Below are 72,089 nucleotides of genomic sequence, written 5' to 3' on the forward strand. Positions count from 1 at the left end.
ACTTGTCCGAGGTTTGATCTTCGGTATCACTCTATACCTTGTTCAACCTCGTCTCCTGACAAGTACTCTTTACTCGTACCGTGGTATGTGGTCTCTTATGAACTCATTCATATGCTTGCAAGACATTAGACGACATTCCACCGAGAGGGCCCAGAGTATATCTATCCGTCATCGGGATGGACAAATCCCACTGTTGATTCATATGCCTCAACTCATACTTTCCGGATACTTAATCCCACCTTTATAGCCACCCATTTACGCAGTGGTGTTTGGTGTAATCAAAGTACCTTTCCGGTATAAGTGATTTACATGATCTCATGGTCATAAGGACTAGGTAATTATGTATCGAAAGCTTATAGCAAATAACTTAATGACGAGATCTTATGCTACGCTTAATTGGGTGTGTCCATTATATCATTCACACAATGACATAACCTTGTTATTAATAACATCCAATGTTCATGATTATGAAACTAATCATCCATTAATCAACAAGCTAGTTTAAGAGGCATACTAGGGACTTCTTGTTTGTCTACATATCACACATGTACTAATGTTTCGGTTAATACAATTCTAGCATGATATATAAACATTTATCATAAACATAAAGATATAAATAATAACCACTTTATTATTGCCTCTAGGGCATATCTCCTTGATCTCCCACTTGCACTAGAGTCAATAATCTAGATTACATTGTAATATACCTAACACCCATGGCATTCTGGTGTTGGTCATGCTTTGCCCTAGGGAGAGCTTTAGTCAACGGATCTGCTACATTCAGATCAGTGTGTACTTTGCAAATCTTTACTTCTCCATCTTCGATGTACTCGCGAATCGAGTGGTAACGCAGCTTGATATGCTTCAGCCTCTTGTGTTACCTTGGCTCTTGTGCATTGGCGATGGCATCCATGTTATCACAGTAAATGATTAATGGGTCCAATGCACTAGGAACCACACCGAGCTCTACAATGAACCTCTTCATCCATACCGCTTCTGATGAAGCCTCTGAAGCCGCTATGTACTCTGATTCTGTTGAAGACTTCGCCACCGTGCACTGCTTCGAGCTTGCCCAGCTTACTGCAGCACCATTCAATATAAACACGTACCAGATTGTGACTTAGAGTCATCAGGATCAGTGTTCCAACTTGCATCGGTGTAACCGTTTACAACGAGCTCTTGGTCACCTCCATAACAAAGAAACATATCCTTAGTTCTTTTCAAGTACTTTAGGATATTCTTGACCGCTGTCCAGTGTTCCATCCCTGGATCACTTTGATATCTGCTAGTCAAACTAACAGCATGTGCTATATCCGGTCTAGTACATAGCATGGCATACATGATAGATCCTACTGCCGAGGCATAGGGGATGTTACTCATCCTTTCTCTTTCTTCTGCCGTAGCCGGTCCTTGAGTTTTACTCAATACCTTGCACAGTAACATAGGTAAGAACCCTTTCTTACTTTCGTCCATTCTAAACTTCTTTAGAATCTTGTCCAGATATGTACTCTGTGATAGCCCTATTAGGCGTCTTGATCTATCTCTATAAATCTTGATGCCTAATATATATGATGCTTCACCAAGGTCTTTCATTGAAAAACTATTATTCAAATAACCTTTAACACTGCTTAATAGTTCTATATCATTCCCAATCAATAATATGTCATCTACATATAATATCAGGAATGCTACAGAGCTCCCACTCACTTTCTTGTAAATACAGGCCTCTCCATGACACTGTATAAACCCGAAGTCTTTGATCACCTTATCAAAGCGTCGGTTCCAACTTCTTGATGCTTGCTTCAGGCCATAGATTGAACGCTGAAGTTTGCATACTTTGTCAGCATTTTTAGGATCGAAAAAACCTTTGGGTTGTACCATATACAACTCTTCCTCAATGTCTCCATTAAGGAACGCCGTTTTGACATCCATCTGCCAAATCTCATAATCGAAAAATGCAGCTATTGCTAACAAAATCCTCACAGATTTTAGCTTCGCTACAGGTGAGAAAGTCTCATCGTAGTCAACTCCTTGAATTTGTCGGAAACCCTTTGCGACAAGTCGAGCTTTATAGACAGTAATATTACCATCCGCATCTGTTTTTCTCTTGAAGATCCATTTATTCTCGACAGCCTTTCGGCTATCAGGTAAATCTACTAAAGTCCATACTTTGTTATCATACATGGATCCCATTTCGGATTTCATGGCTTCTTGCCATTTGTTGGAATCTGGGCTCATCATCGCTTCTTCATACGTCGCAGGGTCCTCATCATTGTTATCTACAATCATGACATTTAGACAAGGATCATACCAATCAGGAGTGGCACGTTCCCTTGTCGATCTGCGAGGTTCGATGGTTTCCTCGTTCGAAGTTTCATGATCATTATCATTAGCTTCCTCTCTGTTGCCGGTGTAGGCGGTACAGGTACAACTTCCGGATCTTTGCGCTACTACGATCAACGAGTATAGATTCATCAATCTCATCGAGTTCTACTTTTCTTCCAGTCACTTCTTTAGTGAGAAATTCTTTCTCAAGAAAGGTTCCGTTCTTAGCAACAAAGATTTTGCCTTCGGATCTGTGATAGAAAGTGTACCCTATAGTTTCCTTAGGGTATCCTATGAAGACGCATTTCTCCGCTTTGGGTTCTAGCTTGTCCGGTTGTAACTTCTTTACATAGGCTTCGCAACCCCAAACTTTCAGGAACGACAGCTTAGATTTCTTATTAAACCATAATTCATACGGTGTCGTTTCTACGGATTTTGATGGTGCTCTATTTAAAGTGAATGCGGCTGTCTCTAATGCATAACTCCAAAATGATAACGGTAAATCAGTAAGAGACATCATACTACGAACCATATCTAAGAGAGTTCGATTACGACGTTCGGACACACCGTTTCGTTGAGGTGTTCCCGGCGGTGTCAATTGTGAAAGTATTCCGCATTTCTTTAAATGCATGCCAAACTCATAACTCAGATATTCACCTCCACGATCAGATCGTAGAAATTTGATCTTCTTGTTACGTTGATTTTCTACTTCACTTTGAAATTCCTTAAACTTCTCGAAAGTTTCGGATTTATGTTTCATGAAATAGATATACCCATATCTACTCAGATCATCTGTGAAGGTTAGAACATAACGATAACCACCGCGCGATGCTACGCTCATTGGTCCACATACATCGGTATGTATGATTTCTAATAAGTCAGTAGCTCGCTCCATCATACCAGAAAATGGAGTCTTTGTCATTTTTCCCATTAGACATGCTTCGCATCTATCAAGTGACTCAAAGTCAAGTGATTCAAGTAATCCATCAGTATGGAGTTTCTTCATGCGTTTCACTCCAATATGACCAAGACGACAGTGCCACATATAAGTAGAATTATCATTAAGTTTAATTCGCTTAGCATCAATGTTATGTATGTGCGTATCACTACTATCGAGATCTAACAGAAATAAGCCATTCTTTTGTGGTGCTCGACCATAAAAGATATTATTCATAAAAATAGAACAACCATTATTCTCAGACTTGAATGAATAATCGTCTTGCATTAAACAAGATCCAGATATAATGTTCATGCTCAACGCAGGTACATAATAGCAATTATTTAGGCTTAAAACTAATCCCGAAGGTAGATGTAGAGGAAGTGTGCCGACTGCGATCACATTGACCTTGGATCCATTTCCAACGCGCATCGTCACTTCATCTTTCAGCAGTTGTCGTTTATTCTTTAGTTCCTGTTTCGAGTTACAAATATGAGCAACCGAACCAGTATCAAATACCCAGGTACTAGAACGAGAACTAGTGAGATAAACATCTATAACATGTATATCAGATATACCTTCTTTCTTCTTCTTGACAAGGCCGCTCTTCAGATCTGCCAAATACTTGGAGCAATTACGCTTCCAGTGTCCCTTCTCCTTGCAGTAATAGCACTCAGCATCAGGCTTAGGGCCGTTCTTAGGTTTCATAGGAGGCGTGGCAGCTTTCTTGCCACCCTTCTTGAATTTTCCCTTAGACTTGCCCTGTTTCTTGAAACTGGTGGTCTTGTTGACCATCAACACTTGGTGCTCTTTCTTGATCTCAATCTCAGCAGCTTTTAGCATGCCAAAGAGTTCAGGTAACTCCTTGTTCATGTTCTGCATATTGTAGTTCATCACAAAGTTCTTGTAACTTGGTGGCAGTGATTGAAGGACACGATTAATCCCAGTCTGTTAGGAATCACTATTCCCAAGTCATCGAGTTTCTTCGCATGCCGGTCATGGCGAGCATGTGCTCACTAACGGAGCTGCCTTCTTCCATCATACAGCTGAAGAAATGTTTCGATGCTTCATAGCATTCCACTGCCGCATGAGTCTCGAATATAGCTTTCAGCTCATTCATCAACTCATGAGGATCATGGTGCTCAAAACGTTTTTGAAGATCGGATTCCAGACTGCACAGGATGGCACACTGAACTTGAGAGTACCGAGTTTTCCGAGTCGCGTAAACAGCTTTTACTTCATCGGATTCATCTTCTGCAGGAGGGTCACCTAGCGGTGCATCAAGCACAAATTGCAGATTTCCGCCAGAGAGGAAGATCCTCACATGACGGAACCAGTCGGTGAAGTTGCTACCGTTGCTCTTAAGTTTCTCTTTCTCTAGGAACTGATTAAAATTGATTGGGGACGCCATCTCTACAACATATATTTGCAATAGTTTAGACTAAGTTTATGACAAATTGAGTTCAAATTTTAATTCAACATAATTAAAAACCTAAGTGAACTCCCACTCAAAACAATATCCCTCGCATTGTCTTAGTGATCACACGAACCAAATCCACCGCACCTAAACCCGATCATCACGAGAAAAGGTGTGATTTCAATGGCGAACACTCAAAGTGTTCATCATATCAACCATATGATTCATGTTCTACCTTTCAGTATCAAGTGTTCCGAGACCATGTCTGTACATGCTAGGCTCGTCAAGGCCACCTTAGTATCCGCATGTGCAAAACTGTCTTGCACCCGTTGTATGTACTTATCGAATCTATCACATCCGATCATCACGAGATGCTTCGAAACGATAAGACTTGATAACGGTGCTACTAAGGATGAACACTTTATTATCTTGAGATTTTAGTGAGGAATCATCTTATAATGCTACCGTCGCGATCTAAGCAAAATAAGATGCATAAAAGGATTAACATCACATGCAGTTCATATGTGATATGATATGGCCCTTTTGTCTTTGCGCCTTTGATCTTCATCTCCAAAGCACGGACATGATCTCCATCATCTTCGGGCATGATCTCCATCATCGTCGGCGAAGCACCAAGGTCAATGGCACCGTCTTCATGATTGTCCTCCATGTAGCAACTATTACAACTACTTTGAAATACTACTCAACATGAAATTTAAAGACAACCATAAGGCTCCTGCCGGTTGCCACAATACAATAATGATCATCTCATACATATTCATCATCACATTATGGCCATATCACATCACCAAACCCTGCAAAAACAAGTTAGACGCTCTCTAATTTGGTTTGCATATTTTACGTGGTTTAGGGTTTTCGATATAGATCTAATCTACCTACGAACATGAACCACAACGTTGATACTAATGTTGTCAATAGAAGAGTAAATTGAATCTTTACTATAGTAGGAGAGACAGACACCCGCAAAGCCTCTTATGCAATACAAGTTGCATGTCGAACGAGGAACAAGTCTCATGAACGCGGTCATGTAAAGTTAGTCCGAGCCGCTTCATCCCACTATGCCATAAAGATGCAAAGTACTCAAACTAAAGATAACAAGAGCATCAACGCCCACAAACCATTGTGTTCTACTCGTGCAACCATCTATGCATAGACACGGCTCTGATACCACTGTAGGATAACGTTGCATAGAAAACAAAAAATTTCCTACCGCGAACACGCAATCCAAGCCAAGATGCAATCTAGAAGACGGTAGCAACGAGGGGGTATCGAGTCTCACCCTTGAAGAGATTCCAAAGCCTACAAGATGAGGCTCTTGTTGCTGCGGTAGACGATCACTTGCCGCTTGCAAAAGCGCGTAGAAGATCTTGATCACGATCGGTTCCGGCGCCACGAACGGGCAGCACCTCCGTACTCGGTCACACGTTCGGTTGTTGATGAAGACGACGTCCACCTCCCCGTTCCAGCGGGCAGCGGAAGTAGTAGCTCCTCTTGAATCCGACAGCACGACGGCGTGGTGTCGGTGGCGGTGTAGAAGTCCGGCGGAGCTTCGCTAAGCTACGCGGGAAATATGAAGTGGAGGAGCAAAGCTAGGGTTTGGGAGGGGTTGGCCGGCCACTCAAGGGGGGCGGCCAAGCTATGGTCTTGGGGTGGCCGGCCCCCTCCCTTGGCCCCTCATTATATAGGTGGATCCCAAGTGTTGGTGTCCAAGTCTTCGAATAAGACCCGAAACCAAAACCTTCCATAGGAGGGGGCAAACCTAGCCCAATGATGACCCACAAGTATAGGGGGTGTATCGTAGTATCTTCGATAAGTAAGAATGTCGATCCCAACGAGGAGCAGAAGGTGTTGACAAGCAGTTTCGATGAAGGATTCACTGTAAATGCTCACAGACAAGTATTCAGGGGGTTTTGATGTAACAGTTGAATAAAGTACGAGTATGTAAAGTGCGAGAGTAATAATTGCAGCGAGTGGCCCAATCCTTTTTAGCACAAAGGACAAGCCGGTTTGTTTACTTATAATGACCAAGCGTTCTCGAGGACACACGGGATTTTAGTCTAGTGCTTTCGCTACATACGGCTAAATAATCTTCATTGTTGTGATAAGTGTTGTGTGGGTGAACCTATGCTAATGTACCGCCCTTCCTAGGACTAATACATACTTGTGATTATACCCCTTGCAAGCATCCGCAACTACAAGAAAGTAATTAAGAATAAATCTAACCACAGCCTTAAACTCTGAGATCCTGCGATCCCTCCTGCATCGATATACCAACGGGGGTTTAGGTTTCTGTCACTCCGGCAACCCCGCAATTAGCAAACGAATACAAGATGCATTCCCCTAGGCCCATAAATGGTGAAGTGTCATGTAGTCGACGTTCACATGACACCACTAGAAGAATAACACCACAACTTAATATCACACCATTGAATATTACTCAACCATAGTTCACTACTAACATTTAGACTTCACCCATGTCCTCAAGAACTAAACGAAATACTCACGAGACATCATATGGAACATGATCAGAGGTGATATGATGATGAATAACAATCTGAACATAAACTTGGTTCAATGGTTTCACTCAATAGCATCAACAACAAGTAGGAATCGATACCGGGAGAGTTTCCCCTATCAAACAATCAAGATCAAACCCAAATTGCTACGGCGGTGACGGTGTCCAGCGGTGATGACGGCGGTGATGATGGTGGAGATGATGATGATGGTGATGGCGATGATGTCCAGCTCGATGACGGTGACGATGGCGTCGATTTCCCCCTCCCGGAGGAATTTCCCGCCGGATTCCTGCCCGCCGGAGAGCTCTTTTCTCTCTGGTGTTCTCCGCCCCGCAGAGGCGGCTGTAACTCTTCGCGAGGTACCCTCTGTGGCTTAGGTCTTCGGGACGAAGGGTTTGGCGAAGAAAAGGAGGCGAAAAGGGTCGTGGGCCCCCCAGACCACAGGCCGGCGCGGCCAGGGCTTGGGCCGCGCCGCCCTAGGGTGTGGGCCCACCCTGGCTGCTCCTGGCTCCCCCTTCTGGCTTCCTTCGTCATCTTGAAAAATAGGATTTTTGGTATAATTTCCTTCCAGAGTTGATCTTCCGAAATATTGCGTTCTGACGGTGCTTTTTCCAGCAGAATCCTGGCTCCGGTGTTCGATCCTCCAATAATGATGAAACATGCAAAATAGATGAAATAACATAAGTATTGTGTCCCAATATGAAATATATCAATGAATAACAGCAAATTATGATATAAAATAGTGATGCAAATTGGACGTATCAACTCCCCCCAAGCTTAGACTTCGCTTGTCCCCAAGCGACGAGCTCGATAGACATGACCACATGTTTATGGAGTGAAGAGTCGATAAATAAAATACGGACAAGAAGCATCATATTCATTCACACAGGACATTATAGTAGACAACCTCTTATAACTCATATTGAAACAAGTATAGGGTAATCACAAGTAAAGGTGCATGAGAAATCATAATTGGTGATGGCAAACTTCGTTCTTGGTCAGAGAACAATTAACAGATTATATTTATCTCATTGAGCAGCGCTCTCATGTTAAAGTTTATAAGGCACAACTTGCATACTCAATCATAATGGTCTTCTCATGATCATTGATAACTTGCAAAGCTATATTCATTCAGATAAAACTCGTACTAAACAAGGAAGAATAAAAGACATGATGTAGCAAATCACAATATAATGGTTTGATCACAACTACTCAAATGCTTGCTTGAGATGGAGAGAAATAGGTTTACTGACTCAACATAAAGTAAAAGACAGGCCCTTCGCAGAGGGAAGCAGGGATTAAATCATGTGCTAGAGCTTTTTCAGTTTTGAAATCATATAGAGATAATAAAAGTAACATTTTGAGAGGTGTTTGTTGTTGTCAACGACCGGTAGCGGGTACTCTAACCCCATTGCCAGACAACCTCCTAAGAGCGGCTCCCATATTATTTTCATTTTGTGTGGCACTCCTTCCAACCTTTCTTTCACAAACCATGGCTAACCGAATCCTCGGGTGCCTGCCAACAATCTCATACCATGAAGGAGTGCCTTTTTACTTTGTTTTATTATGATGATGACACTCCCCCAACCTTTGCTTACACAAGCCATGGCTAACCGAATCCTTCGGGTGCCGTCCATCAATCACATACCATGGAGGAGTGTCTATTTAGTTTGATTAATTTGGGACTGGGAATCCCATTGCCAGCTCTTTTTGCAAAATTATTGGATAAGCGGATGAGGCCACTAGTCCATTGGTGGAAGTTGCCCAACAAGATTGAAAGATAAAACACCACATACTTCCTCATGAGCTATGAAACATTAACACAAATAAGAGATACTAAGTTTTGAATTGTTTAAAGGTAGCACGTGAAGTATTTACTTGGAATGGCAGAAAATACCATGTAGTAGGTAGGTATGGTGGACACAAATGGCATAGGTTTGGGTTAAGGTTTGGATGCACGAGAAGTATTCCCTCTCAGTCTGAGGTCTTTGGCTAGCAAGGTTAATTAGCAAGCATAAGAGCCGAGGGAAACAAATAAATATACATATGGTAGAAACAATCATGCATCTTCCTTATAAGCACAAACAATTTTAACTTCAGAATAATGAGCTATGAGCTAACAAGAAAGACAATGAAACATCTACACGTATTTCTCTTTTCTATTTAAACCTCAAAGTGTTGTTGCTATTGACCAATGCTAAGTTTGCCAAAACCAAATAGATTTATTCAATGCTCCCAAAGTGATACCAATACTAACAACAAGATGAATCATAGAGATTGCAAACTAAAATAAGATGTGCAATATGTAAATGATAGGACTTCTCATTAATATTTCATAACGATAACTCACACCAAGGGATACATAGATAACCAACTAAAGGAGAGACACTTCCAACTGCAACCCATCTTATACGATAACTTCCCTACTCATGATATGACACTACTTGACAATAAAAGTAAAAGGTAGTGATAATGTGATACCGCGGCACTCCCCCAAGTTTGGAACAAACCAAGGGGATGCCAATACCGATGATGAATTACTCCTTTGGCGATGGTGGTGATGAATTCTTCCCGAGCTTCTTAATAAGCTCCTTCGTCTTCAGCTTCTCAGCTTGATAATTCTGCACTAAGATTCGAAGAGATTCATTGTTATCCGAAGTTGGCGATGACGACCTTGTGACGCGAATCGAGTGGTATTCAATCAATCTTCGGAGACGGCAGTTCTCCTCCTGGAGTATCTCCACTTCTCTTCTCAGAGCCCGATATTGATCACAAAACTCATCGGTAACCCGTAGAACTTCTTCCATCATGGGGAAGGAGTCGAGGCTGAGAGCGGGTGGTAGAGGTCCCTGCAAGTTATGAGAAAAAGAACGTCGAGTGTCAACAGATCCCACCAAGATTTGCTTGCTCCCTCCGGCTTGCTGATCTTGTCTTGATGGCACCTCCTTCACTTCTTCCTCCGAAAGCCCCTTGCCCTTGTCGTTGGAGGCCATGGTGCTTCTAGACTGAAAACAGATCCTATTCAAAGTCGAGTTCTGGCGGACTGTCAGTTTGCCCTTTGATGAAATCCTCCGGTGTTTCCACTTGAATAATATCAACATCAACATTATAAGAATCACCCGAGATATAATGCTTGAGTCTTTGTCCATTCACCACTTGCGTAGCATTGCCTTGGAGAGAGCTAATTTTGATTGCTCCTGAACGATACACCTCCTCGACAACATATGGTCCTTCCCATTTCGAGAGTAATTTCCCTGCAAAGAATCTGAGACGAGACCGATACAATAGGACTTTATCCCCAATATTAAATTCTCTTTTGATAATCCTCCTATCATGCCATTTTTTAACTTTCTCTTTAAAGAGTTTAGCATTTTCATAAGCTTCACTTCTCCATTCATCTAGAGAACTCAATTGCAACAATCTCTTATCACCGGCAAGTTTAGGATCTTTATTTAATTCTCTAACAGCCCAATAAGCTTTGTGCTCTAGTTCTAAAGGTAAATGACAAGCTTTCCCATAAACCATTTTATAAGGTGACATTCCCATGGGATTTTTATAAGCAGTTCTATAAGCCCAAAGTGCATCCTTCAATTTACTAGCCCAATTCTTTCTGGTTTTATTAACAGTCTTTTGCAAGATAGATTTAATCTCTCTATTTGATAATTCTACTTGACCACTAGTTTGAGGATGATAAGCAGAAGCAATTCTATGATTAATACCATACCTAGCAAGAGTTTTTCTAAAACCTCCATGAATAAAGTGAGAACCTCCATCGGTCATAATATATCTAGGTACTCCAAATCTAGGAAAAATAATTTCTAAGAGCATTCTTAAAGAGGTCTCACCATCAGCACTTTTTGTAGGTATAGCTTCCACCCATTTAGTAACATAATCAACATCAACAAGTATATGAGTGTTACCTTCTGAAGACGGAAAAGGTCCCATGAAGTCAAATCCCCAACAATCAAACGGTTCAATAACAAGAGTATAATTCATGGGCATTTCATTGCGTCTGGAGATATTACCAACCCTTTGGCATTCATCACAAGATAAAATAAACTTTCTCGCATCTTTGAAGAGAGTTGGCCAATAAAAACCTGATTGTAGAACCTTTTGCGCGGTTCTTTCTCCGGCGTGATGTCCTCCATAAGCACTACCATGACATTTACTCAATATCTCCTGTTGTTCATATTCGGGAACACATCTTCGCATAATACCATCCACTCCTTCTTTATATAAGTGTGGGTCATCCCAGAAATAATGCCTCAAATCATAAAAGAATTTCCTCCTTTCTTTGAGCTGAAAAGGTTGGAGGCAAGTACTTGGAAACAATAAAGTTAGCATAATCAGCATACCAAGGTCTGTCTAGCTAGTTCACCTTTATTACATCCAATTGTTCATTTGGAAAACTATCATTAACAGGAACAGGATCATAAGCAATATTTTCCAATCTAGACAAATTATCAGCAACAGGATTATCAGCACCTTTCCTGTCTACAATATGTAGATCAAATTCTTGCAAAAGAAGCACCCATCTAATAAGCCTAGGCTTAGCATCTTTCTTCGTCATTAGGTATCTAATTGCAGCATGATCAGTATGAATAGTAACTTTTGAATCAACAATATAAGATCTAAATTTATCACAAGCAAAGACTACAGCTAATAATTCTTTTTCAGTTGTAGCATAATTTCTTTGAGCAGCATCAAGAGTTTTACTAGCATAATGAATAACATTCAGTTTTTTATCTACCCGCTGTCCAAGAACAGCGCCTACAGTAAAATCACTAGCATCACACATAATTTCAAAGGGTAAGTTCCAATCAGGAGGTTCAACTATAGGAGCAGTTGTTAAGGCTTTCTTAAGAGTTTCAAAAGCTTCCTTACAATCATCATCAAAAACAAATGGTACGTCTTTTTGAAGAAGATTAGTAAGAGGCTTTGAAATCTTGGAGAAATCTTTAATAAATCTCCTATAGAACCCAGCATGACCAAGAACACTACGAATACCTTTAACATCCCTCGGATAAGGCATCTTCTCGATTGCTTCAACTTTAGCTCTATCAACTTCAATACCTCTCTCAGAAATTTTATGTCCCAATACAATTCCTTCATTAACCATAAAGTGGCATTTCTCCCAATTAAGAACAAGGTTAGTTTCTTCACATCTCTGCAAAACTTTATCAAGGTTTCGCAAGCAACTATCAAAAGAATTCCCATAGACAGAAAAATCATCCATGAATACCTCTACAATACTTTCACAAAAACCATGAAAAATAGCAGACATGCATCTTTGAAAAGTAGCAGGAGCATTACATAAACCAAAAGGCATGCGTCTATAAGCATAAGTTCCATAAGGACAAGTAAAGGTGGTTTTCTCTTGATCTTTAGCTTTAACAGCAATTTGTGAAAACCCAGAATAACCATCAAGAAAGCAAAAATGAGTATTTTTAGACAATCTTTCTAGCATTTGATCAATAAATGGTAAAGGGTAATGATCTTTCTTAGTAACCTTATTAACTTTTCGAAAATCAATGCACATTCTATACCCTACAACTACTCTTTGAGGAATGAGCTCATCATTATCATTAGGCACAACAGTCATACCTCCTTTCTTGGGAACGCAGTGCACAGGACTAACCCATCTACTATCAGCAATAGGATATATAATACCAGCTTCAAGGAGCCGTAATACCTCATTCCTTACCACTTCCTTCATCTTTGGAATTAGACGACGCTGAGGTTCAACAACAGGCTTTGCATCATCTTCCATATTAATAGCATGTTGGCAAATAGAAGGAGAAATCCCCTTCAAATCATCAAGAGTGTAACCAATAGCGCCTCGATGCTTCTTCAATATTTCCAATAACCTTTCTTCCTCAATCTCTGAAAGCTTAGAACTAATAATAACAGGATATATTTTCTTATCATCAATATGAGCATATTTAAGATTATCGTAAAGGCTTTAAATCAAAAACAGGATCTTCCTTTGGTGGCGGTGTTGTACCCAAATCTTCCACCGGTAAATCATGCTTGAGAATAGGTTGGCGAAGAAAAATTTCCTCAAGCTCATCTCTTTCTTTCCTAAAAATTTCGCTCTCGCTATCCTCTAAATGTTGCTGCAAAGGATTATTAGGAACAAGAACAATAGATGCACATTGCTCCATTTTAATATCATTACTAGGCAAATCAGCTTTATAAGGAGTTTTAGTAAATTTAGAGAAGTTAAACTCATAAGATTCACCAGCAAATTTAGTCAAAATTTTCTCTTTCTTGCAATCTATAATAGCTCCACAAGTATTTAGAAAAGGTCTACCAAAAATAATAGGACAATAATCACTAGCCAGCAGAACCAAGTACCAAAAAGTCAGCAGGATATTTAATCTTACCGCATAAAACTTCCACATCTCGAACAATACCAATTGGAGAAATAGTTTCTCTATTAGCCAGCTGAATAACCACATCAATATCTTCAAGTTCACAAGAATCAATTTCGTGCATAATCTCCGTGTAAAGCTCATACGGAATAGCACTAACACTTGCACCAATATCACATAATCCATAATAGCAATGATCACCAATTCTAACAGACATCATAGGAACACTAGCTTGTTTGGGTTTATTAGGATGTGAAACAATATTAGAAGCATCTTCACAGAAAATAATATGACCATCCTCCACATTTTCAGTCACAAGATCTTTAACTATTGCAACAGCAGGTTCAATTTTTATTTGTTCTTCAGGTTCTACAGGTTTCTTTTCACTTTTATGAACCGCACTATTTATAACAGAATACTCTTTCAGTTTAGCAGGGAAAGGAGTTTTTTCAATATAAGCTTCAGGAATAACATTATCAGCAGTTTCAACCACTACACATTTATTAATAGATGAATCAATTTTATCTTTATACGGTTCATGATACTTATCAAAATTCTTCTTTGGCAATTCATAATGAGAGGCAAAAGCTTTATAAAGATTTACAGCAACTTGAGAATCAAGACCATATGTAGCACTCATATTACGAAATTTATCAGTATCCATAAAAGCTTCAATGCATTTATAATCATAAATTATACCTGATTCTCTATCCTTGTCGTTCTCCCAACCTTCAGTATTTTCTTGGATTCGATCAAGAAGGTCCCTTTTAAACTCTTCCTTGTTGCGTGTAAATGATCCAAAACAAGAAGTATCCAGCAAGGTCTTGTCTTGAAAAGAAAGTCTTGCGTAGAAATTATCAATAATAACATTACCAGGAAGCTCATGAATGGGGCATTTGAGCATTAAAGACTTCAATCTCCCCCAAGCTTGGGCAATACTCTCTCCATCATGAGGCCAAAAATTATATATGCGATTCCGATCCTTATGAATTTCACTTGGAGGATAGAACTTAGAATAAAACCGGGGCACAATATCATTCCATTCAAGAGAATCCCCATTATCCAGTAATTTATACCAATGCGCCGCCTTACCGGACAGCGATAAAGAGAATAGTTTCTTCCTCACTTCATCCATAGCAATACCTGCACATTTGAATAACCTGCATAATTCATGCAAAAACAGTAAATGATCACCAGGATGGACAGTTCCATCCCCTTCATAGCGGTTATCCATTACACGTTCAATAATTTTCATAGGTATTTTATATGGTATTACTTCCTCACCTGGCGCTTCATCCACTACCGTTGCAGTAGTAGTAGATTTCCCAAATAGAAAATGAAGAGAAGATCTCTCCATAATGACTTATAGCAGGCAGAAATAAAATCAGCACAACAAGAAAGGTTTTCCTTACCAATTCCACTTACCAATAGCGCTTCACTCCCCGGCAACGGCGCAGGAAAATAGTCTTGAGGACCCACACGTATAGGGGTGTATCGTAGTATCTTCGATAAGTAAGAATGTCGATCCCAACGAGGAGCAGAAGGTGTTGACAAGCAGTTTCGATGAAGGATTCACTGTAAATGCTCACAGACAAGTATTCAGGGGGTTTTGATGTAACAGTTGAATAAAGTACGAGTATGTAAAGTGCGAAAGTAATAATTGCAGCGAGTGGCCCAATCCTTTTTAGCACAAAGGACAAGCCGGTTTGTTTACTTATAATGACCAAGCGTTCTCGAGGACACACGGGATTTTAGTCTAGTGCTTTCGCTACATACGGCTAAATAATCTTCATTGTTGTGATAAGTGTTGTGTGGGTGAACCTATGCTAATGTACCGCCCTTCCTAGGACTAATACATACTTGTGATTATACCCCTTGCAAGCATCCGCAACTACAAGAAAGTAATTAAGAATAAATCTAACCACAGCCTTAAACTACGAGATCCTGCGATCCCTCTGCATCGATATACCAACGGGGTTTAGGTTTGTCACTCCGGCAACCCCGCAATTAGCAAACGAATACAAGATGCATTCCCCTAGGCCCATAAATGGTGAAGTGTCATGTAGTCGACGTTCACATGACACCACTAGAAGAATAACACCACAACTTAAATATCACACCATTGAATATTACTCAACCATAGTTCACTACTAACATTTAGACTTCACCCATGTCCTCAAGAACTAAACGAACTACTCACGAGACATCATATGGAACATGATCAGAGGTGATATGATGATGAATAACAATCTGAACATAAACTTGGTTCAATGGTTTCACTCAATAGCATCAACAACAAGTAGGAATCGATACCGGGAGAGTTTCCCCTATCAAACAATCAAGATCAAACCCAAATTGCTACGGCGGTGACGGTGTCCAGCGGTGATGACGGCGGTGATGATGGTGGAGATGATGATGATGGTGATGGCGATGATGTCCAGCTCGATGACGGTGACGATGGCGTCGATTTCCCCCTCCCGGAGGGAATTTCCCCAGTTCACCTGCCCGCCGGAGAGCTCTTTTCTCTCTGGTGTTCTCCGCCCCGCAGAGGCGGCTGTAACTCTTCGCGAGGTACCCTCTGTGGCTTAGGTCTTCGGGACGAAGGGTTTGGCGAAGAAAAGGAGGCGAAAAGGGTCGTGGGCCCCCCAGACCACAGGCCGGCGCGGCCAGGGCTTGGGCCGCGCCGCCCTAGGGTGTGGGCCCACCCTGGCTGCTCCTGGCTCCCCCTTCTGGCTTCCTTCGTCATCTTGAAAAATAGGATTTTTGGTATAATTTCCTTCCAGAGTTGATCTTCCGAAATATTGCGTTCTGACGGTGCTTTTTCCAGCAGAATCCTGGCTCCGGTGTTCGATCCTCCAATAATGATGAAACATGCAAAATAGATGAAATAACATAAGTATTGTGTCCCAATATGAAATATATCAATGAATAACAGCAAATTATGATATAAAATAGTGATGCAAATTGGACGTATCACCCAACTAGGACTCCCACCCAAAGGTGGGATTCCCACCTCCCATGTGGGGGGTGGCCGGCCCCCTATGGTGGAGTCCACTTGGGACTCCACCCCCACTAGGGCTGGCCGGCCATGGAGGTGGAGTCCCTTGTGGACTCCACCTTCCTTGGTGGTTTCTTCCGGACTTTTCTAGAACCTTCTAGAACCTTCCATAGAACCTTCCGCGACATTTTATTCACATAAAATGACATCCTATATATGAATCTTATTCTCCGGACCATTCCGGAACTCCTCGTGATGTCCGGGATCTCATCCGGGACTCCGAACAAATATTCCAACTCCATTCCATATTCAAGAACTACCATTTCAACATCCAACTTTAAGTGTGTCACCCTACGGTTCGAGAACTATGCGGACATGGTTGAGTACTCACTCCGACCAATAACCAATAGCGGGATCTGGAGATCCATAATGGCTCCCACATATTCAACGATGACTTTAGTGATCGAATGAACCATTCACATACATTACCAATTCCCTTTGTCTCACGATATTTTACTTGTCCGAGGTTTGATCTTCGGTATCACTCTATACCTTGTTCAACCTCGTCTCCTGACAAGTACTCTTTACTCGTACCGTGGTATGTGGTCTCTTATGAACTCATTCATATGCTTGCAAGACATTAGACGACATTCCACCGAGAGGGCCCAGAGTATATCTATCCGTCATCGGGATGGACAAATCCTTTGTTGATTCATATGCCTCAACTCATACTTTCCGGATACTTAATCCCACCTTTATAGCCACCCATTTACGCAGTGGTGTTTGGTGTAATCAAAGTACCTTTCCGGTATAAGTGATTTACATGATCTCATGGTCATAAGGACTAGGTAATTATGTATCGAAAGCTTATAGCAAATAACTTAATGACGAGATCTTATGCTACGCTTAATTGGGTGTGTCCATTATATCATTCACACAATGACATAACCTTGTTATTAATAACATCCAATGTTCATGATTATGAAACTAATCATCCATTAATCAACAAGCTAGTTTAAGAGGCATACTAGGGACTTCTTGTTTGTCTACATATCACACATGTACTAATGTTTCGGTTAATACAATTCTAGCATGATATATAAACATTTATCATAAACATAAAGATATAAATAATAACCACTTTATTATTGCCTCTAGGGCATATCTCCTTCACTTTGGTTGTGTTGTGCAGGTTCCACATTGGCGCCGGAATCCCTGGTGTTGCGCCGCACTACACTCCGTCACTATCAACCTTCGACGTGCTTCTTGACTCCTACTGGTTCGATAAACCTTGGTTTCTTACTGAGGGAAAACTTGCTACTGTACAACATCATACCTTCCTCTTGGGGTTTCCAACGGACGAGTGCTTTACCGTCACAAGGAAGCTACTTTCTGGGGCCGTTGCAATTCAACTCCCACGTCAGCAGCTCTTTTTCTGGCGCCGTTGCCGGGGAGATCAAGACACGCTGCAAGGGGAGTCTTCACAATCCAATCTCTTTACTTTGTTTTTGTCTTGCTTTATTTTATTTACTACTTTGTTTGCTGCACTAAATCAAAACACAAAAAAATTAGTTGCTAGTTTTACTTTACTTGCTATCTTGTTTGCTATATCAAAAACACAAAGAAATTAGTTACTTGCATTTACTTTACTTATTTCATCATGTTTCCTTTTAATTTTACTGAAAAAGATATACCGGTAGGACAAGGGTCTATAATTGGAAGAGATGATATAGAAGAATTTTTCACCCATGTTAGTATGCTTGAAGATCTTAAAGATATACCCCTTGCAAAAGCTGTCCCTACCTATGAAGATGCCTCTGTTTGTTTGGTACGCATGATGGAAGCTAGATTTATTAGTCTCAACCCCATGATACAACACATGTTTCTTACACTTTCTGATATGGAGAGGGGAGAGAAGAGAGATTTTGTTTTAAAAGTCCTAGTGCGAGAATTTGAGGATGTAGCCAAAGAAGCTAGAAAAGTTTTTAGTAAGCATGATAGGCTTGGTATGATCACCGATTTTAAAAGAACACTTGAAAAGATGGATATGGATAGAATTAAGTACACTAATAATGTTAATGATGGTGGGGAGATTAAAACACCAATACCATGTAAGCTCCTAGCGATGCATGAAGCTCTAGATGATAATTATGCTTGGCTTGTTCCTGAAAATTTGTTTGATGAGAGTAGCAAGCCCAAGACTAATGAAAAGGGAGCCACTGAAACCTATGTATCCAAAATACTTTGCATGGTTGAGAAAACTCCACACCCCGCTGTAGATGCACCATCTCTTGATAATACTTGATACACACTTTCTGCGCCTAGCTGAAAGGCGTTAAAGAAAAGCGCTTATGGGAGACAACCCATGTTTTTACTATAGTACTTTTGTTTTATATTTGAGTCTTGGAAGTTGTTTACTACTGTAGCAACCTCTCCTTATCTTAATTTTATTGCATTGTTGTGCCAAGTAAAGTCTCTAATAGAAGTAAGATACTAGATTTGGATTACTGCGCAGAAACAGTTTTCTTTGCTGTCATGAATCTGGGTAAAATTCTCTGTAGGTAACTCAGAAAATTATGCCAATTTACATGAGTGATCCTCAGATATGTACGCAACTTTCGTTAGTTTTAAGTTTTCTCATCTGAGCAAGTCTGGTGCCTATTAAAAATTCGTCTTTACGAACTGTTCTGTTTTGACAGATTCTGCCTTTTATTTTGTTCCATTGACTTTCAGTAGCTTTGTGCAATGTCCAGAAGTATAAAGAATGATTGTGTCACCTCTGAATATGTGAATTTTTATTATGCACTAACCCTCTAATGAGTTTGTTTCGAGTTTGGTGTGAAGGAAGTTTTCAAGGGTCAAGAGAGGAGGATGATACAATATGATCAAGAAGAGTGAAAGCTCTAAGCTTGGGGATGCCCCGGTGGTTCACCCCTGCATATATCAAGAAGACTCAAGCGTCTAAGCTTGGGGATGCCCAAGGCATCCCCTTCTTCATCGACAACATTATCAGGTTCCTCTCCTGAAACTATATTTTTATTCCATCACATCTTATGTACTTTACTTGGAGCGTCTGTTTGTTTTTGTTTTTGTTTTGTTTGAATAAAGTTGGATCCTAGCATTCATTGTGTGGGAGAGAGACACGCTCCGCTGTTGCATATGGACAAATATGTCCTTAAGCTTTACTCATAGTATTCATGGCGAAAGTTTCTTCTTCGTTAAATTGTTATATGGTTGGAATTGGAAAATGATATATGTGGTAATTGGTATAATATCTTGAATAATGTGATACTTGGCAATTGTTGTGCTCATGTTTAAGCTCTTGCATCATATACTTTGCACTTATTAATGAAGAAATACATAGAGCATGCTAAAATCTGTTTTGCATGTTTGGTCTCTCTAAGGTCTAGATAATTTCTAGTATTGAGTTTGAACAACAAAGAAGACGGTGAAGGGTCTTATAATGTTTACAATATGTCTTTTATGTGAGTTTTGCTGTACCGGTTCATCCTTGTGTTTGTTTCAAATAAACCTTGCTAGCCTATAAACCTTGTATCGAGAGGGAATACTTCTCATGCATCCAAAATCCTTGAGCCAACCACTATGCCATTTGTGTCCACCATACCTACCTACCACATGGTATTTCTCCGCCATTCCAAAGTAAATTGCTTGAGTGCTACCTTTAAAATTTCCATTCTTTACCTTTACAATATATAGCTCATGGGACAAATAGCTTAAAAACTATTGTGGTATTGAATATGTACTTATGCACTTTATCTCTTATTAAGTTGCTTGTTGAGCGATAACCATGTTCCTGGGGACGCCATCAACTATTTCTTTGTTGAATATCATGTGAGTTGCTATGCATGTTCGTCTTGTCTGAAGTAAGGGCGATATACCACTCATTTAATGGTTAGATCATGCATATTGTTAGAGAAGAACATTGGGCCGCTAACTAAAGCCATGAATCATGGTGGAAGTTTCAGTTTTGGACATATATCCTCAATGTCATACGAGAACATTAATTGTTGCTACATGCTTATGCATTAAAGAGGAGTCCATTATCTGTTGTCTATGTTGTCCCGGTATGGATGTCTAAGTTGAGAATAACCAAAAGCGAGAAATCCAATGCGAGCTTTCTCCTTAGACCTTTGTACAGGCGACATAGAGGTACCCCTTTGTGACACTTGGTTAAAACATGTGTATTGCAATGATAATCCCGGTAATCCAAGCTAATTAGGACAAGGTGCGGGCACTATTAGTATACTATGCATGAGGCTTGCAACTTGTAGGATATAATTTACATAACTCATATGCTTTATTACTACCGTTGACAAAATTGTTTCTTGTTTCAAAACCAAAGCTCTAGCACAAATATAGCAATCAATGCTTCCCTCTGCGAAGGGCCATTCTTTTACTTTTATTGTTGAGTCAGTTCACATATCTCTCTCCACCTCAAGAAGCAAACACTTGTGTGAACTGTGCATTGATTCCTACATACTTGCATATTGCACTTGTTATATTACTTTACATTGACAATATCCATGAGATATACATGTTACAAGTTGAAAGCAACCGCTCAAGCTTTATCTTCCTTTGTGTTGCTTCAATACCTTTACTTTGAATTATTGCTTTATGAGTTAACTCTTATGCAAGACTTATTGATGCTTGTCTGTAACACCCCACTTTTTGCAACCTTGATTATTTGTCCTTATTGCCAAAAATTAGGGGGAACAAAAACTTTTTCTATAGGTTTAGTAGATGAATTGCCTTGATTTGTTTGTTATGATGAATTGCCTTGATCTGTTAGTAGATGAATTGTCTTGATTTGCTTGTTGAGTTTTGTCTTGAGCTACCTCATAGAACAACACCCCTAGTGGTTAAACAAGCAACTCACCAAATAAAACACATGTGTGGCTTAGGAAGAATTGTTTTCCTTCTTACTACATCAAACCTCTCTCCTGATGACAACATGAGTGTGCCATCTTGATTTTTCTCTTTGTGGTACAATATAGCTCGATCATCCTTAATTCACAACTTGGTGATCTCAATACATGGATCTCATCTGTGCATCTCCCTCTACAATTTCCACATCCTGCATGTCTCATTCTACCCTTGCATCGCATATATTCAACTTGATCTTATACCCCATCCAATGATTCAACTCTAGATCACTTCCTTCACTTTTACCTCTTGTTTTTATTCAAGTTTAATCTTCACAAAACCAAGAGTGGGAATGATGGGTACATTTTGTAGCCACCATCTACCCTTGAGAACACTCCTCCCTAAATTAGTTTCCCTCCTCAAAAATCCTACTGTTTTCCTTCTCTAGTTTTGATCACAAAACTACTTCTAGTTTTATTAAAACTTTCCAAGATTTCTCTTCAAAGAAAACAAGGAACTGAAATGGGTTTTGTTTTTCATCCCATTTCTACCAAGTATTGATTTATAAAACATTATTTCTATTTTGCTTTGTTTTAACAAAAAGCTTGTTTATGGTACCTATACCATTTCTTGTTTTCCTCTTGATTATTTTACATTTGAGAAAAACTCTACCTAACCTGAGAAAGTAAGTAGAATATTTTGAGCTCCTATGTTCCAACTAGTTTTCTCTCAACATTTTCAAATGCCATTCCACTTGAGATCATTCCCAATTGTCCCTAGACAATTGAGGTGTTTCAAGTACTTTTCAAATAAATTCTATTTCGAATGACAACTCTTGCACATCTTGTGTACATCTCTGATCTACCCCATAATGTTCCTTCATCCTCCAATTCTTGATCAAGTAGATGAACTCTTGATACTTTCTATTGGACTTCCTTCAACTAAACCCTAGACTCGGAGAGTATTTCAAACCACTCCAAATTGACCTCTTATTTGTAGAGCAACTATATTCCATCATACCCATCTCAATCCTCTATTATTTTCCATCATCACCTTGACCTCTTGAATTGATGACTTATGTCACCATATTCATCATTAGAATTGCATCATTATTCCCTTCACTATCTCCCTAAAACTTGGACTCTATATCCCTGGAAGAAAACCTAGTTTCCTTGCATAACACAAGTGGTGTCGTGTGTCTTGCATAGGCACTTGAGCACCATGTGTCTCATCTTGTTTGGAGTAGTCAAGTCTCAAATCTTGTGGAGGCCATCTCCAAGATGGCATGCACATGAAACCTTGTACATCACCATCATCTTCTTGGCACAAAGACATCATGCAACAAATACCATCATGGTATATTTTACCATCACAATCCTCCCCCATCTCTATATCTCTCACATTGTTCATTTTTATTGGCATGAATGGAGCCGGCCAAATGGTGTTTGCATGGCAATTTCGGCCAGCCATGCCTCTTCATTTCCTTCCTCCACAAGTCTTGCCTCCCACCTAACCCAATCAATAAATGGGCAGCCACCATCCTTGGCCAATCAAAAAAGGAGGCAGCCACCCCTCTCCCTCTATAAAAACTCCCTAGCCGGCCACCTCCACTCCTCTTGCTCTCATTTTTCTTCTCTCCACTCACTCCTCCACCTTATCTACTCCCTCACACTCTTCTCCTACTCTCCCCCACGAAAATGCAGCTCCACCTAGCTCCCATGGCCGGCCATGGCCATGGAAAGAACTCCAAGATGAAGCTCCCTCCTCCCTCAAGCTCCTCCTCACCATGAGAGCCTCCCTCTCCTTCTTCTCCCCAACCCTAGATGGTTTTCTCTCCTCTTCCTCTTCCTCCATTGCTAAGATTGGATCTTGATGCAGGTGCATGTTGGTCCAAGCATGGAGAAGCTTGAGCAATCCTCAGATCTGAAGTTCTTGAGCAAAGTTCGTCCAAATCCCTGCAGTAATTTCTGCTATCTTGCTGTTTCAGATTCTGGTACGAACTTGTAAAATCCACCAAATCTCGTGTGCAGATCCAAATCGAGTGATTCAAAGTTCCGCGGATAGGTATTCAAAAGATCTACAACATGGCGTTGGTCTCATCCTCAAATTAGCTACAGATTCTCCCTGGTAAATAAAGTTCTGGAAACATGCAGATTCACTGTTTGTTAGATTTGTTCCGTTTTACAAAACCTTTTTGAGCAAACTAAACTGCGGGCAAAAGCACTCTTCAATACCTTCATTTTGGCGGTGGTTTCACTTCGATTGACCTCCTGAAACTGAAATGGTTCGCAGATCAAGATCTGGACAGATCTGGCTTTGTCGAATTAAACCAGGAGCTTGGGAACTAATTTTTGAATGAAACAAATTGGGTAAGAACCAGCTTTTCAATACCTTTCCGATGCAGCTGACCTCATATTTTTATGAGCCGTGTACGATTTGTGGTGAATTAAACTTGTTCTGTGTGTTCTGCAGACATGGCTATTAGCTTTTAAATCACCAAAAATCCATTTTTGAACCTAATTGAGTGATTCCAACTTTGTAGGATTTCTGTATGTTTTCTTAATCATCTCCAACAAGTTTCAAACATTTATCTGTTATGAAAATTCAGTTGTAAAGAAATTGGTAAAGACATACAGTAACCTTGTTAATCTATTTGTGAGAGTTTCAGAAACTATTTGAACCCAAATCCAATTGTGTATGCATCTCTGTTTGAATATCTTTCAAATGCCAGTGGTCTCATATTTTTAGGATTTTTCTACGATTTATGGCTCACAGATCTTGTTTTCTGTACAGCCAGATTCAAACAAATTCCTAAATTTGTAGGTTTAATATGTTTGAGTGAATCCAATTGGGTTAGTCTTGTATTAGTACTGGCCATCTAGGAAAAATAGTGTTAGTCTCTGTTCATGCATATTTCTTACTGTTACTAATGTGTATGTGTGACATGGATTGTTGAACCAAAACTCTTTGGTTTATTTTTAAACCTTTGCCCACTCTTTTATTTAAAAATTGGTCAACCAATGTTTTATTCTTGCAAAACAAAACCTCTGCAACTTAACCTTAGTTCTATTGTTTGGCTTAAGTCTTCAAATGGTGTGGCATATCATTTACTTCCTATTCTTGTGTAGTGTTGTGTAAGCTTTACAAAATAGAGAGAATGATTTCCCGCTTTTCCAAAAATGTTTAAAAAAATAATATGAATGTTTATAATGCCCAACTAATGCACTTGTCCTCTTTATGATGTTATCTACCAGGGGATACTTAGTTGTGCCATGGTGATACCGAGAGAGGCAATTGCTAAGTTATGATACTCTCATACCTTTACTAGGTAAATAAAATGGGTTTTCTTTTAGTTGCTTTGTAGTATCTATAAGTCTTTTGTATGTTAGCCCTTAGTAAAGTGGTTAGCTATTGATTGTTGAATGTTGCATGCTTGTTATGTTTGGAGCAATGTGATTGATTGTGTTCCTTTTATATTTTCCGGCGATAGATGCGAACAATTTCGGAGGAGAAGAAGAAGAAGTGGAATCGGACAAGGATTTTATTTGTACTGTGGGAATTCTTATTTGATGGAGTTGAAGAAGTCCAGGGACAAATAAGCCAAGGCAAGCCATCTTTTGATCTCTGATATGATGTCTCTTTGGATGTCATCTTGTGCTATCAATAGCATCTTGGTTCTATGTGTGATGATCTCCATATTGTTGTCATCTATGCTTGTATGCAAGCATGGTACCTCTAGTAGTTTTATCTTGTCAAGGTCTTGGTAATTGTTGGGTGTATGGTATCATGGCCATTGCTATCCAACTTGCTTTCTATATTTAGCTTGAATATGTTCCACCTCGGGACAAGATTCATACTACACCCCCTTCTAGTGTAGATGTATCAATACCATGTTTTTGGTGTATTCTCAAATTGTGATGAGTATGCCTGTTTTCCCTTAATGGTGTTGGTGTTGGTCAATTCTCATCCCTATCTATCTATTGATTGGGTTAGATAGCACCACAAATCTGAAAGTATATTTCCTCTTGTGTTGTCATAATACATGCTTAGCTCAAGCAAGTATGATCCACTCCAATACCTCTTTTTCATACCCTCAATGGCGTGATGACCCTCATCTCGGCCATAGTGTTGTATTAGTTCAACTCATGAAACTTTAGGTTGGGAACCCCTCAAGGTTTACCTTGTTGTAAATGTTTATGAAAACCTTGGGTGAGGCAATCTTACCCAAGCGTATGGTTTATGAAAGGAAAGGATCTTGACAAAGATGGTTGGAAAGAGGAAAGTGTGTGTGACTTGGGTTTTTGAGAAAAACGACACATGGTTCTTTGTATTCGCCCGGAACAACTAAACAGCGCAACCATAGCTACTCCAACGTGGGCACGGGGCTTAACTTGATGTTTGTTCTTCTTAGCATGAGGCACCGCACAACTATATAAGGGTACGGTTACCCCCGAGTCCGGGTTGTCATGGTTGGGACAATAGTATAACGGGAGGCCTTCGAGGCTGACCCGTCCGGAAGACACTATGGGTCTCCTGGCTTGGCGGTGGAGCCATGCTCAAGAGGAGGTGAGCTGCCACGGTGCCGGGGAGGTACATACTCCATAGGGTAGGACCTCGTGTTAAGTCGAATGGGCGAAAGGTTATGTCCGGGTATCCGTCGTGGCATATGTTGTTATGCGGGGATGATGCCCACACGATAGGTATCCGGATAGTTGTGGTGAAAGTGTGCACACTCTGCAGAGTTAAAACTATTCGAATAGCCGCGTCCGCGGTCATGGACGGTTGGGATGGCCGTTACCGAGCTGGGTCGAGTTTTGGTTTTGAAAATGATTTCCAAAGGAAATGTGTGTTGGAAGTACCGGAAGGGTACAGGAAAGATGTTGTGCCGACCATGTGGAGATGGTCGAGGAAAATGAAACAAAAAGCGGGTGACCCTTCATAGTGTTTTCATGTAGAGGAACTCTTCTTCAATAAAGATATAGAGATGTCATAGGACCACCAAAGTGTCCGCATCACTTGAGATGCCGGCATGCTTTATCCACAAGAGAAAACGATTCTCTTTCACATGCTATATCCACAAGAGAAACTATTCTCCCTCTCTTGTCTCTTTTAGTTAGCTCTGTTAGCATCTTTCTTGATGGTTTGCGAGTACAATTCCAAATGTACTCACGGCTTTGTCCCTGGCTATTTACTTGGCCAGACTTGAAGGAACTCGACAAACGAAGAAGGAGTTGGCGACGTCTATGCGAGCTAGGAACGTCTTCCCAGCCAGTTGCCTGTAGGGTTATGGCAGATGACTTGGGTACTGCGCTGCTGAAGTGATGATGCTACTCTGATGTTTCGTTAGGCCCTTCGAGGCTATTATGTAAGTATTGGTCATGTGACCATGTTGTAATTTTCTTATTCCGCTTTGTAATGGATGGTGTAATTTGATATCAGTTCGGTTATGTGTTCACGGCGCACTGATCATGGGATCGTGAACTGTATACATAACAGGGAATTTCGGACAGCTGGTCCGGGGTCCCCACAGAGCTGGTATCAGAGCTATCCTGACTGTAGGAGACCTTAGTTAGCATGGACGTTAGTTAGGAAACAAGTACTTGGGAAAAACTATTTACAAAACAAATTCTTTCTTTAGTCGGAAGCATAGCTTCTACTCCTCTTATTTATTCAAAGCTTCTAAATTCTTATCTCTCCGCTTTATAAAAGGGTTTGAAAATTCTTACTCTATTGTCTCATCCAATTCAAACCTACATATTGGACGATGTCCCCAACCCAGACCGGAGACTCGAACTCGAAGATGGATCAGCCTTTTATGATGTCTCACATATCTCCAACAGCAGCTATTGAAGATTTGATGCCGACTTAGCCGTGCTCATGTAGGGATGATAACATCACATCTTTGGTTGTCACCAAAGTCTGTCGATGAGCTGACCTTGTTCCTCCATGGACTTGCACTTTTTGCAGTCGTCTGGGATCAAGTCCTCAGTTCTTGACTAGTAATTTTTAGGCCAGCCACCAGAAGTTGCCGCCTTCGGGAGCACCTCAACAGCTACCTCTTCGAAGACCTCATATTTCCGGGATGTCGAGACTAGAAGTTCTACACAGTTTTCTCCTCCGCCTCATCATCAATGACTCAACACCCGACCCCTTCACTACCAACTGCTACAAGGATCCAAGTTGAAGCTGATGTTGACGATATGAAGACGTCAACATATGCGACCAGCCCCAAACCTATAGGATGGATAGGACAAAACTCAATCGCTTTGATTGAGCTACCCCTACGTATTAGGCATCCTTGGGTACTTAGAGTACCATGTCTGGTGTGATGATTGCTTGTAGTTCCTCGTGTGTTGCCTTGAGTGTTTTTATCTGTTTGTTGTGTGCATGATTGTCTTGATCCTTCGGTTTGAAAAACACCCTCGGTGTGATAACCTAGCTTAGACAGCCTCCCTAAGATGTTTTTACCCTCATCAACCACACCGTTAGAATACTAACTGCTAGTTACTGGATAAGTTAACTCTTTTTAACCATCGATTCTCAACCGTCGGAGAAACTAACCCAGACCCCTATCCATGCCGACTACTTTCAAGATCAGCTGGAGCATCTCTACTACGCCAAGAAAGCAGAAGCCCCTACCTTCAAGAGTGACTGCACCTCTGCGAGAAGACATACTAATTTGGACTAACCTTGGAGCATAACCGCACTAACCTCGAGCATATCTTCTTGAAACCACACTCTAACACGTCGTCTAACAAGCTGAGGGAACAATAGCATCAAAGCCAAGCTGCATCACCTGGTTCATCCTCTCCTCATCAAGTGAAGCTCCTGAAGATACCTCAAGACTCAAGATTAGGTGTAGTTTAACCGCACACTTCTCAACTGGTACAAGTCAGCACCAACTCTCAAGCTCAAGATTGTCTCCGACGACCTTCGTTGCTACTTCATATGGACACAACCAGGCGCTTCATCGACTTACTAACTTACCGCACGTTATAAGGTTTAGTAAACACCGTGAGTGCCTTTTGAAGCCGTGGTCTACATTTCTCCCCCGAAGATTCTTCAACTAAATACGGAAGATCGACAACTTCTTCAGAAGCCCCAGACAGAACTACAAGGCAGAAGCTCTGAGTTTTTCCGAGAACCCGGTGAAAAATCTTAAGGGTGGAAGACTTCGTCTTCCACTATAAATTGGAGCTAACCCTAACATTTTTAACCTTTCTAAAAACACCGATGGGAACTTGGGATGCACTAACCCCTCTTGGAGCCGTGGACTACACAACGCCCTCAGAAGATGTTCAACTCAAGACGGGAGATCAATGGCTTCTTCAAAAAAGCGCCCGACAAGACCTATGGCTGAAGCTCTAAGTTTTCAGGAACCCCGCTAAACAAATTTAAGGGTGGAAGACTTCATCTTCCACTAAAATATTAAGCTAACTCTAAAAAAAAAAAAAAAAAATTCGCCCCTGCTAAAGAAACTGCTCCAGTGCACTAACTTTCCCAGAATCTTGAACCCCCGCTAGGATCGCTTAGAAACTACAGATCTAACACATGCATGGAGTAGTCAACCTCTTCAAGAAGCTCGCCATCGTCAGAAATCTATCATGTCTCCCAGAAGCTGAAGTTGCGACCTTCTCAACAATGGCACATCTACAGAAGAATGGAGTCTAACTTTAGCCAAACTTTACAACCCCTCTAGCCCTACGCTTAGTAATCTCGGGACGAGATTATTTTAAGGGTGGAAGATCTGTAACACCCCACTTTTTGCAACCTTGATTATTTGTCCTTATTGCCAAAAATTAGGGGGAACAAAAACTTTTTCTATAGGTTTAGTAGATGAATTGCCTTGACTTGTTTGTTATGATGAATTGCCTTGATCTGTTAGTAGATGAATTGTCTTGATTTGCTTGTTGAGTTTTGTCTTGAGCTACCTCATAGAACAACACCCCTAGTGGTTAAACAAGCAACTCACCAAATAAAACACATGTGTGGCTTAGGGAGAATTGTTTTCCTTCTTACTACATCAAACCTCTCTCCTGATGACAACATGAGTGTGCCATCTTGATTTTTCTCTTTGTGGTACAAGATAGCTCGATCACCTTAATTCACAACTTGGTGATCTCAATGCATGGATCTCATCTGTGCATCTCCCTCTACAATTTCCACATCCTGCATGTCTCATTCTACCCTTGCATCGCATATATTCAACTTGATCTTATACCCTATCCAATGATTCAACTCTAGATCACTTCCTTCACTTTTACCTCTTGTTTTTATTCAAGTTTAATCTTCACAAAACCAAGAGTGGGAATGATGGGTACATTTTGTAGCCACCATCTACCCTTGAGAACACTCCTCCCTAAATTAGTTTCCCTCCTCAAAAATCCTACTGTTTTCCTTCTCTAGTTTTGATCACAAAACTACTTCTAGTTTTATTAAAACTTTCCAAGATTTCTCTTCAAAGAAAACAAGGAACTGAAATGGGTTTTGTTTTTCATCCCATTTCTACCAAGTATTGATTTATAAAACATTATTTCTATTTTGCTTTGTTTTAACAAAAAGCTTGTTTATGGTACCTATACCATTTCTTGTTTTCCTCTTGATTATTTTACATTTGAGAAAAACTCTACCTAACCTGAGAAAGTAAGTAGAATATTTTGAGCTCCTATGTTCCAACTAGTTTTCTCTCAACATTTTCAAATGCCATTCCACTTGAGATCATTCCCAATTGTCCCTAGACAATTGAGGTGTTTCAAGTACTTTTCAAATAAATTCTATTTCGAATGACAACTCTTGCACATCTTGTGTACATCTCTGATCTACCCCATAATGTTCCTTCATCCTCCAATTCTTGATCAAGTAGATGAACTCTTGATACTTTCTATTGGACTTCCTTCAACTAAACCCTAGACTCAGAGAGTATTTCAAACCACTCCAAATTGACCTCTTATTTGTAGAGCAACTATATTCCATCATACCCATCTCAATCCTCTATTATTTTCCATCATCACCTTGACCTCTTGAATTGATGACTTATGTCACCATATTCATCATTAGAATTGCATCATTATTCCCTTCACTATCTCCCTAAAACTTGGACTCTATATCCCTGGAAGAAAACCTAGTTTCCTTGCATAACACAAGTGGTGTCGTGTGTCTTGCATAGGCACTTGAGCACCATGTGTCTCATCTTGTTTGGAGTAGTCAAGTCTCAAATCTTGTGGAGGCCATCTCCAAGATGGCATGCACATGAAACCTTGTACATCACCATCATCTTCTTGGCACAAAGACATCATGCAACAAATACCATCATGGTATATTTTACCATCACAATCCTCCCCCATCTCTATATCTCTCACATTGTTCATTTTTATTGGCATGAATGGAGCCGGCCAAATGGTGTTTGCATGGCAATTTCGGCCAGCCATGCCTCTTCATTTCCTTCCTCCACAAGTCTTGCCTCCCACCTAACCCAATCAATAAATGGGCAGCCACCATCCTTGGCCAATCAAAAAAGGAGGCAGCCACCCCTCTCCCTCTATAAAAACTCCCTAGCCGGCCACCTCCACTCCTCTTGCTCTCATTTTTCTTCTCTCCACTCACTCCTCCACCTTATCTACTCCCTCACACTCTTCTCCTACTCTCCCCCACGAAAATGCAGCTCCACCTAGCTCCCATGGCCGGCCATGGCCATGGAAAGAACTCCAAGATGAAGCTCCCTCCTCCCTCAAGCTCCTCCTCACCATGAGAGCCTCCCTCTCCTTCTTCTCCCCAACCCTAGATGGTTTTCTCTCCTCTTCCTCTTCCTCCATTGCTAAGATTGGATCTTGATGTAGGTGCATGTTGGTCCAAGCATGGAGAAGCTTGAGCAATCCTCAGATCTGAAGTTCTTGAGCAAAGTTCGTCCAAATCCCTGCAGTAATTTCTGCTATCTTGCTGTTTCAGATTCTGGTACGAAATTGTAAAATCCACCAAATCTCGTGTGCAGATCCAAATCGAGTGATTCAAAGTTCCGCGGATAGGTATTCAAAAGATCTACAACTTGGCGTTGGTCTCATCCTCAAATTCGCTACAGATTTTCCCTGGTACATAAAGTTCTGGAAACATGCAGATTCACTGTTTGTTAGATTTGTTCCGTTTTACAAAACCTTTTTGAGCAAACTAAACTGCGGCGAAAGCCCTCTTCAATACCTTCATTTTGGCGGTGGTTTCACTTCGATTGACCTCCTGAAACTGAAATGGTTCACAGATCAAAATCTGGACAGATCTGGCTTTATCGAATTAAACCAGGAGCTTGGGAACTAATTTTTGAATGAAACAAATTGGGTAAGAACCAGCTTTTCAATACCTTTCCGATGCAGCTGACCTCATATTTTTATGAGCCGTGTACGATTTGTGGTGAATTAAACTTGTTCTGTGCGTTCTGCAGACATGACTGTTAGCTTTTAAATCACCAAAAATCCATTTTTGAACCTAATTGAGTGATTCCAACTTTGTAGGATTTCTGTATGTTTTCTTAATCATCTCCAACAAGTTTCAAACATTTATCTGTTATGAAAATTCAGTTGTAAATAAATTGGTAAAGACATACAGTAACCTTGTTAATCTATTTGTGAGAGTTTCAGAAACTATTTGAACCCAAATCCAATTGTGTATGCATCTCTGTTTGAATATATTTCAAATGCCAGTGGTCTCATATTTTTAGGATTTTTCTACGATTTATGGCTTACAGATCTTGTTTTCTGTACAGCCAGATTCAAACAAATTCCTAAATTTGTAGGTTTAATATTTTTGAGTGAATCCAATTGGGTTAGTCTTGTATTAGTACTGGCCATCTAGGAAAAATAGTGTTAGTCTCTGTTCATGCATATTTCTTACTGTTACTAATGTGTATGTGTGACATGGATTGTTGAACCAAAACTCTTTGGTTTATTTTTAAACCTTTGCCCACTCTTTTATTTAAAAATTGGTCAACCAATGTTTTATTCTTGCAAAACAAAACCTCTGCAACTTAACCTTAGTTCTATTGTTTGGCTTAAGTCTTCAAATGGTGTGGCATATCATTTACTTCCTATTCTTGTGTAGTGTTGTGTAAGCTTTACAAAATAGAGAGAATGATTTCCCGCTTTTCCAAAAATGTTTAAAAAAATAATATGAATGTTTGTAATGCCCAACTAATGCACTTGTCCTCTTTATGATGTTATCTACCAGGGGATACTTAGTTGTGCCATGGTGATACCGAGAGAGGCAATTGCTAAGTTATGATACTCTCATACCTTTACTAGGTAAATAAAATGGGTTTTCTTTTAGTTGCTTTGTAGTATCTATAAGTCTTTTGTATGTTAGCCCTTAGTAAAGTGGTTAGCTATTGATTGTTGAATGTTGCATGCTTGTTATGTTTGGAGCAATGTGATTGATTGTGTTCCTTTTATATTTTCCGGCGATAGATGCGAACAATTTCGGAGGAGAAGAAGAAGAAGTGGAATCGGACAAGGATTTTATTTGTACTGTGGGAATTCTTATTTGATGGAGTTGAAGAAGTCCAGGGACAAATAAGCCAAGGCAAGCCATCTTTTGATCTCTGATATGATGTCTCTTTGGATGTCATCTTGTGCTATCAATAGCATCTTGGTTCTATGTGTGATGATCTCCATATTGTTGTCATCTATGCTTGTATGCAAGCATGGTACCTCTAGTAGTTTTATCTTGTCAAGGTCTTGGTAATTGTTGGGTGTATGGTATCATGGCCATTGCTATCCAACTTGCTTTCTATATTTAGCTTGAATATGTTCCACCTCGGGACAAGATTCATACTACACCCCCTTCTAGTGTAGATGTATCAATACCATGTTTTTGGTGTATTCTCAAATTGTGATGAGTATGCCTGTTTTCCCTTAATGGTGTTGGTGTTGGTCAATTCTCATCCCTATCTATCTATTGATTGGGTTAGATAGCACCACAAATCTGAAAGTATATTTCCTCTTGTGTTGTCATAATACATGCTTAGCTCAAGCAAGTATGATCCACTCCAATACCTCTTTTTCATACCCTCAATGGCGTGATGACCCTCATCTCGGCCATAGTGTTGTATTAGTTCAACTCATGAAACTTTAGGTTGGGAACCCCTCAAGGTTTACCTTGTTGTAAATGTTTATGAAAACCTTGGGTGAGGCAATCTTACCCAAGCGTATGGTTTATGAAAGGAAAGGATCTTGACAAAGATGGTTGGAAAGAGGAAAGTGTGTGTGACTTGGGTTTTTGAGAAAAACGACACATGGTTCTTTGTATTCGCCCGGAACAACTAAACAGCACAACCATAGCTACTCCAACGTGGGCACGGGGCTTAACTTGACGTTTGTTCTTCTTAGCATGAGGCACCGCACAACTATATAAGGGTACGGTTACCCCCGAGTCCGGGTTGTCATGGTTGGGACAATAGTATAATGGGAGGCCTTCGAGGCTGACCCGTCCGGAAGAAACTATGGGTCTCCTGGCTTGGCGGTGGAGCCATGCTCAAGAGGAGGTGAGCTGCCACGGTGCCGGGGAGGTACATACTCCATAGGGTAGGACCTCGTGTTAAGTCGAATGGGCGAAAGGTTATGTCCGGGTATCCATCGTGGCATATGTTGTTATGCGGGGATGATGCCCACACGATAGGTATCCGGATAGTTGTGGTGAAAGTGTGCACACTCTGCAGAGTTAAAACTATTCGAATAGCCGCGTCCGCGGTCATGGACGGTTGGGATGGCCGTTACCGAGCTGTGTCGAGTTTTGGTTTTGAAAATGATTTCCAAAGGAAATGTGTGTTGGAAGTACCGGAAGGGTACAGGAAAGATGTTGTGCCGACCATGTGGAGATGGTCGAGGAAAATGAAACAAAAAGCGGGTGACCCTTCCTAGTGTTTTCATGTAGAGGAACTCTTCTTCAATAAAGATATAGAGATGTCATAGGACCACCAAAGTGTCCGCATCACTTGAGATGCCGGCATGCTTTATCCACAAGAGAAAACGATTCTCTTTCACATGCTATATCCACAAGAGAAACTATTCTTCCTCTCTTGTCTCTTTTAGTTAGCTCTGTTAGCATCTTTCTTGATGGTTTGCGAGTACAATTCCAAATGTACTCACGGCTTTGTCCCTGGCTATTTACTTGGCCAGACTTGAAGGAACTCGACAAACGAAGAAGGAGTTGGCGACGTCTATGCGAGCTAGGAACGTCTTCCCAGTCAGTTGCCTGTAGGGTTATGGCAGATGACTTGGGTACTGCGCTGCTGAAGTGATGATGCTACTCTGATGTTTCGTTAGGCCCTTCGAGGCTATTATGTAAGTATTGGTCATGTGACCATGTTGTAATTTTCTTATTCCGCTTTGTAATGGATGGTGTAATTTGATATCAGTTCGGTTATGTGTTCACGGCGCACTGATCATGGGATCGTGAACTGTATACATAACAGGGAATTTCGGACAGCTGGTCCGGGGTCCCCACATTGTTTTTAAGTACTATTCATGAAAAGTCTTTGCTTTATGATTCAATTATTTACTCATGTCATTTACCATTGTTTCAAATCGCTGCATTCATTACATGTGCTTACAATAGTATTGATCAAGATTATGTTGGTAGCATTGTCACTAAGAAATTATCTTTGTTATCGTTTACCTACTCGGGACGAGTAGGAACTAAGCTTGGGGATGCTTGATACGTCTCAAACGTATCTATAATTTCTTATGTTCCATGCTACTTTTATGATGATACTCACATGTTTTATACACATTATATGTCATTATTATGCATTTTCCGGCACTAACCTATTAACGAGATGCCGAAGAGCCAGTTGCTGTTTTCTGCTATTTTTGGTTTCAGAAATCCTAGTAAGGAAATATTCTCGGAATTGGACGAAATCAAAGCCCAGGGTCCTATTTTTGCACGAAGCTTCCAGAAGACCGAGGGGGAAAGGAAGTGGGGCCACGAGGCGCCGCCACAACAGGGCGGCGCGGCCAAGCCCTAGGCCGCGCGGCCCTGGCGTGTGGGGCCCTCGTGTGGCCCCCCGCGTTGCCCTTCCGCCTACTTAAAGCCTCCGTCGCGAAACCCCCAGTACCGAGAGCCACGATACGGAAAACCTTACTGAGACGCCGCCGCCGCCAATCCCATCTCGGGGGATTCAGGAGATCGCCTCCGGCACCCTGCCGGAGAGGGGAATCATCTCCCGGAGGACTCTACACCGCCATGGTCGCCTCCGGATTGATGAGTGAGTAGTTCACCCCTGGACTATGGGTCCATAGCAGTAGCTAGATGGTTGTCTTCTCCTCATGTGCTTCATTGTCGGATCTTGTGAGCTGCCTAACATGATCAAGATCATCTATCTGTAATGCTATATGTTGTGTTTGTTGGGATCCGATGAATAGAGAATACTATGTTATGTTGATTATCAATCTATTACCTATGTGTTGTTTATGATCTTGCATGCTGATGGCGTGTAATTCACACGTTCGTTGGGAACCCCAAGAGGAAGGTATGATGCGCACAGCAGCAAGTTTTCCCTCAGAAAGAAACCAAGGTTTATCGAACCAGGAGGAGCCAAGAAGCACGTTGAAGGTTGATGGCGGCGGGATGTAGTGCGGCGCAACACCAGGGATTCCGGCGCCAACGTGGAACCTGCACAACACAACCAAAGTACTTTGCCCCAACGAAACAGTGAGGTTGTCAATCTCACCGGCTTGCTGTAACAAAGGATTAACCGTATTGTGTGGAAGATGATTGTTTGCAGAAAACAGTAGAACAAGTATTGCAGTAGATTGTATTTCAGTATAGAGAATTGGACCGGGGTCCACAGTTCACTAGAGGTGTCTCTCCCATAAGATAAACAGCATGTTGGGTGAACAAATTACAGTTGGGCAATTGACAAATAGAGAGGGCATGACCATGCACATACATATCATGATGAGTATAGTGAGATTTAATTGGGCATTACGACAAAGTACATAGACCGCCATCCAACTGCATCTATGCCTAAAAAGTCCACCTTCAGGTTATCATCCGAACCCCCTCCAGTATTAAGTTGCTAACAACAGACAATTGCATTAAGTATTGCGCGTAATGTAATCAGTGACTACATCTTTGAACATAGCACCAATGTTTTATCCCTAGTGGCAACAGCACATCCGTAACCTTAGTGGTTCTTGTCACTCCTCCAGATTCACGGAGACATGAACCCACTATCGAGCATAAATACTCCCTCTTGGAGTTACTAGCATCAACTTGGCCAGAGCATCTACTAATAACGGAGAGCATGCAAGATCATAAACAACACATAGACATAACTTTGATAATCAACATAACAAGTATTCTCTATTCATCGGATCCCAACAAACGCAACATATAGAATTACAGATAGATGATCTTGATCATGTTAGGCAGCTCACAAGATCCGACAATGATAGCACAATGGGGAGAAGACAACCATCTAGCTACAGCTATGGACCCATAGTCCAGGGGTAGACTACTCACTCATCACTCCGGAGGCGACCATGGCGGTGTAGAGTCCTCCGGGAGATGACTCCCCTCTCCGGCAGGGTGCCGGAGGCGATCTCCTGGATCCCCCGAGATGGGATCGGCGGTGGCGGCGTCTCAGTAAGGTTTTCCGTATCGTGGTTCTCGGTACTGGGGGTTTCGTCACGGAGGCTATTTGTAGGCGGAAGGGCAGGTCAAGAGGCGGCACGGGGGGCCCACACCATAGGGCCGCGCGGCCAAGGGGGGGCCGCGCCGCCCTAGGGTTTGGCTCCCTCGTGGCCCCTCTTCGTCTCTCCTTCGGACTTCTGGAAGCTTCGTGGAAAAATAGGCCCCTGGGCTTTGATTTCGTCCAATTCCGAGAATATTTCGTTACTAGGATTTCTGAAACCAAAAACAGCAGAAACAAAGAATCGGCACTTCGGCATCTTGTTAATAGGTTAGTTCCAGAAAATGCACGAATATGACATAAAGTGTGCATAAAACATGTAGATAACATCAATAATGTGGCATGGATCATAAGAAATTATCGATACGTCGGAGACGTATCAGCATCCCCAAGCTTAGTTCTGCTCGTCCCGAGCAGGTAAAACGATAACACAGATAATTTCTGGAGTGACATGCCATCATAATCTTGATCATACTATTTGTAAAGCATATGTAGTGAATGCAGTGATCAAAACAATGTATATGACATGAGTAAACAAGTGAATCATATAGCAAAGACTTTTCATGAATAGCACTTCAAGACAAGCATCAATAAGTCTTGCATAAGAGTTAACTCATAAAGCAATAATTCAAAGTAAAAGCATTGAAGCAACACAAAAGAAGATTAAGTTTCAGCGGTTGCTTTCAACTTGTAACATGTATATCTCATGGATATTGTCAACATAGAGTAATATAATAAGTGCAATAAGCAAGTATGTAGGAATCAATGCATAGTTCACACAAGTGTTTGCTTCTTGAGGTGGAGAGAAATAGGTGAACTGACTCAATATTGAAAGTAAAAGAATGGTCCTCATAGAGGAAAAGCATCGATTGCTATATTTGTGCTAGAGCTTTGATTTTGAAAACATGAAACAATTTTGTCAACGGTAGTAATAAAGCATATGCATCATGTAAATTATATCTTATAAGTTGCAAGCCTCATGCATAGTGTACTAATAGTGCCCGCACCTTGTCCTAATTAGCTTGGACTACCGGATCATCACAATGCATTGTTTTTACCAAGTGTCACAAAGGGGTACCTCTATGCCGCCTGTACAAAGGTCTAAGGAGAAAGCTCGCATTGGATTTCTCGCTATTGATTATTCTTCAACTTAGACATCCATACCGGGACAACATAGACAATAGATAATGGACTCCTCTTTTATGCATAAGCATGTAACAACAATTAATAATTTTCTCATTTGAGATTGAGGATATATGTCCAAAACTGAAACTTCCACCATGGATCATGGCTTTAGTTAGCGGCCCAATGTTCTTCTCTAACATATGCATGCTTAACCATAAGGTGGTAGATCTCTCTTACTTCAGACAAGACGGACATGCATAGCAACTCACATGAAATTCAACAATGAATAGTTGATGGCGTCCCCAGTGAACATGGTTATCGCACAACAAGCAACTTAATAAGAGATAAAGTGCATAAGTACATATTCAATACCACAATAGTTTTTAAGCTATTTGTCCCATGAGCTATATATTGCAAAGGTGAACGATGGAATTTTAAAGGTAGCACTCAAGCAATATACTTTGGAATGGCGGAAAATACCATGTAGTAGGTAGGTATGGTGGACACAAATGGCATAGTGGTTGGCTCAAGTATTTTGGATGCATGAGAAGTATTCCCTCTCGATACAAGGTTTAGGCTAGCAAGGTTTATTTGAAACAAACACAAGGATGACCCGGTGCAGCAAAACTCACATAAAAGACATATTGAAAACATTATAAGACTCTACACCGTCTTCCTTGTTGTTCAAACTCAATACTAGAAATTATCTAGACCTTAGAGAAACCAAATATGCAAACCAAATATAAGCATGCTCTATGTATTTCTTCATTAATGGGTGCAAAGCATATGATGCAAGAGCTTAATCATGAGCACAACAATTGCCAAGTATCACATTACCCAAGACATTTATAGCAATTACTACATGTATCATTTTCAAATTCCAACCATATAACAATTTAACGAAGGAGAAACTTCGCCATGAATACTATGAGTAGAAACCAAGGACATACTTGTCCATATGCTACAGCGGAGCGTGTCTCTCTCCCATAAAGTGAATGCTAGGATCCATTTTATTCAAACAAAACAAAAACAAAAACAAACCGACGCTCCAAGAAAAAGCACATAAGATGTGATGGAATAAAAATATAGTTTCAGGGGAGGAACCTGATAATGTTGTCGATGAAGAAGGGGATGCCTTGGGCATCCCCAAGCTTAGACGCTTGAGTCTTCTTGATATATGCAGGGGTGAACCACCGGGGCATCCCCAAGCTTAGAGCTTTCACTCTCCTTGATCATGTTGCATCATACTCCTCTCTTGATCCTTGAAAACTTCCTCCACACCAAACTCGAAACAACTCATTAGAGGGTTAGTGCACAATATAAATTGACATATTCAGAGGTGACACAATCATTCTTAACACTTCTGGACATTGCATAATGCTACTGGACATTAGTGGATCTAAGAAATTCATCCAACATAGCAAAAGAGGCAATGCGAAATAAAAGGCAGAATCTGTCAAAACAGAACAGTTCGTATTGACGAATTTTAAAATGGCACCAGACTTGCTCAAATGAAAATGCTCAAATTGAATGAAAGTTGCGTACATATCTGAGGATCACTCACGTAAATTGGCATAATTTTCTGAGTTACCTACAGAGGGATTTTGCCCAGATTAGTGACAGCAAAGAAATCTGGAACTGCGCAGTAATCCAAATCAAGTACTTACTTTTCTATCAACGGCTTAACTTGGCACAACAAAACACAAAACTAAGATAAGGAGAGGTTGCTACAGTAGTAAACAACTTCCGAGACGCAAAATAAAAACAAAGTACTGTAGGAAAAAAACATGGGTTGTCTCCCATAAGCGCTTTTCTTTAACGCCTTTCAGCTAGGCGCAGAAAGTGTGTATCAAGTATTATCAAAGAGTGATGCATTCTCAGAGGGGTGCGGAGTTTTCTCAACCAGGCATAATATATTAGATACATAAGTTTTAGCATCTCCCTTTTCATTAGTCTTAGGCGTGCTACTCTCATCAAACAAATTTTCAGGAACAAGCCAAGCATAGTTATTTTCTAGTGCATCATTCATAGCTAAGAGTTTACATGGTATTGGTGCTTTGATCTCCCCACCATCATCAATATTATTAGTGTACCTTATTCTATCCATGTCCATACTTTCAAGGAGACTAACAAAATTAGTATGAGAACCAAGCATATTAAATTTAGCAAAGACCTTTCTAGCTTCTCTTGCTAGACCACCAAATTCTCTAAGAAGGGTTTCTAAAACAAAATCTTTCTTTTCCCCTTCTTCCATATCACCAAGTGTGAGAAACATGTGTTGGATTATAGGATTAAGATTAACAAATTTAGTCTCCAACAGGCGAACTAAATGCGCGGCAGCAATTTCATAAGTAGGCGCAAGGTCTACCAAGTGTCTATCTTCAAAATTTTCAATGGCACTAACATGATTGAAAAATTCTTCTATATTATTTCTCCCAACTATAGACCCACGTCCTACCGGTATGTCTTTTGTGGTAAAATTAAAAGGAAACATGATGAATCAAGTAAAGTAAATGCAAGTAAACTAATTTTTTTGTGTTTTTGATATAGCAAACAAGATAGCAAATAAAGTAAAACTAGCAACTAATTTTTTTGTATTTTGATTTAGTGCAGCAAACAAAGTAGTAAATAAAACTAAGCAAGACAAAAACAAAGTAAAGAGATTGAGAAGTGGGGACTCCCCTTGCAGCGTGTCTTGATCTCCCCGGCAACGGCGCCAGAAAATATGCTTGATGGCGTGTAATTCACACGTTCGTTGGGAACCCCAAGAGGAAGGTATGATGCGCACAGCAGCAAGTTTTCCCTCAGAAAGAAACCAAGGTTTATCGAACCAGGAGGAGCCAAGAAGCACGTTGAAGGTTGATGGCGGCGGGATGTAGTGCGGCGCAACACCAGGGATTCCGGCGCCAACGTGGAACCTGCACAACACAATCAAAGTACTTTGCCCCAACGAAACAGTGAGGTTGTCAATCTCACCGGCTTGCTGTAACAAAGGATTAACCGTATTGTGTGGAAGATGATTGTTTGCAGAAAACAGTAGAACAAGTATTGCAGTAGATTGTATTTCAGTATAGAGAATTGGACCGGGGTCCACAGTTCACTAGAGGTGTCTCTCCCATAAGATAAACAGCATGTTGGGTGAACAAATTACAGTTGGGCAATTGACAAATAGAGAGGGCATGACCATGCACATACATATCATGATGAGTATAGTGAGATTTAATTGGGCATTACGACAAAGTACATAGACCGCCATCCAACTGCATCTATGCCTAAAAAGTCCACCTTCAGGTTATCATCCGAACCCCCTCCAGTATTAAGTTGCAAAGCAACAGACAATTGCATTAAGTATGGTGCGTAATGTAATCAACAACTACATCCTCCAGATTCACGGAGACATGAACCCACTATCGAGCATAAATACTCCCTCTTGGAGTTACAAGCATCTACTTGGCCAGAGCATCTACTAGTAACGGAGAGCATGCAAGATCATAAACAACACATAGACATAACTTTGATAATCAACATAACAAGTATTCTCTATTCATCGGATCCCAACAAACGCAACATATAGAATTACAGATAGATGATCTTGATCATGTTAGGCAGCTCACAAGATCCGACAATGATAGCACAATGGGGAGAAGACAACCATCTAGCTACAGCTATGGACCCATAGTCCAGGGGTAGACTACTCACTCATCACTCCGGAGGCGACCATGGCGGTGTAGAGTCCTCCGGGAGATGATTCCCCTCTCCGGCAGGGTGCCGAAGGCGATCTCCTGGATCCCCCAAGATGGGATCGGCGGTGGCGGCGTCTCAGTAAGGTTTTCCGTATCGTGGTTCTCGGTACTGGGGGTTTCGTCACGGAGGCTATTTGTAGGCGGAAGGGCAGGTCAAGAGGCGGCACGGGGGGCCCACACCATAGGGCCGCGCGGCCAAGGGGGGGGCCGCGCCGCCCTAGGGTTTGGCTCCCTTGTGGCCCCTCTTCGTCTCTCCTTCGGACTTCTGGAAGCTTCGTGGAAAAATAGGCCCCTGGGCTTTGATTTCGTCCAATTCCGAGAATATTTCGTTACTAGGATTTCTGAAACCAAAAACAGCAGAAAACAAAGAATCGGCACTTCGGCATCTTGTTAATAGGTTAGTTCCAGAAAATGCACGAATATGACATAAAGTGTGCATAAAACATGTAGATAACATCAATAATGTGGCATGGATCATAAGAAATTATCGATACGTCGAAGACGTATCACATGCTCTCCGTTGTTAGTAGAGGCTCTGGCCAAGTTTTTGCTAGTAACTCCAAGAGGGAGTATTTATGCTCGATAGTGGGTTCATGCCTCCATTAAATCTGGGACAGTGACAGAAAGTTCTAAGGTTGTGGATGTGCTGTTGCCACTAGGGATAAAACATTAATGCTATGTTCGAGGATATAGTTATTGATTACATTACGCACCATACTTAATGCAATTGTCTGTTGCTTGCAACTTAATACCGGAAGGGGTTCGGATGATAACCTGAAAGTGGACTTTTTAGGCATAGATGCATGCTGGATAGCGGTCTATGTACTTTGTCGTAATGCCCAATTGAATCTCACAATATTCATCATGTCATGTATGTGCATTGTCATGCCCTCTCTATTTGTCAATTGCCCAACTGTAATTTATTCACCCAACATGCTATTTATCTTATGGGAGAGACACCTCTAGTGAACTGTGGACCCCGGTCCATTCTTTTACATCGAATACAATCAACTGCAATACTTGTTTTACTGTTTTCTGCAAACAATCATCATCCACACTATACATCTAATCCTTTGAAACAGCAAGCCGGTGAGATTGACAACCTCACTGTTTCGTTGGGACAAAGTACTTTGGTTGTGTTGTGCAGGTTCCACGTTGGCGTCGGAATCCCTGGTGTTGCGCCGCACTACACTCCGTCACCATCAACCTTCGACGTGCTTCTTGACTCCTACTGGTTCGATAAACCTTGGTTTCTTACTGAGGGAAAACTTGCTGCTGTACAACATCATACCTTCCTCTTGGGGTTCCCAACGGACGAGTGCTTTACCGTCACAAGGAAGCTACTTTCTGGGGCCGTTGCAATTCAACTCCCACGTCAGCATGCATCTTGGCTTGGATTGCGTTCTCGCGGTAGGAATTTTTTTTTTCTATGCTACGAATCCCTACATAGCCCAGCCCGAAAAAATCCCCCAAACCATCGAACCAGTCTTCGACCTCCCGTTCTCCTCAGGGCATCTCCAGCTGAGCGACCGTTTGCGTCCGCCGGACCAAAAAATGCGTCTCGCACCACCTCCAGCGGCGCGACACATCGTGATCGGGGCGTCCGCTGCGACGCAAACCCGGCGCATATTTGCGTCAGGTTTGCGTCTCCGCCGACGCGCAAAGTGTCCGCTCGCGTATCTACCGGGTCCACCTGGCAGCGAGCCTGTATCAAGGGCATCGCTTCCGCGGTCATCGCTTTCGCGGTCAGCGCTTCCGCGTCTGCGCCGCAGCCTTCGCCATCAATGGCGCGGCTTCCTGTTCTGCACGCGCACTAGCGGACGGCGGCTGGGCTTCTGCGCCGCCTTTAATGGCATTGTATCCCGCGCGCGGCCGGCCTTAAAAGTCCACCGGCACCGTTCCTCCTTCGCCCACACCTCCACTCGCACCACCACCGCCGCAGCGCCATGGGGAAGAAGAAGAACGACTTCGAGGCGTCCGGCAGCGGCACGAAGAAGGAGGAGCAGCCTGGCAGGGTGCCGCTGCCCGTGAGCATCGGGAGGTTGATGCACGCGGACTAGACGCCGTGCGACACCTGGAGGGACGTGCACATGCCTGGCGGCTGGCGGCTGGCGGCTCAGCTACCGCCGGGTGCCCATCCCTCCGGTGCCTGCGCGCGAGCCAGATAGGACCGCCGAGATCCGGCGAAGGAGGCGGTACCTACCGCAGGACCTCCACGCCGATCTGGCGTACGCCATCGACTCCGATAGCTGGCGTACGTATCTCTCGACCGACATGGATTGGAGGAGGCGGGCGGGCTTCATGGGCGACAGGGACTTTCCCTTCGACCGTCCACCACCGCCTCGTCCTCGAAGACAGCAGGCGCCGACGCGTGCGCACCAGGCATCGACGCGTGCACACCAGGTGTCGAGGGTGCTCCTCGGCAATGCCCTCCGATAGGGGCTTAGGGTTGATGGAATCCTGCAAGCTGACACGAGACATCGGTACACAGACAAGCGGGGAGAGCGATTTACCCAGGTTCGGGGCCCTCGATGAGGTAAAACCCTTACGTCCTGCCTGTCTGTTCTTTGATTATGATGAAAACAGATTACAATGGGGTGCCGAATAGTTCGGCTGTGATCTCGTCGAGATGCTAGTTGCTAGGGTAACCTAGTTCTAAGCTTCTGTTGGCTATTGCTGCTAAGATTGATTGTGTCCCTCGGCAGGCCCTCTCATGGCCTTTATATAGGAGGCCAGGTCTCAAGGGTCCTACCAGAGGACGACTAGGTTTACAGTAGATTAGATCTAATCTTTCCTTGTTTGTCCGTTTCCTGCTCTTGTCCGCCAAGGAACCTTCTGACGCACCGGCCTAGTGGCCCATCTCGCCTTCTGGTAGCTTCATGGGCCTCCAACTTGTCAATATCAGATAGGGCAATACTGGTTACCCGAAGGGTATTGCCCACGTCAGTAGCCCCCGAGTGTCTAGCCGAAAATAATTCGGGTAGAGACTGATGCATGTTTTCTTCTCCTTCACTGTTCTCGCTCATCTTTAATTGTGCTTCATCTTCTTCTTATCGGGTGCGCATCAGCGCTCCCGATGGGAGTAGCCCCCGAGTCTAGGTACGGATGCTTGCAATCCGTGCGTAGACTCAAGTTGTACCACTCGAATACTTTCCTCTGCCGAGGTCTTCATAAATCATCTGATATATTTTTTACGCAAAGGATACTGAGTAACGTGCCCAACTGTTGTTTAGTTAACTGCCGATGGCAAAACACCGTTACCCTACACAGAATCAAGTCCCCGGGCATGATCCTGGAGTGCAAAAAATTTCTATCGGGTGTGCATCACGAACTCCCGATGGGAGTAACAGGCCCCGAGTATCTGGGTGCGAGCGTTTTGTAACCGAGTGCTGGCTCAAAACTTTATCCTTTGACTGCTCATTCTGTCGAGTCCTCATTTATCGAGTGCGCGTCAGCGCTCCCGATGGGAGTAGCCCCCGAGTCTCGGTACGGATGCTTGCAATCCGTGCTTAGACTCAAGTCCTTCATCCGATAACTTTTCATGTTTCCTTCGAATGCTTTCAAATCATGACGTCATTGATGACGTATAACTGCTGCAGGCTGATTTGACGGGTCCATCATGACAAGCTAGCCCTAGCTCTGTTCATTCAACGTTTTAGGGCTTGACCGTGTAACGATCGAGGTGGCTCCTCGATTTTCGCGCAACCGTGGGCGTAGTGGGCCGTCAGTTCTCTCCCTTCCTTAAGCGCCACGTGCTTGCTTTAATTTTCCCCTCAAAGTTCCCAGTTTTCTCCACAGTTCCCGCAGCAGCTCCTCATTCTTCCTCTTCTTCCTTCTTCTGCCATTGTTGCGCCGCCGCCACAGTTCCAATCTTCTCCAGATCTCGCGATGGTGAAGAAGAGGAATACCACCGGCGCTGCTAGCTCCACCAGCGAAGGTGCCGCTGCCAAGTCTTCTTCTTCCCTTCCGAAGGGGAACGCCCCTCCCCCAGCTCCGGTGCCGTCAGCGCCGTCGGGCTCGATGGCCAAACCCGGGGATTGGGTAGCTTCAACCGTCACCAAGCGTGATGAAAATAGGTCTCGAAGCCTAGGATTGATATCCTCCAATTCCGGAGATGTAATCCTTCCAGGTGCGATCTCTCGGCCTGATCCTCCTGCTGGATTTTCTGTGATGTTCTTATCTTTTCTTCATCGAGGCCTTTCACTCCCTGCTCATGGATTCCTCCTCCATCTATTGCGGACGTATGAAATTCAATTATGGCAACTTACCCCCAATTTAGGCGTTTTTGGGCATTGAGCCTCACTTCGGGCTGTGGAAGAAGATCTTCTATGTGAAAAGATACAGCAGTAGTAATGGGCACTTTGTCACCGGAGGAGTAGGTTTTGTTGCTCGCTCAGAAGTTAATTACTTTAATTTCCCAATGAGAGAGTCCGTGCAAGGATGGAGGTTGAAATGGTTTTACGTTAGGGATTCCTCGTCACCCGAATGTCGACTCCCCTGCTATGCCGACGTTTCTGAAGCCAAACCTAAAGACTCCTGGAAGAACATCCTCTCAACCGATGAAAGGGCCTCAGCCGAAGAATTGTTTGCCAAATTCCTTCAAATTAAAGAAGCTGACGGCCAAACTATGACTGGTACGGAGGTGGCAGCAGTTTTCCTGAGGCGCCGAATCCAACCAGTCATGGCCAGAATTCACCCGATGTGGTTGTACTCAGGTCCAAAGGATGTGACCAGGATCAATGCTGCCGATCTATCAGAAAAAGAATTGCTCGATGAAGTCCGTCGCCTCACTTCCTTTAACCAGGAAGATTCGATTCCGCTGATTTCTTCTTATGCTCCCCTAGACGTTGATCATCCGCCATTAGGGGTACTTTCCTTTCTTTCTCATATCTCTTATTACAGCTCTTTGCTTAGCTGACATGATTATCTTTGTTCTTATTTGTCATTCTTCTTTGTCAGATCCTCGTGTCTTCTGATAATACACATGACTCACCGGATGACACTTCTGAGGGAAAAGGCTCCTCAATCCCCATAGATTTTCATACCATGGATCGAACAGGTTTAGAGGATGAATATAATGATCCAATGAATCTTGAAGTAGCCCATGCTGATCTTCCCTCCTCAGCCGATAACACCTGTACCGCAGACGGATCAGTGCGCAATGTCGACGCTGATCGTGATACTTTTGTTGATGCAGCTGCGGATGGGGCCAAGGCTTCTCCCGCGAAGAGATCAACCGGCGGCTTCGCCGATCAAGATGATCTCTTCGACATGTAAGTAGTTTCCTCTCGAAGGTTATACTGTGCCTTTTTTATCTGTCGTACTCCTATTTTAATCACAGCCGACTGTTTACTTTTGCAGTGACGAGGGTTTTGTTGAGCCTCCTCCTAAGAAGGCCAAGTCCGATGCTGCTTCGCCAGTCGTGGTAGCTTCTGAAGCTTCGGCGCATAGTTTAAACTGTAAGTTTCTTGATCCTTTTGCCTGCTTGCTAGCAACTTCTTGTCTGGATCTTTGACTGATTCTTTTGGCAGTCATAGCGTTGAATCCTGCGGAAGAGAACAAGCAGATACACGAGCGGGTGCGTGCTTTGACTCATCTTTCCTTATCCGAAGAAATTTTCTGGCGGGACCAATCAAAGACCTCGGCTGTCGTTAAATTCCAGAATCGGGTGCAACAGGTCCACCAGTTCTTCGACAAGTGCTACAGGGCCATGAGGGTAGTTTGGAAAACAATGTTCCCTCTAAATGCAGTTCCCCCTACCCTTTTGACTTTGATGTCTGAATTTGGAAGTGCCAAGAAGGTTCGGGAGCTAGTAAGATCTCAAGTCTTTGCAGGGGCCAAATGCACGCTTGCCCTTGTGCTTGCTTGTTATCCTTCAGTTCACTTGCAATCTATTGCCAGCGCAACTGGGGACTTTGAGGAGCTGTACCCGAAAGTTTTGGCTCCTGCTCATGTAATTGTCGACAGGCTGGAGGAGATGTCAAAGGTACCTGAAGAAAAGGAAACTCCGCAAGAGTGATAGAAAGGTGTAAAGTTACTTTTGTATATTGTATCGGCTAATCCGTTCGAGTATTCGGGTTTTTTGGGCCGAAAAACTTCTTAACTGGTTGGTACACGAATGTGTACTTTCACCATGCCGTTGGCAGATATTAAAAGGGGCGGAGCTTAATTGCCCATTGGATGTATGAGTATTAGTTGGTTAGCAAATCATTATGAGTGATCAGCTCGTGTTGCAGGTTTTGCTAAACCTGTTGTATGCGCAACTTTGCTTTCAACCGTTTTGTAAAGTTCGACAGTTATTCCCGAATTTTTCGGGTGTAATAATCCTGTCGATGGGCCCGTTGCTCTTTGGTATTTCCATAAGTGAAATATCGAGCGTGGGTTGTGTGTAAGTTTTTCCAAACTCTTGCTTTTTTCGGCGCTCGTAGAGGCATCTAAAGCAGAGGGAAAGATGTCGTCATTTTAGCACTCGCAGAGGCTTTTTGGAGCTCAATCTTCGGCCCTGTACTATGTTTACATAGTGATGGGGTTTAGAAGTTTATAGGTACTGCAATGTTTAACAAGAATCGAAGCTTTAAGTTCTTATTGGTAAAATAAGGATGGTGCTAAAGGGCGGAAGGAGGGAGGCCCTGTTTATAATGAAGGAAAAAAAACATAATAAAAGCTAGTAAGCTGCTTAGGCAAGGAAGGGATTCTTCTCTTCTTCTGGCTTCTTCACCGCGTTAGTATTTGCAGCAGTGTTGCTGGTTTCATCAAGGGTTTGAACGGTGGTTGCCATCGTCTTGCTATCTCCTAGGCCTTCTGTGCCGTCAACTGCCGAGCCTTTTGCTGCCGAAGCTTCTGCTGCCGAAGCCTCAGCTGCCGATGCTTTAAGGGCGAGAGCGGCTGACTTCTTCTTGATTTCCCTGCCATCTTTTTCTTCCTTGATCTCTCGTAAGGACAGCTTGGGCGGAGGGCCGACGATTTCTCGCTGTGGCCCAAACTTTGCAGCAATCCTCTGAAAGTCGCGATCGCAATTGTCCGAGCGTGAAAAACTTCCATGGACTGTGAGGTTTGTCCCATTGTTCCCAGGCATTTTCAGCTTGAGGTATGCATAATGCGGCACAGCCATGAACTTGGCATAAGCTGGTCTTCCGAGTATAGCGTGATACTGTGATTCCCAGTTCACCACTTCAAACTCGATTTTCTCCTTCCTGAAATTATCGGCTTTGCCGAAGATGACATTCAGGTAAGCTTTGCCAAGAGAGTATCCCGGTGCGGTTGGGAGGATCCCGTGGAAGCAGGTGTCTGTTTCTTCCAACATGCTCATGGTGATCCCCATACTCCTGATTGTATCGACGAATATCAGGTTTATCCCGCTTCCGCCATCCATAAATACTTTGCTCATCTTGAACCCTCCAATTTGTGCCTCGACTACCAGAGCGGCATGTCCTGGTTTTGGTATGGTCATCGGATGATCTGTTCGGCTGAACGTAATGCTCTGAGAAGACCAGTCGACGTACTCAGGGATGTTTGCCATGATGCTTTCTGCCAAATTGATCTCTCGGGTGAGCCTCTTCATCTCTCTTTTTGAAACGCCTGTCCTGTGGATCATACTCATCTGCCCACGTGGCGGTGGGAATGCCTCGTTGGGTTGAGCCTGCTGGACTTGGTGCTGCGGTGGAGGTGGTGGCGGTGGTGGTAGCTGTTGTTGGCCTGACCGCTGGATGAGTTTGTGCATGTCAAGGAACTGTCGACAGTCCCTGAGCAGGTGACTCGACTTCGTTTTGCCGTCTTTGGAATCGACATACGAATGTAGGTAACAAGGGGCGTTGACCTGTTCAGCGTAGGGTAGTTCGGGAGTCCTCTGCTGTCGTGGTTTATAGTTACCACGGTTCCCAGAGTTGTTCCGGTTACCATCGTGCCCGCCGTCTCGGTCGTCCTGCCGATCGGCATACCCTGCTGCTACCAGATTGTTATCATCGTAGTTGCGGTTTTTCCTCCTCTTGTGTCGATCCCTTCGGCTACCCGAGTCGTGCTTCGGCTGATCATCGTCTTCGTCATCGCTGCGCTGCCGTGGCCTTCGCACGTTATCTTCGCCGTCGGCCCAGCTGTTGGCAATTTCCATTAACTTGGTTATGGTTTTTGGCTTCTTGCGCCCGAGTTCTTCTATGTAACTTTCCCGCTGGACGCCGTCGCTGAAAGCGTCGATTGCTCTGTCGACAGATACGTCTTCGGCAGCATTCAGGAGCTTTGTGAATCTCCCAATGTAAGAACGCATCGACTCCTTCTGCTTCTGCCGACAATTCCGTAGCTCTTCGATCCCGACGGGCCTCTTATATGTTGCTTGGAAGTTGGCAACGAAGGCGTCTACTAGGTCATCCCATGATTTGACAACCTTTCGGCAGACCCCGTGAGCCGTGCCCGTGCTGAATCCTTCAAGTAAAGTTGTAAGCATTGCATTGCCGCTATCTGGTTTCCTTTGTGCAAGATCACTGTCTGCAGGTAATCATCTATCCAAGATCTTGGTTCTTGCTGCCCATCGTACTTGGCGGCGTCAGTAGGGGTAGGCTTAAACTTTTTAGGCGGCATTGCTTCGCGTATCTTGTAACTTAGGCAGTCGGCTCCCCTGAGCTCGCCGTCGTACTCCTGGTCTTCATCCGAAGAATTGCTATCGTCGTCTTTCCTGGTGGCGCGTCGACGCCTTGCTTTGTCGATCCTGCTCTGGGTGATCTCGTCCCGAGCGTCTCTCGCATGATGTTTTGACCCACTGCCTTGGGCCATAGTTTTTTCCTTTTGCGGGACCAGGTTGTTTCCCAATATCGCGAGACTCTTGAGGGCACCTCGGTGAGCCTGAGCCATAGATCCTTCAGGGCGCTGGTTGATGAGGTAAGCGGCGAGGTTGGCCGTTGCTACTGCAACGGTTTTTGGCCGTGGCATGCCCGCGGTATCCGTGGTCATGAAAGATTTAGTCAGATTTTACGTTATCTCTCTGGCGTCATCTTCCGAAAGCCTGGACATCCTCGACCGGTGCTTGCCTGCTCCCTGGGTGTTTCGGGAGGCACTCCCCTGTGAACCCCTTCGTCGTTCGCTGGATCGATCCGCAGCAGTTAAGCGTCTCTCGAGGGAGGCTTGCTCTTTCGACAAGTGTTCTCGGGTTTTCTCTAGTATGGAGCGGTAAGCATTGAGGGTTCCGACCGAAGTTCCTGCAGGGAGCGGTGTGTTGTTGAGTACTGCTGCCCGTGCTGCCACCCACTCCTCATCCGCAATGGTGTAATCGCTATCGCGGTTGCTGGCGCTGTCCTCAAAACTTGCCCTTCTGCTAGGGCGGGGGGTATGGTCCTCGTCTCCTCCGCGCCTTGCATTCCCTGTGTTATTGGCGACATAGACCTGATGGCGTGCCGCCCTTTGGTTGGTTCGTAGGATGGTGCTGTCGATACTGTCTTCTCCCGATAAATACTGGGCGTTGCAGATGAACGGCGTGTCGGTAGATCCCAGTCCGTGCCTGGTGTCGCAGTTCAGGCAATAATACGAGGTTAACTTCGAAGATGAAGAATCGTCCGACCCTACTGACATAGAGGACGTCGAGCGGGGAGCCGATGGTTTAGGAGAGCACGTTGATCCCGTTAGGCCAGCCGACAGATCGACTGAAGATGATGCGTTCGAACTTGTCGATCCGGAAGTGGGGGATTCCAGCAGTTGAAGGATTCCTTCTGCGTTGACGTTGTAATGGACGCTGCCGAATGTCATCTCCATGTTCCCTTGTAGATCCGAAAAGTTTGAACGGGAGGACTCGCTGTGTGGAGTAAACTCGTAGGAGCCGAATCGAATCGGGCTTCCCAGGACGGGCGACGATGGTGTCGATGAGGTTGCTGATGAGGTTACTGGCGAACTTGCTGGCGAAATTGCCAGCAAGTTTGCCGATGAGGCTGCCGATGTCATGATCGGATCTGCCGATGCCCTGCCTTGTGCCAACAGGGTTCCCACAGACGGCGCCAATTGTCGAGGGTGCTCCTCGGCAATGCCCTCCGATAGGGGCTTAGGGTTGATGGAATCCTGCAAGCTGACACGAGACATCGGTACACAGAAAAGCGGGGAGAGCGATTTACCCAGGTTCGGGGCCCTCGATGAGGTAAAACCCTTACGTCCTGCCTGTCTGTTCTTTGATTATGATGAAAACAGATTACAATGGGGTGCCGAATAGTTCGGCTGTGATCTCGTCGAGATGCTAGTTGCTAGGGTAACCTAGTTCTAAGCTTCTGTTGGCTATTGCTGCTAAGATTGATTGTGTCCCTCGGCAGGCCCTCTCCTGGCCTTTATATAGGAGGCCAGGTCTCAAGGGTCCTACCCGAGGACGACTAGGTTTACAGTAGATTAGATCTAATCTTTCCTTGTTTGTTCGTTTCCTGCTCTTGTCCGCCAAGGAACCTTCTGACGCACCGGCCTAGTGGCCCATCTCGCCTTCTGGTAGCTTCATGGGCCTCCAACTTGTCAATATCAGATAGGGCAATACTGGTTACCCGAAGGGTAATGCCCACGTCACCAGACGTCGACGCGTGCGCAGAACAATGACGACGACCACGACCACGACGAATACGACGGCGACATCGACTACATCGAGGCGCTGGCGTACCACAACGAGGAGGTCAAGGACGACAGCGACGACTACGTCGCGGTCGTCTTCTAGGAATGGCAGCTGGCCATGGCGGAGGGCCGCAACTTCGAGTTCCCGAACAACATGACGGACGACAAGATGGCGAAGCTCGGCGTCCTCATCTCCGAGAACGACCCGCCTGTGTAGCCGCCGCTCCCCCGCTACGCCACCGGCTTCATGCCGCCGGGCCTGTCGGAGGATGAAGCCCTACATCTGGCGCTACAGGACTCGGCCGCGCCACAACCACCGCCGTATAACCCCTGGGCTCCTCCACCGCCGCCACATCCCTGGGCGCCTCCACCGCCGCCAGAGCCACAGCCCTGAGTGCCTCCACCGCAACCATAGCCCTGGGCGCCTCCACCTCAACCTCCGCCGGCGCGCCCGGCATACGTTTCGCCGGTATCCAACTGGCCCTGGACGGTTCTGGAGCTCATCGTGCTCGACAGCGATGAGGAGCAGCAGTAGGCGCATGCGTTTAGGGTTTATTTTCATGTGTTAAACTATGTAAATTTATGTTTTCATGTTACTAGTAAATATGCCTGTGCGTTGCCACGGGACAGCGATGCATATAAGCAAACCAAAATATTATTAAAATATAAACACATCATTTGGTAAAATATTTTTAAAATATTATTAAAATATAAGCAACCGCTAAGTGTTCCATTATGACTCGGTCCAATAAACACATCATTTGGTAAAAAAAATTGAGATAACTTATATTTGCGTCACTGAATTCCACATATCAAACTAATCAAATTTGTTAACTACTTAGCAACTGTACTCCAACAAGGTAAAAAAAGGTTATAAAAATGTTAGAAGAGAACCAAAAATAAAATCAAGACTCGCTGAGAGCTCTTTTGGCTTGTGCCCGGTTCTTTGATGGACTTAGTTTGAGTTCGAGCTGCTTGTAGTCACTGAGCAGACATTTCTGCTGCTCATAGAGAGCTCTTCAAGATCAGGTTGTTGATACTTTGTATTGCACATCTCCACACCCTTGTCCTGCCGAGGGCTTCCAGCTCAAGTATTCTTGAATCTTTCTCGTTGATCAGTGTTGATGACTGTTCCAGTTTTGACTCGAGATCCTTTCCCTTTCCCTCCTCCACAGGTTCCTCAAGGTGGAGCAACTCGCTCCATCCATCATCATGTGCATCAAAATCATCAGTTGATTCCTTCCTAACCACCACAGAGTTTTCAATCTCTGCAATACACAACGGAGCAATAATTAGCATAGGAGCCCTTCTGCAGAGGTAATTTTTTTTGAACAGGGGAGGTCCCAAAGGGACCTAGAAGCTTTCATTCATAGCGGTGGTGCAACAAATACAAGAAGGACCACTAAAAGTCGAAATTACAAATAGGTCCACACTATATACGGGGAGGACCCCAGATCTAGATCTGGAAACGCCATCAGGTCTAGCTCCTTCACCACCACATCGGAGCACCACGGCACAGTAGACATAGAATTTTTTAAGTAATACGAATTCCCTACCAGCATCATTTCTAACTTCAATTATTGATGGTTCATATAAAAGTTTTAGGTTTTTCCAGAAAACGAAATAAAAAACCGAAGCATGACTTGTATTTCTCAAGCATCAAGAATAAATATCAGTTTGATATTACACTTCTTACAAACGCAGGAAGATGAACTGCACCCAAATTTTTATTAGTTCATATAGACAGTTGGCATGCCACATTTGTCCGAATGAACAAACTATTCAGGAATTGGTTAATGAATGAAGATAAACTGGGTGAGAATTCAGACATACCATTCTCAAGAGATTTCTGCGCTCTCTGTAGTAAAATAGATTCGGCATATGCATCACCACCTGAATTCATCCTCAATCTGTTCTCACTCTTCCCAACAGTCCCCTCATCCAATATGTCCTTGGCATCAGCATCACTGGAATCACTACTTCCCTGAACTAATCTACCAAAATATTATTAAAATATAAACACATCATTTGGTAAAATATTATTAAAATACAAGCAACTGCTAAGTGTTCCATTATGACTCGGTCCAATAAACACATCATTTGGTAAAAAATTCAGATAACTTATATTTGCGTCACTGAATTCCACATATCAAACTAATCAAATTTGTTAACTACTTAGCAACTGTACTCCAACAAGCTAAAAAAAGATTATAAAAATGTTAGAAGAGAACCAAAAATAAAATCAAGACTCGCTGAGAGCTCTTTTGGCTTGTGCCCGGTTCTTTGATGGACTTAGTTTGAGTTCGAGCTGCTTGTAGTCACTGAGCAGACATTTCTGCTGCTCATAGAGAGCTCTTCAAGATCAGGTTGTTGATATTTTGTATTGCACATCTCCACACCCTTGTCCTGCCGAGGGCTTCCAGTTCAAGTATTCTTTAATCTTTCTCGTTGATTAGTGCTGATGCCTGTTCTAGTTTGGACTCGAGATCCTTTCCCTTTCCCTCCTCCACAGGTTCCTCAAGGTGGAGCAACTCGCTCCATCCATCATCATGTGCATCAAAATCATCAGTTGATTCCTTCCTGACCACCACAGAGTTTTCAATCTCTGCAATACACAACGGAGCAATGATTAGCATAGGAGCCCTTCTGCAGAGGTATTTTTTTTTGAACAGGGGAGGTCCCAAAGGGACCTAGAAGCTTTCATTCATAGCGGTGGTGCAACAAATACAAGAAGGACCACTAAAAGTCAAAATTACAAATAGGTCTAGACAATATACGTGGAGGACCCCAGATCTAGATCTGGAAACGCCATCAGGTCTAGCTCCTTCACCACCACGTCGGAGCACCACGACACAGTAGACATATAATTTTTTTAAGTAATACGAATTTCCTACCAGCATCATTTCTAAAGTCAATTATTGATGGTTCATATAACAGCTTTAGGTTTTTCCAGAAAACGAAATAAAAAACATCAGAATAACTGAAGCATGACTTGTATTTCTCAAGCATCAAGAATAAATATCAGTTTGATATTACACTTCTACAAACGCAGGAAGATGAACTGCACCCAATTTTTTTTAGTTCATATAGACAGTTGGCATGCCACATTTGTCTGAATGAACAAACTATTCAGTAATTGGTTAATGAATGAAGATAAACTGGGTGAGAATTCAGACGTACCATTCTCAAGAGATTCCTGCGCTCTCTGTAGTAAAATAGATTCGGCATATGCATCACCACCTGAATTCATCCTCAATCCGTTCTCACTCTTCCCAACAGTCCCCTCATCCAATATGTTCTTGACATCAGCATCACTGGAATCACTACTTCCCTGAACTAATCTACCAAAATATTATTAAAATATAAACACATCATTTGGTAAAATATTATTAAAATATAAGCAACTGCTAAGTGTTCCATTATGACTCGGTCCAATAAACACATCATTTGGTAAAAAAAATTCAGATAACTTATATTTGCGTCACTGAATTCCACATATCAAACTAATCAAATTTGTTAATTACTTAGCAACTGTACTCCAACAAGGTAAAAAAAGATTATAAAAATGTTAGAAGAGAACCAAAAATAAAATCAAGACTCGCTGAGAGCTCTTTTGGCTTTTCCCCATTTCTTTGATGGACTTAGTTTGAGTTCGAGCTGCTTGTAGTCACTGAGCAGACATTTCTGCTGCTCATAGAGAGCTCTTCAAGATCAGGTTGTTGATACTTTGTATTGCACATCTCCACACCCTTGTCCTGCCGAGGGCTTCCAGTTCAAGTATTCTTGAATCTTTCTCGTTGATCAGTGTTGATGCCTGTTCTAGTTTTGACTCGAGATCCTTTCCCTTTCCCTCCTCCATAGGTTCCTCAAGGTGGAGCAACTCGCTCCATCCATCATTTGGGTAAAGCTACCCACGAAGGCAATTAGTCGATTGGGAATAGGGATTGGCATCTTAGTTTATTAGCTTTTTTTCTCCCTGATGAGGTGGGAGATGGACGAACTCTTCGGTCCGCTCCCCTCGCATCGCCCCCTCCTGGCGACCGAGGGGGCGAAACCCTAGGCTGCCGCCGCCCCCTACCCCTCCGTTCTTCTCCTCCTCGTCGCTCCCGGAGGCGCCGCCGGGCTAAGCCCGACACGCCGGTGAAGGGGGCGGCGGGGATCTAGGCTCTTGGCTCCCCGCGCAGTGGATAGAAGGAGGAACGTCGCGTCGGGCTTGCCATTGCCGATGCGGCTGCTCGATGGTGCCCCCGCTCCGATGGCTTGGCCCCTGGCTCGGCCTCAGGTAAGGGCGGCCTTTGCCGGCGGCGGCCTTGGTGGGAGCTCGGGATCCCAGGGCGCGGCCCTGGTCTGGTGGTGAGGAAGCACCGGCTTGGCGGCGAGCGGTGTCTGCGGGTGCGGGCCAGCCTCTGCGACCTTGTGGACGGCGTGGAACCGGCGGGTGCTGGCCGTGGCATGGGGGCCCCTTCGGTGTCGCCGACGTCAGATAGGTAGCCACAAACCCCTCCTCTCCTCGGATGCACCCGATCTGGCTAGTTTTAAATAGGCTTAGAGGTTGGCGGGACTCTGCGACCGGGAGAATTCCTTGGCCGGTGGTGCCGGTCACGACGGCGACGACGTCCATGGGCGCCGCCTTCCCTGTTGAGGGCGTCGTCGAGGTACTGTCCTTCCCCCTCCTCCTATTACCCCAGGTGAAAACCTAATCTTGGATTGGGCTGTGGTGGCGCCGTGGCGTCGCTCCCCTTGCTGAAGGTGTGGCCTTAGGGTGCTTGAGGTGGGTGTGGGTGTTTGATGTGCGGCTGGAGGTGTGCCGTTGTCTTCTCCAGCGTTCCCAGCAACTTCGTCTCCGATGTGTTCGATCTCCGGTTCGCTGAGGTGCTTCTCGATGTGCTTGGCCTGGCGTTGCTTGCTTGGTTTGGTCTACTGCGGTCCTCGCCAGTGTGCAGGCTCAGGGGAGCGTTTCCATCGATCGACGGTGATGCGCCCTTCGAGCCAGGGCGACGAGGCAGGGAGCCTTCTTCGTCGATGGACTAGATGTGGTTGTTGTGCAACTACCTAGTGTTTCTCCCTTGTCAAGCCACATAGGCCGGCTCCCTCTTGATGTCTTCGGCACCGGGTTGCAGATAGCTGAAGAGGACCATGTGGTTGCAAGCTGTTCTTCATGTTTTCTTGTAATTGCGTTGCGTTGTAAGCTGTTCTCAGTATTCTTGTACTCTGCCGTTGTGGTTTTATTAATTTAAAGCTGGGCTTAGACCTTATGTTTAAAAATAATGGAGATGGAATGGGCAATTTTGCTCACGCTTCAAAGTAGATTGTTGTACAATTCAGATCATGTGTCAACAGATCTACAGCATTTTAATTCCCTAGCACTACACGCAATGACAATGGGCCGTCAGGCCATAGTTGTTGCTTGCACCCGCCGAGCAACCGATGCTGTTGAAGCCGCTCGGCAGCTGCTGCCCTAGTCGTGTGCTGTCTTCCTAAATCATCGATCTTACCGGGGCCTACGACCTGCCATCAGAAGTTTTTTTTTAATACCTGGCATCCAAAAGTATGCATGCATGATTAGCACTAAGCTAACCTTAACAACAAATGATCGATCAGACCCATTGACGTTGGCAAGGTCAATCTTATCTAACAAACCCTGTCTATTGTCAGCCGAAAGTGCGTATGATGTTTTTCGTCGGCTCGTCGCCGTCGCTTGAACTTGCTTGAACCAGCAAGCAAAGCGAAGGGAAGAATTCTACATGGCCAAATTTTAAGCAAAACCAACTCATGGCTAGTTGGCTAGTCTAACTGCATCCAGCTCATACAAGACTTTGCACTTAACCTCGCTCGCTAGTCTTCTCTTGCATATCCGATATTAGTGGTAGCTCCTAGCCGTGTCGGGAGCTTAACGTTAGGCACTTGCACGACGCACCACCATGTCGGATCCACCTCCGTCATCTCCGGTGACACCCTCTCCTCCCGACGCTGCCGGGACACCTCCGGTGACTCCATCTCCTCCAATTCCTCCACCCCCGGTGACGCCGTCTCCTCCTCCGCCGTTTCCAAATGCTCCGGACGACAGCGGGCTTCTCACCCCGCCCCCTGCTCCTGCTCCTACGCCGGAATTTTCTCCTCCACCACCGTCCCCGTCGCCACCTCCACCAAGTCCATCGCCGGTAACACTGTCACCACCTCCACCAAGTGCGACGCCGACCCCAACGCCGGTAACACCGTCCCCGTCGCTACCTCCACCAAGGCCGACGCCGACGCCAACCCCAACGCCGGTAACACCGTCCCCATCTCCACCTCCACCAAGGTCAACACCAACGCCAGTAACGCCGTCACCTCCTCCGCGCCGGCCACCGCCAGGGTCCCCGCGCCCTCCGCCGAACGTGCCAGGCTCATCCCCCCCGCCGCCTGACATCCCATTCTCGCCGCCGCCACAGAACAACGTGCCAGCTTCGACATCGCCTCCGCCTCTGTCGCTGTATCCGCCCCCGCCGCCACAGTCAGCCAACATTGCGCCGTCGACATCGGGCAAGTCGTCGTCACCAGGCACCGCGGTGGGCGTGGGCGTGGCCGTCGGTGCGGTGGCTCTGCTCGGTCTCGCGGCCGTGCTGATCTTCTGCCTCGTCTCCAAGCGCCGCCGTCGCCGTAGGGTGCCGCCGCCAGGTACCCCAGGTGCGTCCACGTTCATATTAGGACCATGCATGATGTGCCTTTTTTTTTTCGGAATTCGTAGCGCGCGTACGTGATAGTTTTAGAACGACGGCGCGAGTGCTCGACGCGCTGACATCCACGCGATGCACTATGCAAGCTATCAACGGTGATGTGACCATGCAGATGCTTAATCGCGAGACTAACGCAGCTATTCTAAAGTGTCGTGGGTGTCTCTGTCTTATCCAAATATCCAACGGCTACCATTGCTCTAAGATTCGTGCCAGCTATTTTGCACTTTCAACATGTACGTGGTGCACTTTTCAACCCCTCTAGCAACCAATCTGTACATGCACCCTTGTTCTGGCCTCTCTTGTCTACTATCTCACACATGCATCTGCACATCTTCTCTCGTGACACCATGACCGCGCCGGCCTCAAGAAGTTATCGCCGCGTAGATGCAACTTGTGGCCAAGACATACCAGCACCACCCCATCCTAATCCTCCGCCTCAACCCTAGCAGTCGATGTCGACGACGTAGCACAATCACCTCCATGGTCAACATCACAAGCATCATCCAACTCAGACGCGGCAACACGCCTCGATGCTTATCCTCCGCAAATGTATCCTTTTTTTTGCCACAATTGCCGATGGGCTTCCCTTCGCCATCCTCGTACTCCTGTGTGCCTACGTTGTTGCTTCACTAACGGGAAAGGGAGTTCAGAACCAAGAAAAAGTGTTTTGCTTGCATCACCTCCTCTAGGCGACCGGGAAGGCGAAACCCTAACCCGCGCTGCCGCCGCCCACCTCCCCCTCTCCCCCAGGCCCGTCTCCCCCAGAGATGCCATCGGTCTAAGCTAGCAACACCGGTGAAGGGACAACGAGGATTGGAGCTCTCGGCTCCTCCCACGGTTGCTAGATGGAGGATCTCTGTTGGGGTTCAGTAAGACCGCGACGGTGATGCGATGGACTTCCCCTTAGCAGGCGGTCCTGTCCGGCGACTCCTCGGGTGGGGGCTCGGGAACCAAGGCGGCGGCCTCTAGCGGTGTGGTGGTGCAGGGATCTACGGCGCGCGACGCACGTGCGATGCGGGTCATCCTCCCTAGCTGTGTGGACGACGAGGAGGCGGAGGGTGCTGGCCGTGGTACGAGGGCCGCGACGTTGGTGCCCCGACCAAAATCGGAAGGACATCGGCTCCACTTTGTCTGGCACGCCTCACCCTTTCAAGCCGAGATATGGTGGTTTCTTTGGGCGTCAGATTTGGTGCCGGGCTAGGTGTAGGAGGAAGTGATGATTCCGGGAGAAATCCATGGCGGGCGGTGCCAGCCGCGACGGTGGTGACGCCCGCGGGCACCGTGGTCTTCCTGGAGCACCATCGAGGTATCTTACCCTCCTCCCTTCCCCTCATGATACCCAGTAGAAATCCCAAATCCCTTGAATTGGGCGGCAACAATGCTCTATGCGCCTTGGGTCAGATGGGGTTGTGGGTTGGTGTTGTTTTAGGTGGCAGGCGTCGCTGCCATGTTCGATGTTGCGGACGATGGGAGTACGGTGCTTCTCCCTTCCAGGCTCTGCTCTAAGGCTCTGCTCTATCTCCACTAGTGTTCCACATGGCGCCTTCTCTTCAGCATCGTTGCCCTCCAGCTTCGTCTCTTTGTGATTGGTTCCGTGATCGGCGACAATGCTTATCGTGGTTTGCTTGCCGCATCAATTGGGTGGGCTCTGTTGCTGGCTCAGTTTGGCAGTTTGGTTCATGGTCTCTTCTCTGCTCTACGTGAGCGCGTCTCCATTGACGGCGGCACGACGCCCTTCGAGCCAGGGCGAGGGGGAAGGGGTCCTTTTCCGGCCATGGAAAGAGAACGGGGTAGGCGACGGCTCATCCTCTTGGCTCAGCCGTGAAATCTCCCACTCGATGCCGGTGATCCCACCCCAAGTTTCCCCTTCTTCGCTTCCTAGTGCTTCGTTCGTGTTGGAGGACTTGATGGACGTCAGCTAGTTTTCTGCTTATCTTTTGTTTTCTAGTGTTTTTGTGAGTTGTATGCTATTCTTCAGCATCTTTGTACCCTAACTGTGTGACTTTATTAATTTAAAGTTGGGCACTTTGTGTCTTATGTTTAAAAACTAACGGGAAAGGCCAAAATGGGATGCATGATGATCTTGCCTGGTCCTATCTAGGACTAGCAACCTTTTTTTCCATCCTTCTTGATTTCCTGATGGAGCTTTTCCCCTATTCATATTCATGGTTCCTAATTTAGAACCGTTTTTGGTCCCTGATCTGAAATTTAGATAAATATATATGGGTTGCAAGTGAGAAAATATCCCGAGCCATTAGATTGCTTTGTAATCCGTGCTAATAATGAGGTGTAATTTAATATTTAATGATGACATCTATTTAATTATTTTGGTCATAATATATGAGTAACTAAGAATTAGACCCATCCCCTTTAATTTTGTCATCTATTTTAGCCCTTGGTGAGCTCCACAACTGGCCATGCATGGATGCTAAGTCCAAGAGGCATATTTTTTGATATATGAGGTGGGGAGAGGGTTTGTGGTTGAGAAGGAGATAAAAAAAGAAGCATAAGAGAAACTGATTGATTGGAATATGATGTAACCAGAGTTGCTTTTAGCAATATCTAAAAAAAGGCAACACAAATATCTATATATCCTATGAAGCAAAATCCCACTAATATTTATTTATGACTGTTTATGTCAACATGCAATATATCACATCACTAACTATATTTTAACGAACCAAATGTCAATGTCATCGTCGGCTCATCGCTAATATTTATTAATGATAGTAATACTCTTACATGCAACATATCCACGTCATCTATATATTCTCCCATATAATTGTCCACATCACCATCTTTTAGTCGCCAGGTTAATTAAATTTAGCCTCTTCATTATTGTGATAGAATAAATTATTTATGTACTCTTTTCTGGATAAATCATATTTCATGCTTCTTATACCCTTTTATTTACAAAATAAAGTTTTGAAAGAGACCCGCTGCAATGTGCGGTTATCTTTCTAGTATATCTTTTAAAGCAAAACTTATTAATATTTATTTATGATTATCTATCTCAACGTGCAAGCTATCCATATCACTCACTATTTAGCAAACCAATTACACATGTCATCTTCGGTAACATTCATTAAAAACAGTACATTCTTACAAGCAACCTACGTCATCTACTTTTTGAAGCCATACAGTGCATGTCACCAAGTTTTATTTGTCAAGTACAAACAAAAAATTCCCCAAGAATCAAATTTAACTCTCTCGACTATTATGACGAGTTGAATTTCACATATTTATGTAGAAAAATTCATACTTCAATTGTCTTGTACCTTTTTATTTGTAGAATGAAGTTCTTAAAAAAAGATATCTTTAGGTGCGGGTATCTTTCTACTCCCTCCGGTACAGATTAACAGACGCGTACACAGCTTAAGAAAAAACTTTGACTAATAATTTGGTTAACAAAATATGAATTATATATCTAAAAAAACTATATCATTACATTCATATTTAGAAATAAGTTTATAATGATAAAAAAATTGTGACATTTTTTTTTATATATTATTGACCAAAATAATGGTTAAAGTATTTTCTTAAACTACTTGCATGCTTGTTAAATCGATATGGATGGAGTAGTTATAGTAAAATTGGATGCCCATGATAAGCCCCGGACGTCCACATATACATAATGTAGACTTCATTTTTTGTTCGCGAGACCACCTTTATTGACACCAGCTTGACTTTTCCCAATGTGATAAAGTGGTGTTGTAGTGCGTGCAACAACCTGTAAAAAAACCCCAAAAACGTGTAAACTTGCGCATGTCGTGTTAGAACAACTCTAGCATATCCCGGATAATCCGAACTCGGATATGTCAAATAGGGGGTGTTGGATATGTGTTTTCTAGTACTCGAAGTCGTGTGACAGAAGGTGTTGGTGGAGGCATCGGTGGTAGCATTACCGGTGATTAAAAGGTGGTGGCGCCAGAGCCAGTCTTGCCGCTTGTGGTACTCGACGATAGAGAGGTTGCCACTGTCGCACGCCGGAGCCAGTCTTGCCGCTTGTGGTACTCTACGACAGAGAGGTTGCCACTGTCGTGCGGCCTCGCCAATCCGGAGGTCCTAGGGCCTCTCGGCGACGCCGACCACCACCCACATGGCTGCCATGGAGGTGTTCACTGGCCACATGGTGCAGATTCAGTGAGGGCGAACCGTAATTGCTGGTTGGAGAGGGGGAAGTTCGGCGGATTTAGGCGGCGAAGGAGGCGGCACGAGATAGGGAAAATGTGGTTGTTGACCTCGATTCAGCCCTCCGACCTGGGTATATACCACGAGGATGGGAGCTAACGGGTACACTGGATAAGTATTTCGGGGCACGCCATTTATCCAGAATCCATTTAGGACACGAATTTAGCTTAAAACCGAATAACGAGTTATCCGATTTTGGAAACTCATCCCAAAACTACTAGAGTTGCTCTTAGGGCGAGTCCGCACGCTCCTCGCTCCTGGTGCTACGACACGGTGATGGTGATGGTGGTACTCCGCATCAAGGATTTCAATTACTACGTAGATCGGAATTAATGGAAATGGAATCGGCGCACACGGCTCAGAGCCGATCTTATAATCCAGACATTCATGGCTAAGGTGTCAGGTGGGATTCCACCATAATCTCGCTTCTACTCCCTCAAGGTTTGGATTAAATCAACGCGTGCGAAATAGAGAAAGTAGCCCATGCACGTGCTTACCTCGCTTTGATCGAGCATGTACAGAGGGAGCAGTTCAACATGAGAATTTCTATTTTGAATTGTGGGTTAGAATTTGAAACTAGAAAGTTTCAAACGAACCATAAGTGTTATTTTGACGGTACGTACAATCTCTACAGTATCCACCTGCTCTTTTCCTAGTCAGCAGCAGGGCAAGTAGCTAGGCTAGTGTGTAGGGTATTTTAATTGGCTAGCACTACACGCAATGACAACGGGCCGTCCGTCCGGCCATGGTCGTTGCTTGAACCCGCCGGGCAGCCGAAGCTGTTGAAGCCGCTGGTCGCGTCGCGTGCTGTTCGCCCGTATATCGATCTGACCAGGTCCGTCCGCCAATCGCAAGCTGCTCAGCATGATTAGCGCTAAGCCAACGCTAACAACAAATAATAATCGAGGCGCCATGGGCATCATTACCATTGACTTTGGCACGTCAATCTTATCTAACAACTCCTGGAGAGTGGATGCTAGAAAACGAAGAGAAATGGACAAGCCTATATATATACTATTATTCTTTTAGGGCAGCCCAAAACCCGTGTGATCATCTAAAAAAACAAGTAAACGTAAGATCCTGTCGTCGCTGTCGCTTGAACCCAGCAAGCAAAACCGCGGAGAAGGTTTCTACGCGGCCGAATTAAGCGAAACAAACTCATTCATGGTTAGGCTAACTGCGTCCAGCTCATACATGTCGTCGATCGCAGTTGTTGTTGCACCTCGCCTCGCCAGTCTTCTGTCCGTATATTAGTCGCAGCTCCTAGCCGTGCCGAGAGTTTGACATTAGCCACTCGCGCGCACGACCGCGCGCCACCATGTCGAGCCCACCACCTCCGGACGCCGCCGGGACGCCTCCCGTGACTCCACCTCCTCCCGGAGGATCGCCTCCGGTGACCCCACCTCCTCCGGACGCCGGCTCGACGCCTCCGGTGTCTCCACCTCCTCCGGACGCCGGCGCCACGCCTCCGGTGACTCCATCTCCTCCTCCCCCAGACGCGACGCCTCCGGTGACCCCTCCTCCGGTGACGCCATCTCCTCCGCCTCCGGTGACCCCATCTCCTCCTCCTCCGGTAGCGGTGCCCCCGGTGACGCCGCCTACGCCGGTATTTTCTCCCCCACCACCTGCACCAGCACCAAGGCCGGCGCCAACGCCAGCGCCGGTAACACCGTCCCCGTCGCCACCTCCACCAACCCCAACGCCAACGCCCGTAACACCGTCCCCGTCGCCACCCCCACCAAGCCCAACGCCCACGCCAACACCAACACCGGTGACGCCGTCACCTCCTCCGCCGCGCAGACCGCCGCCATCGGCATCCCCGCCTCCCCCGGCGAGCGTGCCAGGCTCATCTCCCCCGCCGCCTGGCGTCAACCGCTCGCCGCCACCACCCAACAACGTGCCGGCTTCGCCGTCGCCTCCGCCGTCTCCTCTAACGCTGTCTCCGCCTCCGCCGCCGGATTCTTCAGCGGGCGCGGCGCCGACGACGTCGGGCAAGTCGTCGTCTAGCACCGCGGTGGGCGTGGGCGTGGCCGTCGGCGCCGTGGTCCTGCTCGGCCTCGCGGCCGTGCTCATCTTCTGCGTCGTGTCCAAGCGCCGCCGCCGCCGCCGTAGGGTGCCGCCGCTAGGGACCCCAGGTACGTTCGCACACGATCGTACTACAACCCCTACTACGTACCGCCTGCCTCGGTCGCGCGCGAGACCGCCATTCTTGACTTTTTCCGCGATGCCACATCATGTGACGTCGTGGTGCGGGCAACCACCACGCGTTAACTAACGGCAACAAACACGCGGTGTTAGTGCGCCATTCTCTCCTGATGCAACGGCACGGAGCTAGTGACTGCGACGCGCGCTGCGCCACGGCGTGCCAGCGTTGCGACATTGATCAGTGCTCCACTTGTAGCTAGTGCTCCTACGTTCCATCGAGAAACTGAACACGCTGTCTGTCATCCGAAACTCAATGTGTTTGTGCTTTTTGCCAGCGGATTTCTTCTACGACCCGAGGCAGCCGACGACGCCGCTGCAGCATTCGCACGCGCTGTCGACGACGCCCTCGTCGACGCCGCCGCTGATGCAGTCCTGGCAGAGCGGCGGCGGCACGCCCGGGTCGCCGCTGCCGGCCCTGACGGGCGGCACGTTCGGGTACGACGAGCTGGCGGCCGCGACGGACAGGTTCTCGGAGGCGAATCTGCTTGGAGAGGGCGGGTTCGGGCATGTGTACAAGGGCACTGTGCGCGGGCAGGAGGTGGCCATCAAGAAGCTGCGCGCCGGCAGCGGGCAGGGCCACAAGGAGTTCCGGGCCGAGGTGGACATCATCAGCCGCGTGCACCACAAGAATCTGGTCTCCCTCGTCGGCTTCTGCATCCACGCCGAGCAGCGCCTCCTCGTCTACGAGTACGTCCCCAACAAGACGCTCGAGTCCCAGCTGCATCATGGTATGTACCTCGGTCCTATGCCGAATGGACAATGCTCCTGCAACTGCTCTGCTCTCTGCTGGTCTAAGAAATGTGAGCATTGACATGAGAGTATGGTGATGGTTTCAGGGAGCAGCCGCGCAACGCTAGATTGGCCCCGGCGGTGGAAGATCGCGGTCGGCTCGGCGAAGGGCCTCGCGTATCTGCACGAGGACTGTGAGCTCTCCCTGATTGGCTCAGTTCATTTCATTCTAATACAAATTTGTGGCGTGGAGATTGTCCATCGTGCTATTAGAATTTTGTGGCGTTAAACTGAAGGTTTTGATCTCAGGTCACCCCAAGATTATCCATCGCGATATCAAGGCAGCCAACATCCTCCTGGATTACAACTACGAGCCCAAGGTAGATCGTCAAAACAGAATACCATTGTGGAATCACCTGACTTAGTGTTTTTCAGTTTATTTATCTACGGCTCTGGTACCTACAGGTTGCAGATTTTGGGCTGGCAAAATGCCAGGAATTAGAACAGACTGCTGTTGAAACGCGCATAATGGGGACTTTTGGGTAAGATAATTGCTCACACGCACCCCTAACAAATTGCCAGCGTACCACAGATATCAGAATCTCAGATTGACTAGGAAGATCGCGTAGCTGGTACATGAATGAAATGCATGTGGAGTAATCTTGTGTTGTGAAAACTTGTGTCTCCAGATATCTGGCTCCGGAATATGCTGCCACCGGCAAAGTCTCCGACCGGTCAGACGTCTTCTCCTTCGGCGTAATGCTTCTGGAGCTGATCACCGGAAGGAAACCTATCATGGAATCTTCGGATCACCAGCCTGAAACATTGGTTTCTTGGGTGAGTTGCCATGAAGCTCTGAACTATCGCCTGAATTTGTGCAAGATTTTGTTTTTCTTTTGGAACATTCAGTGATCCAGATGGTCGTTTCCTTTCAAACTCCTTTTCTTGAACTTGTTCAAATTATCAGACAATGACAACCACTAAAAATGACTGTACTTCCCCTCACTGTACTAGTATATAGGTCCATCATGTTTATCCCAACTAATTCCCCATTCATATTTCAAGCTACAAATGTAACGAGTAGCAATTAATGAACGGTTTTGCTATGTCTCAGTCAATTGAGATTTTCTTAAGTCTAAGTCACCTACAAAAAATTGCTTTGAGTTGCACTTTTCTGTTAAAAAAGTGCAATTGCACTTTTCTGCCAGAAATGTGCAACTGGACCGAGTTGCACTTTTCTTTGAACTGCACACTACTAGGGAAAGGCCCATTGCCGGCGCACCTAAAACCCCCATTGCCGGCGCACCACGAGCCCGCCGGTGCGAACGCGCCGGTGATAAACGGACACTGCCGGCGCACCAGGCTGTGCGCCGGCGATATATCAGCTACTGCCGGCGCACCACCCTGCTTCGCCGGCAAAGATCTATTCCACCGGCGCACAATCAGGTGCGCCGGCAGTAGTGCATCCAGCACTGGCGCATGCCACGTGCGCCGGCAATGTTTCATTTAGGTGCGCCGGCAATTAATTCGAAAATTCTTTTTTCCACTTTTTTCCAGCATATTACAATACAATTTTGACAGCAGTATATATTTACAACGCAGTTCATATTTATACAGTATTACATGCAATATGAGAAGCACATAGAGAGCCAAGTTTCATTTCGGTATCAGTACACAAATACGCAAGTCTCGTTTCGGAATGTGTTGATTCATACAACACATGTGCATATGCAACACCGAACGGCGAAGTTTCACAAAGTTAGAAGTCTTGGTACATAGTCGTCACAAGTATCGTCATACACCTCACAATGTAGGTCCTAACCTAAACTAGAATCACATAGAACATGACCAACATGGTCATGACCATCATCACGAAGGCCATGGTCTTCATCCGGTTCCTCCTCATGTCCCTCATCTCTCCCGCTAGATAACGGGCGTATCTTCCTTCCGCCTCCACCCTAGTGGGGTATCCCTTGTAGCTGTTGCCGCTGAAACGGTGCACCTGTCTCCGACAGTCCTCCCAGTCGTCGTAGACTCCAGGAACCCTCCCCTTGTACACGACATATGTCGTCGGCATCTCCATTCACAAGACAAGTAAAACGTTAGTACCAATGCAATGAACAAGTGCCAACTCAAATAAGAGACAAGTAGTATGAACTAAATAGCATGTGCCTCATACTTTGTTGGTCGAAATAAATAATAACATACAGGGATGGGGTCAGTGAGGCTAGGTAGGATGCACAATAGATTGATATTTGTGGCCATCACACCAAGCCTCACTGGCCCCACCCCGGAGTGTACAAGTGACCGAACATTTTAATCATCGGCCAATGCAATTAAGAAGTGCGAACTCAAATAGAAGACAAGTAGTACGAATTAAATAGCGTGCCTCATACTTTGTCGGTCGAAACAAATATTAACATCCAGGGATGGAGTCAGTGAGGCTAGGTAGGATGCACAATAGATTGATACTTGTGGCCGTCGCACCAAGGCTCACTGGCTCCACCCCCGACTGTACGATTGACCGAACATTCTAATCATCGGCGAACTCCAAATACGAGGCAAGTAGTGGTCGAGTAAATGCAAATAATTATTAAGCTATGTACGCCATAATCTTGAAATATATAGCAAAGTAAATGAAACTACAGACACATGTTCACATGCACATTCATACAACTAAATAAAAGCAACTAGTCGATTCTATGGGAATATATAACAATTATTACAGTACGGAAGTTCAAGGACATATCGTTCAAGCTTTAGCAAGTGTTCCCGTCGTAGGATCAGGTTGTACGCCTAGGGGGGAATGGACGGCAGCCCTCAAGCGAGTTGAACGGCCTCTCATCACGCGACATCTCCAAGCGGAGGTCTATCTCGTCATTAGGTGGTAGACCATAGCCGTAGAAGAACTCGCCAGACCTATTGTTGACATCCTGCAGGATTATCGTGCAAATGAACTGCTGGATGCGACCCCAGTTCTTTCTAATCTCTCTATCAGGGACATCCGCCATGTTTGCAAACCTGTTTCTGAGATTATCTGGCAGCAACATGTCATCTGCGTACTTTATGTACTCCTGCATCCGAAGGATGGCGTACCACGCGTCCATCCCATTGTCGGGCGTCGATCGCCCGAGGCAGGGAAGTTGGTTGTGTGGGTTAAGACGAAGCCTCCTCGGGATTTCCTCTCTACTTTGAGGGGGCCTGCCTTGTTGGCGAAGCCGGTGAGAGCATCATTGAGAAGGGCCCTGATGTGGGAGTAGTCTTTCTTGCGGTCCCTACCCGAGTCGAGATAGACTGCATGCGAGTGTTGCGGGTGCACGACGATGAGGGTGCAGAACTTGTCTCTGCGGAAAACACACGGATTAACCTTTGGAAATGCAAATGGAGATATAGGATAGAATGGTGATGGGGGACTAGCGAGTGATTACTTACTCGGGGAAGTAAGGGATGAGAATGGCGCCCTTCTTAATGTTCGCCAGCATGAAATCCTCGACCTGCCGGGTGGCAATCGCGCGATCCCCAGTGGTTGCAGATGATGCTCTCCCGCATATAGAAGGGGTCCATGATCGCGATGGTCGGCGTCCCCTCCTTAACAACTGGGAAGACATGCTAAGAGCAACTAGGCGAACCACACTAAAGTGGAGCGCTTGCATGCGATAGATGCTGAAGATGTCGTTGAACCGGATGAAGCACAAGTCCGCGGGGTACTTCTCGACGAAGTTCATGCCAGTTGGCACCTTCGCCACGAAGAGAGGGTAACCAGGGATCTTTTGATTTGAGAAGAAGGTTCTCCACATGCAAGACAGTCTCATGCAAGCTCCTCATATCCGGGGTGAGTTTCTTCACGACATGCTCCGGCAGCATCGGTTGACCCAAGTGATGCAGAGGTCGCCAATTGTTTGGCAACTTGTCAAGGAGTGGGACCTTGTCCTTGGATTTGGCCGCCGCCGCCTTGTCTTGGGCGTCCTTCTTATTTGCCCTCTTCCTCTTCTTGGGTTGTAGTGCTGGACCATCCATCGCCGTAGTGGCCGTAGCACGGAGTGTGTTTGGGCTCAACATATTTTTGACGGCGGCGGTGGCGACCTCCTCAGGATTTTCCTCCTCAGCAGCCGTGTCTTGAGACTCGACCAGCTTCTTGGAGCACACATATTTGAAGCCCGGCGCAGCCTCAGGGACAACGTGTGAAGCCGTAGGAATATCCCAGTGGCAGTTGTCACGTTCAGATTCCTCGGCCTCTGGCGCAGCTGGCTGTTGGGGGGGGGCGCCGACCTCCGACGCAGCCGGCCGTTCGGTGGGGCGATGACCACGGCGCCGCCGGCTGTCGTGGAGGGACGCTCGACATGTGGCGCCGCAAGGTGCTTGTCTTTGCTTGCCGTCGACCCCGAGTAGGTGTTGATCCGAATTAGGGTCTTCGGCCATAGCAGTACCCAACCCTTCAGTGAGGCCAGATTCAACGGGCTATCGTCATCGGCACCATGCGGTTGATTAGGAGGAAACAAATCCTCATAGCCCGGTAACGCCCGATCCACTTCAACCCGGTAAACGTCATCCGCCATATCTCGTGTGTGCCACTTCTTATCCAGGGGCCGAATGATGGACCCCCTCGCGACGTCTTTGAGTTCGTCGTTTACTCTCATCAAAAAGGTGCATGGCGTCGAGAGCGCCTGCGAGAACATGTGTATGGCGTTAGAGAGAGGGCAAGGATGACGAAACTAATATATTAACTTGATGTACACATTAGTTAATTACCGTGAGGGCGTTGAGCTCGGCTAATGTCGACGGGCCAGCACATGCGGCGGCGGGCGTGCAAGTGACGGAGGGGCTGCTACCCGGCATGGACGGTGAATCCCTAGCACCAGCGACATTGCCGGCGGCCGGAGGAGTCTCCATTATAACATTGTCATTGCCGGCGGACGGCGGCACCATCGAGTTGCTGCCGTTGAAGCTAACCACTTGCATTTTCGGGGGGGGGGGGCCTTGTTTGCCACCCTCATACCACGCTTGCATAGCGTTGAAATCTGCTTGGACTCCAGCGGCGACTTCAGCTTTGACTTCAGGTACGAGTGTAGCTTTGAGTTGCGGTACCAGTTGCGGTACCAAACCAGCTTGGACTTGGGCTAGGATTGACTCCCTCATTTCCTCCGCCTCCCGCTGCTTCCTCTCATTACGCGCATTTTTATCGGCCGCAGACGACAAGCCATAGTGACCATGCTTGTAGCCTGTACCGGCGCCAGCCACACGGCCTCTATGCGGCCTTCTCGTCGGTGAATGCTCATTAACGATGTTTAGCGCCCGTACGAGAGGCTTGTCCCAGGCTACCCTGCCCGTCGACGCCTGGGACGAGGAGCCTTCGTCACCTTGGGAGGCTTGAGAAAGTCTTTGTCTTTCTTCTTCCTGCGGAAGAAACGCGAACCATTTAGAAATGTTGCTACTATTATATGAACGATACTTAATCTAATAAAACCGGTAAATTGCTTACCAGTTTTTTCTCCAACGCCAGGACCTTCTGGTCGTTCGTGAACCAAATTATGTCGGTTACGACCTTCGGGTCCGTGACAAGTTCCCCGGTTAGTTTCTTCTTATGGTACCGGGACCTGATGAATCTTCTTTCAAGCGGGTCCTTGTACTTGAGCCAGGGGTTCTCAATGCCGGCATTTACATACGCCTCGTCC

The 72,089-nt window shown here is 44.9% G+C and overlaps 1 protein-coding gene and 2 long non-coding RNA genes across 3 annotated transcripts in view; all 3 read left to right on the top strand.

Annotated features, from left to right (window-relative positions):
* Positions 1 to 24,719: 24,719 nt before the first annotated feature.
* LOC127343878 (uncharacterized) lies at positions 24,720 to 33,123 on the top strand. Its single transcript, XR_007877562.2, has 3 exons — positions 24,720 to 24,800; positions 24,963 to 25,077; positions 32,920 to 33,123. It is a non-coding gene; the product is annotated as an uncharacterized lncRNA (long non-coding RNA).
* Positions 30,985 to 31,795, top strand: LOC127343876 (uncharacterized). The gene is made up of 3 exons (XR_011754217.1): positions 30,985 to 31,371; positions 31,461 to 31,557; positions 31,722 to 31,795. It is a non-coding gene; the product is annotated as an uncharacterized lncRNA (long non-coding RNA).
* Positions 33,124 to 64,720: 31,597 nt separating the features above from the next.
* Positions 64,721 to 72,089, top strand: part of LOC127343875 (uncharacterized) — a 16,227-nt gene continuing 8,858 nt past the window's right edge. Inside the window, exons 1-6 of the mRNA XM_051370071.2 lie at positions 64,721 to 65,618; positions 65,964 to 66,416; positions 66,525 to 66,611; positions 66,727 to 66,797; positions 66,883 to 66,959; positions 67,107 to 67,254. Of these exons, the coding sequence (XP_051226031.1) occupies positions 64,802 to 65,618; positions 65,964 to 66,416; positions 66,525 to 66,611; positions 66,727 to 66,797; positions 66,883 to 66,959; positions 67,107 to 67,254 (1,653 nt within the window). The 5' untranslated portion in view covers positions 64,721 to 64,801. The remainder of the gene's footprint in view (positions 65,619 to 65,963; positions 66,417 to 66,524; positions 66,612 to 66,726; positions 66,798 to 66,882; positions 66,960 to 67,106; positions 67,255 to 72,089) is intronic.

The sequence above is a fragment of the Lolium perenne genome, chromosome 3 (genome assembly GCF_019359855.2).
Source record: "Lolium perenne isolate Kyuss_39 chromosome 3, Kyuss_2.0, whole genome shotgun sequence".
Taxonomy (NCBI): domain Eukaryota; kingdom Viridiplantae; phylum Streptophyta; class Magnoliopsida; order Poales; family Poaceae; genus Lolium; species Lolium perenne.